This window comes from Schistocerca piceifrons, chromosome 4, assembly GCF_021461385.2.
Source record: "Schistocerca piceifrons isolate TAMUIC-IGC-003096 chromosome 4, iqSchPice1.1, whole genome shotgun sequence".
Taxonomy (NCBI): Eukaryota; Metazoa; Arthropoda; class Insecta; order Orthoptera; family Acrididae; genus Schistocerca; species Schistocerca piceifrons.
Window position 1 is genome coordinate 299598632 of NC_060141.1, and position 72089 is coordinate 299670720.

Sequence of the window (72089 nt, forward strand, 5' to 3'; positions counted from 1 at the left end):
CCATTCCTTCTTTCTTTAATTTGTGTTTGTCATTTTTGTGTACGATTTATCAGCTAGTTGTAGTTACAAAAGGATTAATAAAACTTGACATTATTTTGTAAACTTAAATACGCCACTGTTCTCATTAATACTCCCTCAACTATGCACTGATTTTATTTTATTGTGGTGGTACATGGGTACACCAGCAACTTAAGATTCAATCTTATTAAATTAATTAATTTGATTATTAATTACTGTTCTGAAAATGACCACAGGCATAGTCGACCAAAGTAAGGGTGTAGCTCACGATTTGAAGGTTATTGATAAGATAAAGCTTTTCTTTATGTAAAAATAATAACATTTAGCATCAGTCAGACATCTATTTATGATTAAAGCAAGACGAAGGTCTGCAATTGGTGTCCTTGGACAGGTTCTCGAATCATGGCACTTTTGTGTCGTAGTTAGTGCGTTATGTTGCAGAACAGGCGCGTGCTTTTCTCTTTTTTTCCAAAGTGAGACTGTGGTGCACTGAGTACATTTAGACTCGGGTTTGGCACTATGCGTTGGATCTTAGCAATTTTTAATATATTGTAGTCATCTTATTTCACAGTATGTATTGCTTTTGTCATTCTTGCTTTTTTTCGATGTGTCTTGTCAGTGATATCTGCGACACTTCTTGTCTGATGTTGCGTGATGCTAACAGCGTTGGCAAGCTTTTGTGTAACTGTTTCGTCTATGGAGATGTGCACCACATTTTGGAGTAGGTTTTGTTTCGTGGGCTTAGGCACAAATCTGTGCATTATGTAAAACATGATCAGAGCAGAATTATGCGCGTGATGCTCTAGAATCGGAAAGTTGCGGAAGTAGCAATCGGTTTGAATACTTACGAGAAGCACAAACGCGTTTGTATAGTAGGAAACGCTGCACACTCATGCTGTCCAAAATGAAACACGAACCATCCACTGATGCAGCACAAAACAGGACGGTGGAAGAAGTTCATACGAACCACTCCGCAAACAGGGCCCAAATGTCAAATGAAGAATATTCCGATGATAAGGGTTCAGTTCACTCAGGAAATGAAAGTGAAAACGATACCGACGTGGCAGGTCACGTAGGTTCTGTAAATACGGAAGGAGGTACAGTCAGGGAGAGTAACAGACAGATTTCGCGGACAAGGCTTCATAGAGCAGTTGAGTCACGCGCGTCTAATCCACGTTACGTTGATGGAAGTGCGGAGGTACAATTATTCATTTAATTTATACAAGAAGCATAGAAGAGACGACTGGAAAAGGAAGAGAAGAGACTAAAGGAGGAAAAAAAACAGAGGAAGGAAACACAAAAGACGACGGGAAGAAGACTAAAGAGAGGATATCCTAATTAATGAAATTAGGGAGATCCGGAAGCGAGTAGACAAGGAGGAAATGAGACAGGACGAAGTCATGAAAGAAATTAAGTAGATTCAAGGAGGAATAATGGAAGGATTGGTAAGCGAAGTCCGCAACGTCATCACCAGAATAACGCAGTGGAAATCAGATCAACTAATCCCTCAAACAGAAACCCGAGCTGAAGTCTGCGGAGGATTTGACAGTCGGCTACTGCGGCTTCAGCACACCACTCTCCCCCCCCCCCCCCCCCCCCCCCCAAAAAAAAAAAAGCCGCACATAATGTCGGTATGGGCAGCATTAACTTATTAGAATATGAGGACATAAGAGAATTTTTGCGTGAGGAAAAAGAGGTGATTAGCAAACAGAATTTACGCCCCATCATTCAAGTAACCATAGGTGACGTTGGTCTGACAGAAACTATTGACACTTTGACCCACATTATGGCCATATCAGGGATTACGTGCAACAGATGCATTGAAAAGCACCTATGGCCTGAGCTCAAAATCACTAAAAACAAGAATAACAGGTGGCTTGAAGGGGAAGCACAGTGAAGTGCAGTTTCAAACTCGACAGATCGTTAACTGTCAAGGGTGTAGCTTCCTAGTTGTCCCTGCTCTTTCCATCGAGATAGTGCTTGGAATTGACTTCTCAAATAAACAGCAGGCCTTTCTGGTTGTAGAATGAGGTGAACTCGCCCTGCATAAAGAGGGCGTGATCAGATTGTAATTTTCACAATACAGACCTCGGAAGAGTGTTTAAACCTGAGCCACATTGTCAGTGGAGAAGGACACGTAGGACCACCACGCTGTTACAGAAGAAGACGACAGCACAAGAGGTGAGACAAATTCAAACAGAGGTGCACGATGCAATAGACAGCATGCTGAGCAACCTAGAGCCCATGACAGGGTGGATCTGAAGAGTCTGCCAAAGGCAGGTGTAATTATAAATTTATAACATGCGTTCCAGGTCCGGGAACGCGACAAATTTTTTGTGCCTCCCTACTCGATACCACTGGCATAGAGACAGAAATTAAGAAAATGTTGGACGATGATATTATCGAACCACCGACTTCCCCAACAATAATCCAGTCTCTGTTGTTGAGAAGCAAGACTCCTCGATTTGATTGGTGCTAGACTCGCCTCAGATCGACAGGATAATTGAACCGGAAACAAATCGACCGGAAAAGCTAGAAAAGCTGGTACAAAATTTCCATATAGTCTTTGTTTTCTCATTGATCTATTTAGGAAAAGCTTCTGGAAAATAACACTCCGACCTGACTCCCGGAAATACACCGTATTTCTTGCGTTCGGTAAATGCTATCAATTCAAACGATTACCATTTTATTTGAATGTCTGTTCGGTGTCATGGGAAATCCTCCGTACCTTCAAACAGTGTGGTGTAACAGCAACTACTACGCAGTCGTGTATCGGGACATCCAAAGCCAAATTCCTTGGCCACATCACTACAGCAGAGGGAATCTCGCCGAATCCAGGAGAAACGGGAGCAATAGCGAAATTTTCTATTCCAACAACAAAAAAGCAACTCTGTCAGTTCCTTGGTATTGTCAATTTCTATAAGAGGTTTATACAAATAAAACCATTGACAACACCACGGCTTTGCCAACTCACTGGAAAGAAGTCTACATGGGTACTGGACAACGCGGCTGAGGATGAATTTCAAACACTCAAAAACGCGCTCGTTAACACGTCAATCCTTTCTCGCCCCAATCTAGCAGAGGAATTTAGTACAGGCAAGGACAGCTCCTGTTCTGATCTGAGGTTTATGATCTTCCAAACATACCAGAAAGGTGGTAATATGGTACACAAAATCATAATTTTCGGAAATCGTGTCCTAAGCAAATGCGATAAAATTATACAGTTAGCGAGTTGCAAGCACTGGCGGTCGTCTGGGGCTTCGAGAAATTCAGATCCTTCTTGTACGGTTCGATAACGCGGGTGTACACACCAAAACTCCCCTATGAAAGACTCACATTACAAGAATTTCATCGTACAATCATTCACACACCTGAAGAAGGGAATATCATTTCTGATGCGTTGTCACTATCATGTATAAGATTGGAGAGAGATTGTGTGAATCCACTGTAGGATGGGCACTTCAGTCAATGCTGTGTAAAAAATGTAGCATTTGAAAATTACGTGACGCCGGGCTTGAGAGACATCGGAAGAGAACAGGAGAAAGACCCAAGTCTGTCAACCTTAATGGGGAGAGTCAATAATAGCTCAGAAACAAAGATTAGGCAGTTCTATTGTTATGTAAACAGATGCTTTTCTACATAGGCGAAGGGGAAGATGCACTGTGGCGCGTCAGCATCCCCAATGAAATCGTAAATAAGTTTATGGCACACACTATTTTAAAGATTCGGTAAGGAGAATAAGAAGAGCGCTGGCGGTGTGTAAAGCATGTCAGAAATCGAAACATACAACGGTCATGGTGCTGGCGTCTCAATACCCTACCATTCCGACGAAATTAAAACATATGGCTCCCACAGGTCTCAAGGGACTTCTTCGACGCACTAGTAGGGGGTACTGCTACATACTAACTGTCGTGGAGCTAACATTAGCTCAAACAAATGGAAGGCTATGTTGAGACAGCACAGGATTAGATCAATCTATTGATCAATATGGCATCCCCAGCCTTCGCCGGCGAAGATAATAATGAAAAGCCTCATCTACGACGCGAAAAGGTGCGCCACGTGAGGTACCTTCTTACATGACTTCCAGGACGTTATGAATGAGCTGCCACAGGGAGTCACAAGAACGGTGCCAGTGACCTTGCTAAAATATTTGCAGCCCATAGGCCTGATTCGCGAAGTAGTTGTCTTGTCGCCGCGAACCCGGAAACAACGTAAAAAAAATTGTAGAACGGGCTTTCCGACTTTGTGCGTGACATGCGCGAAGAGAAACGATGCATGGAACACGAAAGCTCGGAAACAAGAGTTTCAGATTGGACAAAAATTCCTCGTCCAAAGCTTCTGGCTATCAAATAAGCAAAAGCATCTATGCCACAAACTTTACACAACGTATAACGAAGCTGTTCGAGTTCGTAGGATAGCTCATCCGAAAACGGTAAAACTTGAAACATTAAAACCCAACAAATCCTTACAGATTCATCACATCCGCCATGCGAAACTATTCATAGAATAAGTCTTGTACAATAATAGCGTTAATATAGCGTTAAGAATCATTTGCTTCCATTTTATGTAGTCACTTAGTGTATTGTTCTTTATTTGCTTGCATTTACACTTTTGAACGATTTATTATTATAATCACAGAATAAGTCTCCTGTGACATCTGATCACTGAGTTTGTCGTCTGTAGTTTTCTATCCAGCATTTTCACTTTGACAATTTACCAAACATTTGAGACGTGATAATATCCTCTCATGTCTCACAGATAAAAATGTATTTCGTGGATATGAATGTGCCGATTGCTCGGCAGAAACCTCTAAGGTTTACAATAAAACTGGTCGGTTTAATACTTGACCATTGCTATATTAGCAGCTCGTCACGCCATTGCAAAGATATGTGTTGAAGCAACGCGAAAACTGCGCTTTTGGTTCAGAAATAATTACACAAGTCTTGGTAACACAATTCTTCTCAGAATTCACCTTGGAATGTAGTAATGGTTTCGTTTCTACCGTTGATATTGCGTGCATTGCTGGTGGGACGAATGCACGGTCTGTTCCACCATTCGGGAGGCGGTAGTAGTGACACAGAAATTGATTTACTACCCAATAGTGGATCTTCGCGTGATTTGGATCATGCCATCTATACCGATGGGGGTGTCTTACGAGATGGACATGGTTTTACAACGCCAGAGGCATGTTGATGTTGAAGCACGGTTCTTCTTTTTTTTTTTTTCCTCGCTGTGGTTCGATTACAATTACGGATAATCGTCTATGGTGCGACATTTTTCGTTGGTGGTTTTTTTCGTCTGTGGTTATCGCTTATGGATTATAGTCAGTAGTGCGATGATGTTTGCCTTGTGGTATTTTGATTGTGTAAAGCTAGCACCAGAGGCGCGTCATCGGAGAAGTTTTTATTGCGTTTCGTTGCGTTGATAGTCACAGCAGTACGTTTATAGATGAATACGAAGGAAATGGCGTGTGGGACCAATTAAAAATACGTACGTTAATCACAAATACTTAAGCACTACAAATAATTTTAAAGAAACTGGTATTTTGTGGCTTTGTATCAGCTGTATTTGATGGTAGCCGTACTTCGATATTTGAGAGTTATTCTTCAGTTTCAGAGGGAAAGTAAAATTCGTGCTGATGTCAGCACTATCCTGACAGCGCAGTAAGGAGTTCAAAGATGGCGGTGAGCGGTATTCGACCGCGATTCTGAGCCAGATATTTGCATCAGAGTCACCATCCAGGAGAACTATCAAAGTCCAGATTAGCATAAAGCAGAAAGAAGAGATAGCTAGACTTCTTAAGGGGTAGAATATAATTAGAAGTAAGTGTTCCATGGTGTGAGAGTGTTTGAAGTAGGAATGTGCAGGTTGTGCCAGCTTAGCCGATTGGGGTGTATGAATGCCGTTGGGAAACTAACAAAACACTGGCATAGACTACAGCAACACGGCTTCACCACTAAATGCTTCAAATGCCTCTAAGCACTATGGGACTTAACATCTGAGGTCATCAGTCCCCTAGACTTACAACTGCTTAAACCTAACTAGCCTAAGGATATCACACACATCCATGCCCAAGGTAGGATTCGAACCTGCGACCGTAGCAGCCGCGTGGTTCCGGACTGAAGCGCCTAGAGCTGCTCGTCCACAGCGTCCGGCGCTTCACCACTAGAAAATGATTAGTTTATATCTATTAGATAAGATGTTAACTATCAATGATATTGCGATCTTTTTCAAAAGAACCTTAGTAGTAACACCGTCTAAATGAAAGAAAGCAACAAGGCATTGTTTTTGCATTAATCATATTATAAAGTTTCATCTAGAAGCCGTTCATATTTTTTTTATGATTTTTACGTACGCGTTTTTCTAAACATTCATTGTAAAAACGCAGCATTAAATATGCGCTAAGGATTGTGCAGAGGACTACGGCATTCGAAGCGACGAGCAAGAAGCAAACCGTGGTTGTATGTGGCTGGGCGCTAGGCAGATACCACATACCGCAACCTAGCTGGTGGAGCTGGCGCGATGTAGCGCAAGCTCAAGCACAGCTGCCAGTGGAACATCACACCAGGGCGAGCACCCAGGGCGAGCGGCTAGTTAACGTGATCTCACCGCATGACCACATCGGCAGCTATCAACAACAGGTGATCCCCTCCCCTCCCCTGAGGCGACAGGACAGGCAGCCGTCTGACGACGCTGGGACGGCTCAAGGGCGACAAAAGCATGATCCGAATCCCTCTCATCCCTTTCACTCATGCCAACAGAGAGTGAAAGAAATTACACATGCAGCAGCTGAAAGCATCAGCAGGGGTGCTTCGCCTGCAGCCAGTAGGTAATGGAGGTTCAACCCTGATGTCAAGTGACCACCATGGGCCACCGTTCTTTGACACAAGAGTCTCGTGGGACTGGACAAGAATGCAATGCCACTGCTGATCAGAAAAAGAGAGCCGGACCAAGCGATTGACGTTTCCAGACACTTGACACAAAACTGAGAACTGCTTCTGCAGAACTGTCTTCAACATGAGCGATATACTGACAACTGTGACGCATCTCTGGTCTGTCAATAGTCCAGAAGCTTACCCGTTGCTGCCATAGATAGGAGACAGCTCCCGCCACAGACACTGCTACCACATCTGATGCTGTTAAGTAAAGGGGTAACCCTTCTCTTAGCACCAACTCAGCTTCTACAGCTGCCAATCCAACCTGTTACACACCTCATGAGTGTAGTGCTGTGTTTATTCACACAACTAACGTTAAGTTAACATTTTGCACCCCCTAAAAACCCTTGAGAAGGAGCATTAGAAGGCTTAAAATATATTTGTGTTTTTCTTTTCTTATATTTGCGTGCCTCGCTCCATTTACTTAATTAGGTTGGATGTAAATTTTCACTTTTGTTTCCTACTATGTTTGTCATAAGGGACAACACCATTCACCATTTCCAGATGTGTGCTGGGGTACAAGATCATTCTCATGTCAAATCTGAGATTGACATAAAATCACCCACAGAAAATACATTAATATTCAAACCACTTTTTGAAACTAACTCATATTTTTATTTCGTCTTTATCATTTGTGTAAAGTCTATGTTTCACATGTCATTTAAAAGTTGTTCATTTTTTGTTAACACCACCTACACCATTGTACTAAGAGAACAGAAAGACGCCTTACTATGAAATAAGATTAACAGATGACACATGTCACAAGAACACATACCTCACCTGCCTAGATTGGCTTAATGCTTACATAGAATTTGTCATGTTATTTGTCTCTATGGAAGATTGAATCATTGCAAATGCTTGGACAGGGGTAACAAAATTTCTTGGGTATAGAATCATCAATGCTCGACAATATTGTATTGCGGTTAGGGAAACCATTCACCTCAGCCCTGAACTTTGATGTGAATGTGTTAGTTAAATGTCTACATGACCTTTTCAACCATTCAGGGAGAGCTGTATGTCAAATACCTCGGGAATCACGGGAACAAATCTGACAGCCAGCAAAACAGATAACTTTTGCAGGCATGCAGCAGTAAGTGTGTGTACGACCAATGGCTGAATGAGGTCAAGACAGGATGTGCTATTTTTTTTTGTTTTTAGTTGACAAATTTGCACAGTCCAGTATGTCAGTCCCAAAGACCCAGTTGCAGTGTCATAATTTCTTCTGCTCTGTGTCACACTAACCTCTTTACTGAAGTGTGACTCTCCCCATGCAAGAATCATTGGGTAATGGTGAGGTAGTGAGAGGTGACATTCCATTCTCTCACTTCAACAACATTCTCAGTCAGATTAACTTTCATACTTCAGGTTATGATCTCGGTGTTCCCCAGTAGTACATTAGGTTTGTGTGGTTTGTGACTTTTTTAAATACAGAAATTTCGGGCAGAAAGTTCTTATAACTGCACGAGTAACCTATAGAGAACCTGTACCAGAGGGGCCACGATGGAATGTTGGAGAACAGGGAGAGAGTTGGGGGCCATAAATTCTGATGGGCCATAAATGCTGAGTACAGGAACCTGGCTGTTTGACTGATTCTGGGAAGCAGCGCTCAGTGGATCACACCTGCAGAGGGACTTCTGGCCAAAGCCCTTTCAACCTTCCACTTAGGGTTGGACATAAGGGCGCCAGTTCACAAAGCATTTTACCTGGCAGTCTGTCACGAAGGTGGCCACTTGGCGGAAAGTCGGTGCAAGAAGCCATTTAAGAGAGACTGTTGTAAACTGAGACTTTGGGCAAATGGTTGAAAGGTCGTAAAATACTGTTCATTCTCATGTTAGAAGCTGGGACTATAAGTGTTGTGGATTAGCAAGAGAGCCAACCCACTATGAGAGGAAGCCGAAAGGCACGCGTTTTAGCTCACGCAGGCTGGCGTGAGGTCTGGAACAGGTCAAGGAAATGAGACTAGCAAAAAAGGACGTAGCTGAGGAATACTTAACTTTAATCCATAAATAGTGAACATCGCTCTTGACGGTACATGTTTTACAGCATCAATAGTAACTGGTAATGGCGCCTTGCTAGGTCGTAGCAAATGACGTAGCTGAAGGCTATGCTAACTATCGTCTCGGCAAATGAGAGCGTATTTTGTCAGGGAACCATCACTAGCAAAGACGGTTGTACAACTGGGGCGAGTGCTAGGAAGTCTCTCTAGACCTGCCGTGTGGCGGCGCTCGGTCTGCAATCACTGATAGTGGCGACACGCGGGTCCGACGTATACTAACGGACCGCGGCCGATTTAAAGGCTACCACCTAGCAAGTGTGGTGTCTGGCGGTGACACCACTATAAGGACCGAGCTGCTGGTGTATGTGTTTAGTGGAGGCAAGACTGTAACCCCCTCCTACCACTGAAGCTAGGAAGTCGTCAGGTCCTTCTCCCGAACTGCAGAAACTTATATTTCATGGACACGAATGACTGCGAAACTTAATAGCCTTCTTCCAAAAATTGGAAATGTTAAGCCCAGAAAGATTAGATCCCTCCATAAGTGGGGATCTGAGGTCGATGTTTTCTCCTAAAACTTGAGAATGACGCCTCTCTAGTCTAAAATCTTATTTTTTTCAGACAAAAGAGATTTGGAGTCACTGATTGTCTCCTCTCAGGATATGCAAAGTGGAGGCTTGCTCTCCCAGCGTGGGAATCCTGGTGTTGTGTCTGTATTGGTTACCTGGCCAACAGAACAGTCGAGAGGGGAGATTCAATAGTGGAGGGTAGTTCGATTGGTTTGTGCAAAGTGGGGGCGTGTCATTTTTGGTAATTCGGCTCCAATAATGAGACTTGATGAAAAGTGGTCCTCCCGTGGTGGAGAACTTCAGGTCTTTCCATAATAGGTGAGACTTGTGGCCTTTATCTTGTGACTGACTAAGAACCTGTGGCAGTTTCCAACTGCACTCAGAGTAGATCTGCATATCATTTTAGACACATCGTATATCACAAGAGTGGAAATATTCGTCCTGCGTCAGAGTCTGACGTTTGACAATTCTAGCACACAACTTCAAGCCTGTGAGTCAAATTGGTCTGGCTAGACCAGCGAACGGTTCTACCTCACACCGAAATCTGCCGGAATTTCGGGGCTCTGATAGGGAAGTTTCTTGCGTTCTGATAATTAGTTTGCAAATTTTCGCGTAGCCGTCAGAACATTACAACTGCCACCGTGCATCGCTCCTCGCCCACAGTGCACCATTTTCTGCTACCGCCAGGATCAAGGTGAAAAGGTGAAATACTGCTGCACATTCGTACGGTTGTTAAATGATATTCACAGCCCCCTGTTTTCAGGTGAACCATAGCTTATGGTATATTTGGTAGTAACTGATTCCATTCGAATAGACTGGTCCTCACACTGGACTCTTTAGTCAGATTGCTTTGTAAAAGGGATTAATTCGGGGGATAATTTTTGTAGCTTCCAAACCAATGTGCACTTTTCCAATCAAACACCAATCCTTTTCTGATTTGTTTTTGTGATTTTTGTGTAAGATTTATCATCTAGTTGCTGTCATAAAAGGATTAATAAAAATTGACTTTATTTTCTAAATTAAATGAACTAATTTGATTAATAATGAGAGTTCTGAAAGTGACCACAGACATAGGCAACAAAAGTGCCATAAGTAAATTCACTAATTCATGTACAAAAAGCCGGCCGTGGTGGCCAAGCAGTTCTAGGCGCTTCAGTCTGGAACCGCGTGACCGCTACGGTCGCAGGTTCGAATCCTGCCTCGGGCATGGATGTGTGTGATGTCCTTAGGTTAGTTAGGTTTAAGTAGTTCCAAGTTCTAGGGGACTGATGACCTCAGATGTTAAGTCCCATAGTGCTCAGAGCCATTTGAACCATGTACAAAAATTAAAGGTGTAGTTCACGATGTGAAGGTTATTGAGAGGATAATACTTTCCTTTACGTAAAAGTAATAACATTTAGCGACACTCAGACACATATTTATGATTAATGCGATCGATGGTTGCAAATCTTATATCTTTCTTCCTGCAGCTAGTCACAAGTTTAGGCATAGGTGATGGAGTTGGAAAGCAGTCCTGGGCTCTTGTCTCGAAATTAGACCACAAATCCTCAGTTAATATTATGTTTTTGAATCCGCTGAGTGTGATAGCCACGAGAGGTGAGCAAATCCATCCCCTTGCTCACAAAAGCAGTCCTGAACGATGTGTGCTCTTATGAACAGGGGCTGTGTCATTGTGGGGCATAGCATCACCATGGGGAACAAACTTGTATCTTGGAATGGACCTGATGAGGAAAAATGCTGATATAATCCCCTGCAGTTGAGCGACTTTGCAGAGTACTGCTGGAATCATGGAATACCACGATACTGTAGCAGAAATCATGTTTCGTCCCTGTGACGTAAACTCTGAAACACCACTCATGTGACGAAATAACTTTCCTTCATCGCTCCTCAGTCTACGTTTCAAGGCATCGGGACCACATTTTCTGTTACGGGCGTTTGCAGCGTTGATGAATGTTTTGGGAATTCCATCTCGACCTGCAGTTCCCTGCATGTCGAGCTCCCTTCTTGTTATGGTGCTTACTGGGCTCAGGATTGCGACATTCAGATCTGCAGTTACATTTGCAGCTTTCGTCATCTTATTTTTCGTCTCTGTGCATTCGGCCCTGACTTCATTTCTATAGGTAACAATGCGCGACCGCATCGAACAGAGGAGGTGGAGGGCCTCTTGAAACGAGAGGGCATTCGGCGAATGGACTTGTCCGCCAATTTCGCTGATTTAAGTTCCATTGAGCACGTATGGGATACTTTGCAGAGATGTACCGCAGCACCTCCACATGCATCAACGACCATCCAACTGCTGCCAACTGCCCTAGTGGAGGATGGATCGCTCTTCCACGAGAACTCCTTACCAACCTTGTGGCTAACATGGGAGCACGTTGATGAACATGCACTGCCGTCCATGGTGACCACGCGCCCTGTTAAGTAATAACCAGGGAATCATCATAAATCTCGGTGACTTAGTGCAATTAATAAAAAATTATTCCTGCTCGTCTTTTGCGTATTTCTTACAATTACCTTCAGTATTATAGTGTAACATTTCATTCTATGTATGGTCCAAGTGTCATCGAGCTACATTACCTGACAGTGACACATCGTGAGAAATTTTCTTTCATCCGTAAGTTTTGCTCACATGCGGAGGAACGTAAATTATATGTTACTACCGTTGCCTTCAGTCTGAAGTCTGGTTTCAAACAGCTCTGCAAGCTAGTTATCATGTGGTACTCTGTTCGCTTCTACATAACAAGTGCGATTATTTCTATGTACATCCACTTTCCTTCGTCAAGCCTTGGTCGCACTCTGCACGGTGAGTCACTAATTATTGCCACCTAGAATAGCTCTGAAAGTATGATAGGAGCTGAAACGTTTGTGGGGCAGTAATGGCCCTCGTTGTCCCACACAACTTTTGTCTCACAAAGTTTTCAGATCTTATCATACTCTCGGAGTTATTCTTGGTGACAATAATTAGGGACTCACCCTGTACAATTTTTAATTCAGCCGCCCACCTGTCGCTTCACTCATACACCTTCATGCCTCAGGAAGTTTCCTGTCAACCAATCACGTTTTTAGTCAAGTTCGTCTATAAATCTCTGTTCCCCGATCTGAATCAGCATCTCATTATCAGTTATCCGATATTCCCACTTAATCTTTAGCATTCTTCTGTAGCACCAAATTTCAAAAGTGTCCATACACTTTCTGTCTGAGCTGTTTATTGTCTGCACTGCACATCTGTACAAGGCTACAGGCCAGACAAATATCTGCAAAAGGGGCTTCCTAGAATTTAAATTTATATTCGATTTTAACAAAGCTATCTCTTCGAAGGTCAAAACTGTCTCTTCTGTTTCTACATTTCTACGAAATGTGGGAACAGACGACCTCACCAGAGGTCGCCTTCTATCGGTCTACCCATTCCTTTGTGAACAATTCGTGTCGATGTTTTTCAAGGAAGATTTATTAAACTAATGGCTCCGTACTGTGCACACATGTCAGGAGCTTCTTTCTTAAAGTCTGAGCGTATTTCGCTTGTCTCATTCTCCGTACAGTCACGTTAATGTGACCATCTGCCAAAAACATTAACACCTTTCGCAGCATGGACAGCTGCGAGACTTACGGAAGTGGAGTCAGTGAGGTTCTGGAAGGGACAGACAGGGTTTGTGCGGGCATCCCGACTCCAGTGCCGCTGCAGCCAGCTGTTCTAGGTTTCTCGATTGAGGATCCATGACGCAAACAACCCGATCGGGGTGGTCCCGTAGATTCCCGATTGGGTTTAATTCTGGGAGGTTTGGTGGCCAGGGAGTATGATAACTTATCGTACTGCTCCTCGAACCACGTACATACACTGCGAGCTGTGTGACGCGTTGCACTGCATTGCTGACAGATGCCATCGTGCTGAGGAAAAACAGACTACACTCCTGGAAATTGAAATAAGAACACCGTGAATTCATTGTCCCAGGAAGGGGAAACTTTATTGACACATTCCTGGGGTCAGATACATCACATGATCACACTGACAGAACCACAGGCACATAGACACAGGCCACAGAGCATGCACAATGTCGGCACTAGTACAGTGTATATCCACCTTTCGCAGCAATGCAGGCTGCTATTCTCCCATGGAGACGATCGTAGAGATGCTGGATGTAGTCCTGTGGAACGGCTTGCCATGCCATTTCCACCTGGCGCCTCAGTTGGACCAGCGTTCGTGCTGGACGTGCAGACCGCGTGAGACGACGCTTCATCCAGTCCCAAACATGCTCAATCGGGGACAGATCCGGGGATCTTGCTGGCCAGGGTAGTTGACTTACACCTTCTAGAGCACGTTGGGTGGCACGGGATACATGCGGACGTGCATTGTCCTGTTGGAACAGCAAGTTCCCTTGCCGGTCTAGGAATGGTAGAACGATGGGTTCGATGACGGTTTGGATGTACCGTGCACTATTCAGTGTCCCGTCGACGATCACCAGTGGTGTACGGCCAGTGTAGGAGATCGCTCCCCACACCATGATGCCGGGTGTGCCTCGGTCGTATGCAGTCCTGATTGTGGCGCTCACCTGCACGGCGCCAAACACGCATACGACCATCATTGGCACCAAGGCAGAAGCGACTCTCATCGCTGAAGACGACACGTCTCCATTCGTCCCTCCATTCACGCCTGTCGCGACACCACTGGAGGCGGGCTGCACGATGTTGGGGCGTGAGCGGAAGACGGCCTAACGGTGTGCGGGACCGTAGCCCAGCTTCATGGAGACGGTTGCGAATGGTCCTCGCCGATACCCCAGGAGCAACAGTGTCCCTAATTTGCTGGGAAGTGGCGGTGCGGTCCCCTACGGCACTGCGTAGGATCCTACGGTCTTGGCGTGCATCCGTGCGTCGCTGCGGTCCGGTCCCAGATCGACGGGCACTTGCTCCTTCCGCCGACCACTGGCGACAACATCGATGTACTGTGGAGACCTCACGCCCCACGTGTTGAGCAATTCGGCGGTACGTCCACCCGGCCTCCCGCATGCCCACTATACGCCCTCGCTCAAAGTCCGTCAACTGCACATACGGTTCACGTCCACGCTGTCGCGGCATGCTTCCAGTGTTAAAGACTGCGATGGAGCTCCGTATGCCACGGCAAACTGGCTGACACTGACGGCGGCGGTGCACAAATGCTGCGCAGCTAGCGCCATTCGACGGCCAACACCGCGGTTCCTGGTGTGTCCGCTGTGCCGTGCGTGTGATCATTGCTTGTACAGCCCTCTCGCAGTGTCCGGAGCAAGTATGATGGGTCTGACACACCGGTGTCAATGTGTTCTTTTTTCCATTTCCAGGAGTGTACATATGAAGGTGGACATGATCCCAAAGGGTAGGGGTATAATTGTGTCGATCCAGTGTACCCTCCAGATAACGATGTCACTCTGGGGAGGTCTCGAAAACATTTCACTCACCATAACGCTCCCTCCTTGTTTTCTTTCAGACGTTTTACGCCGTACACGCCAACAGCCATCTGTCTGATAGATCATAAAACCCAATACATCTGAAAACGCTACCTGTCTCCACTCGGTGGACGTCTAGTTCCGGTAATGGCGTGCCAATTCCAACTTTCGCCGCAGATGAACAGCAGTCGGCATTGGTACATAAGCCAGGCGCCTGCTGCCGAGTTCCACACGCACCAACGTTCGGTGAACGGTCGTTGAGGAGACAATGTTGGTAGCCCCTTGGTTCATCTGGGCAGTAAGTTGCTCAGCAGTTGCACGTCTGTTCTCTCGATCACAACTCCGCAACCGTCATTCGCTCTGTCACCTATAACTTGTGGTGCATCACAGATGCGCCGGCACCGGTTTACAATAGTGGCATTTTGCGATGCATATTTTAGTTTAAGTGCAGCGGCACACAAACAGTTCGCAGGCTTAGTCATTTCGGTTATTCTCGCACCCTTGGCCCGAAAGCCGATGACGATGCCCTTTTGCACGTCAGATAAATCCCACCGTTGCCACATAATGGCAACGCCTGCACTGTTTTCCGCGTCCGCCACGAGAGGCTTAACATACCCTCCACTGCAAGTGCTGCCACCTCCTATGTGTCTGTGTGTGTGTGTATGTGTGTGTGTGTGTGTGCGCGCGCGCGTGTGTGAGTGAGTGAGTGGTTATTGTACGTTGACGTCGAACACACGCGGTGGTCCCATTAATGTGACTGGACAGTGTGTATCTTAACGTCGGAGGTATTTCAGTTGTCTCAAATATCTTACATAACAGCTGGAATATTTAGTCATATTGAAATACGTAAATTTATAGAAGCCCTAGTTACAATACCAGTTCAGAGTATATAAAACCCAGTTCCAATACCAGTTCGGAACTTTTTTCATTGCTGAAACTTAGCATTATTTTTCGTCAGTCTCCTGACTGAGCTGATGTGGTCCCACTGGACTCCCGCTTCTCTGCCAACCACTTCACCTCAGAGTATATTTCTTACACAGAGCGTCCTCAATTATTTGTTGGCTATGAACCCGGTGGAGGAGCGCACGGAAGTTCGGGTCACTGTCTTGTCTTTTGTGGTGGGAAACTGCCCCTACAGAACCAGCAACGGTCAACGGCATGACGATGCAGAAAGCAATGGAAACTATTACATTATAGACACATAACGCAAATCCAAAGGAGATGTGGCCTGTAATTGAAAAAAATGTCATGATGATTCTCCATTGTCAAAAGATTCCAGAATAGTCCCCCCCCCCCTTGTATCTCGGGGGAGGGGGGGCGGGGCTGCCAAACTGCCAAGGGGGAGGTGACTGTGAGAAAAAGATTGAATAATCAACGAAAGGGTAACATTCTATGGGTAGGGGCGTGGAATGTCAGAAGCTTGAACGTGGTAGGGAAACGAGAAAATCTGAAAAGGGAAATGCAAACTCACAGTCTAGACAAAGTAGGGGTCAGTGAAGTAAAATGGAAAGAAGACAAGGTTTTCTGCTCAGATGAGTATTAGCAGCAGCAGAAAATGGTACAAATGGAGTAGGATTCGTTATGAACAGAAAGGTTGCGCAAAGAGGGTGTTTCAGGGACCAGTTCAGTGATAGGATTGTTCTTGTCAGAACCGACAGCAAACAACACCAGCAACAACAGTTTAGGTTAAAATGGCTTTAAGCACTGATGGACTACACATCGGACGTCATCGGTCCCCTAGTCTTACAACTACTTAAACCTAACCAACCTAAGGACATCACACACATCCATACCCGAGGCGGGATTCGAACCTGCAACCGTGGCAGCCCCTATAACCGCTCGGTCACAGCGGCCGGCTAATTGTTTAGGTGTACAGGTCCACGTCGCAAGCTGAAGACGAAGAGATTGAGAAAGTATTTGAGGTTATTGAAAGGGTAACACAGTGCATGAAATGAGATGAAAATCTAATAGTCATGGGGGACTGAAATGCAGTTGTAGGGGAAGGAATAGAAGAAAAAGTTACAGGAGAATATGGGTTTGGGACAAGGAATGAGCAGAGAAGAAAGACGAACTGAGTTCTGTATTTCATTTCAGCAAGTAATAGCGAATACTCTGTTTATGAATCAAAAGAGGAGCAGGTATACTTGGAAAATACCGGGTGATACTGGAAGATTTAAATTAGAACAAAGTAAGAGCATATGGACTATCAGACCAATTGTGTGATTGGATTGAAGAGTTCCTAGATAACAGAACGCAGCATGCCATTCTCAATGGAGAGAAGTCTTACGAAGTAAGAGTGATTTCGGGTGTGCCGCATGGGAGTGTCATAGGACCGTTGCTATTCACAATATACATAAATGATCTTGTGGATGACATCGGAAGTTCACTGAGGCTTTTTGCAGATGATGCTGTGGTGTATCGAGAGGTTGCAACAATGGAAAATTGTACTGAAATACAGGAGGATCTGCAGCGAATTGACGCATGGTGCAGGGAATGGCAATTGAATCTCAATGTAGACAAGTGTAATGTGCTGCGAATACATAGAAAGATAGATCACTTATCATTTAGCTACAAAATAGCAGGTCAGCAACTGGAAGCTGTTAATTCCATAAATTATCTGGGAGTACGCATTAGGAGTGATTTAAAATGGAATGATCATATAAAGTTGAACGTCGGTAAAGCAGATGCCAGACTGAGATTCGTTGGAAGAATCCTAAGGAAATGCAATCAGAAAACAAAGGAAGTAGGTTACAGTACGCTTGTTCGCCCACTGCTTGAATACTGCTCAGCAGTGTGAGATCCGTACCAGATAGGGTTGATAGAAGAGATAGAGAGGAGCCAACGGAGAGCAGCGCGCTTCGTTACAGGATCATTTAGCGTTACGGAGATGATAGATAAACTCCAGTGGAAGACTCTGCAGGAGAGACGCTCAGTAGCTCGGTACGGGCTTCTGTCAAAGTTTCGAGAACATACCTTCACCGAAGAGTCAAGCAGTATATTGCTCCCTCCTACGTATATCTCGCGAAGTGACCATGAGGATAAAATCAGAGAGATTAGAGCCCACACAGAAGCATACCGACAATCCTTCTTTCCACGAACAATACGAGACTGGAATGGAAGGGAGAACCGATAGAGGTACTCAAGGTACCCTCCGCCACACACGTCACGTCAAGTGGCTTGCGGAGTATGGATGTAGATGTAGATGTAGATTACATCAACCTCCGCCACACACGTCACGTCAAGTGGCTTGCGGAGTATGGATGTAGATGTAGATGTAGATGTAGATTACATCATTGTCAGGTAGAGATTCCGAAATCAGATATTGAATTGTAAGATGTACCCAGGAGCATATATAGAGTCAGATCGTAATTTAATAGTGATGAAGAGTAGGCTGAAGTTCAAGAGGTTAGTCAGGAAGAACCAATACGGAAAGAAGTGGGATACAGAAGTGCTGAGGGATGACGAGACACGCTCGAAGTTCTCGAACGCTGTAGATACAGAAATAGCCAGTACGGTTGAAGAGGAATGGATATCTCTAAACAAGACCGTCACAAAAGTTGGAAAGAAAAACATAGCTATAAAGAAGGTAACTGTGAAGAAACCATGGGTAACAGAAGAAATGCTTCAGTTGATCGGTGAAAGAAGGAAATACAAAAATTTTCAGAGAAATTCAGGAATACAGAAATACAAGTCGCTGAGGAATGAAATAAGTTGAATGTGCAGGGAAACTAAGATGAAAAGGCTCCATGAAAAACGTGAAGAAACCGAAAAAGAAGTGATCATCGGAAGGATTGACTCAGCATACAGGAAAGCCTAAACAAGTTTCGGTGACATTAAAAGCAAGAGTGGTAACATTAAGAGTGCAACGAAAATTCCACTGCTAAATGCATGGGAGACAGCGGATAGGCGGACAGAGTCCACTGAAGGCCTCTATGATGGGAAACATTTGACTGATGTGATAGAAGAAGAAACAGGAGTCGATTTAGAAGAGATGTGGCATTCAGTATTAGAATTAGAATTTGAGAGAGCTTTGGAGTAGTTAAGATCAAATGAGGCAGAAAGGATAGATAACATTCTCCAACAGAAAGGGGTTTCCACTCAATGGTCTGAAGATGACCACAGTAGTGGTCGAAACCGGTCACCTTATAAAATAAATCGTGATCAAGACTGTTTTTAATAGTAATTATTTACAAGACATTGATCACTGCTGTTCCCATAATGCATTCAAAAGTAAGATAACATTCCATCAGAATTTCTAACATCAGAAGTCTGTTACCTAGGCAGGAAAATAATCAATGACGGACAGAGTAAGGACGACATCAAAAGGGCATTCCTGGCCAAGAGAAGTCTACTAGTATCAAACATTGGCCTTAATCTGAGGAAGAAATTTCTGAGAATGTACGTCTGGAGCACAGCATTGTTTGGTAGTGAAACGCGGACTGTGGGAAACCGGAACGGAAAAGAAGCATTTGAGGTGTGGTGCTGTAGAGAAATGTTGAAAATTAGGTGGACTGATAATTTAAGGAAAGTGGAGGTTCTGCGCAGAATAGGAGAGGACTGTATGGGAAACACCGACAAGGGGAAGGGACAGGATGATAGGGCATCTGTTAAGACATCGGGGAATGACTTCCATGATATTAGAGGGAGTTGTAGAGGGCAAAAACTGTAGAGGAAGACAGAGACTGGAATACATCCAGCAAATAATTGAGGTCGTAGGTTACAAGTACTACTCTGAGATGGAGAGGTTGGCACAGGAGAGGAATTCGTGGTGGCGAGCCGCATTAAACCAGTCAGAAGACTGATCACCAAAAAAAAGTCCTCGTCTCTCTCTCTCTCTCTCTCTCTCTCTCTCTCTGTCTCGCCCGATGTCTTACTTTCTCATCAGCGATTCTTCAGAGAACTTCCTCATTTCTTTTCAGTCATCCTGATTTTCAGCATCCTTCTATAACCAGATCTCAAATGCTTCGAATTTCCTCGTTTAGTGAGCTTCCTCAGTATATGAGTCACTACTACACATTTCTGTGCTTCAGACATGTATTCTGAGAAAGTTCCTATTCAAGTTAAAGTTTGATACTAGGAGACTTCTTCCAAGAATGCCCTCTTTGCCTAGTATACTTTTTTGTATCCTCCTTGCTTCCTCCATACGTTACTTTGCTTCTAAGGTAACAGAATCCATTCCCTTAGTCTACTTCTCGGTCCCCCGGTCCCCATTTATGTTACTCATTTCTATTACTCCTAATTACCTTCATCATTATATCGATTTACTCTCAATTCATATTCTGTACTCATAATATTATTCATACTGTTCAGTATGTCCTGTGATTCCTCCTCGCTTTCACTGAGGGTAGCAATGTCATCAGCGAATCTTACCATTGATATCCTTTCACCCTACATTTTAATATCACTCCTGAACTTATCTTTTATTTCCGTCAATGATTTTGCGATTTATAGATTTAACAGTAGGGGAGAAATATTGCACCTCTCTATTACACGCTTTTTAATCCCAGCACTTCCTTCATGGTCTAACATTCTTACTGTTCTTTTTGGACTCTTATACACATTGTATATTTCCCGTCTTTCTCATTAGCTTACCCCTTTTTCCTGAGAATTTCTACCATCTTGCACCATTTTACAATGTCGAATGCTTTTTCTAGATCGACAGATTCTATGAACGTGTCTGACTTTCCCTTAATTCTAGCTTCCATTATTATGCACAACGTTAGAACTTCCTCTCTGGTGCATTTACATTTCCTAAAATCATACTGAACGTTGCCTGTCGGATCCTCAATTTTCTTATCCAATCTTCTGTATATTATTTTTGTTTGTAATTTCAACCCATGAGACGTTAAGCTGAATCTACGATTGCTCTCGCACTTATCTGCTCTTGCTACTTCGAGATTGAGTAGATGATAAGTCTTGTAGATTCTGGATCCCTTCAACAATCATTTTAGAAATTGTGAATGAATGTTACCTGCCCCTTGTGCCTTATTTGATCGTAAGTCTTCCAAAGCTCGGTTGACTCTAGTACTAGCTCCCCTGTGCCTTCCATATCGACTCCCGTTTGTTGTTCTCTCATATCAGCAACAAAATCTCCCTCATGTAGAGACTCTCAATATACTTCATCTTCTGCGTTTATTTCCCATTGCACTGTTAATGTTGAAGCTTTTGCTTTTAATTTCAGTGAAGTTCGATTTTACTTTTCAATATGGCAAATCAGTTCTTCCGATGACCATTTCTTTCTCGATTTCGCCCTAGCTTCAGTGCACTTCGCATTATTTTATTCGTAAATAACATAATATTGTATTGCTATATTTCTATCTTTTCCTGAGCGTTTTTGCTTTTTCGCCAATCAAAGTGAAGTATTTCTTCTTTTACGCAAGATTTCTTCGCTATTACTTTTCTTGTACTTAGGACGGAGCGCTGAAAGCTAATGGCTTCTAATTTCTTACGTGAAAACTCTTAAAGCTTTTTAACTAAATGAGAAGTTATTAACATTCTACATCTTTTTCTTCATGTCTACATATTTATTTCTCAACATAGTCAACCTCTCGACGAACACATTTCTCCAACGAGAGACAGTTTATTGATACCCTCCGCATATGTTCGAGCCACAACCTCACCTGTGCTTGCACGACTTAATCACTATCAAAGTGAAAAGGGTGAAAAGGGCAGTCCACTGTTAAACGCAGAGGAGAGGGCGAATAGGTGGCAAGAGTACACTGCAGAATCCTACGAGGGGGAAGACTTGTCTGATGAAAAGTGATAGAAGAAGAAATAGACGTGGGCAGATAAGAGATAGGAGATCCGGTATTAAACTCAAAATTTAAAAGAGCTTTGAACTACTTGAGATCAAATTAGGCAGAAGGAATAAATAACAACTGTTCAATCTATGCATCGAAGAAGCAATGAGGGAAATGAAAGAAAGGTTTAAGAGTGGGGTTAAAATTCAGGGTGAGAGGATATTAACGATAAGATTCGCTGGGACATTGTTATTCTCAGTGCAAGTGAAGATCGACAGCAGTATGTGATGAATGGAATGTCCATCTGTTTCCAGAACTTAAAGAACACCTCCGAGTAAAAACGAACTTCACTGAAATTAAAAGCAAAAGCTTCAACATTAACAGTGCAATGGGAATTAAACGCAGAAGATGAAGTATATTGAAGATCTCTACATGAGGGAAACTTTGTTGGTGATATGACAGAAGAACAAACGGGAGTCGATATGGAAGGCACGTGACGAACTCCTAGAATTCGAAAGTCGATTACAGCACGTTGATTCTTTTTTAGTTACGTTGCAGACCACTGGTTACACGATACATTTTAGATCCCTCTAGTGACAGATGGCTGTAAATATATAGGCATAAAGAATATAGATGTAAAATGTTGATAACCTTTCTTTATAAAAATCAGTATAGAGAGCCAATTTTTTTTTTTTTTGAGCAATTAGACTTCTAGCTGGTTTGATGCACCCTGCCGTGAATTCCTCCCCAACATTTAACATTTTCATCTCAGAGTAGCAATTTAAACCAACGTCCCCAATTTATCATTTATTTGCTTGAGCATTCCAATCTCTACCTTCCTCTACAGCTCCCCCCCCCCCCCCCCAGCAGCTACCTCTAGTACCATGGAAGTTATTCCGTGATGTCTTAAAACATATCCTATCATCCTGCCCTTCATCTTGTCATTGTTTTCGGTATGTTCCTTTCCTCGCCCATTCTGTGCCCTTCTTGTCATTGTTTTCGGTATGTTCCTTTCCTCGCCCATTCTGCGGACAAACTCCTCATTCCTTACCTTATCAGCCTACCCAATTTTCAACAATCTTCTGTAGCACCACATCTCAAATGCTTCGATTCTCTTTTTCTCACAGTGCATGTCTGACTATCAAGTAATGCTGTGCTCCAAAGGTACATTCACAGAAACTTCATCCGCAAATTAAGGCCTATGTTAGATACTAGTAGACATCTCTTGGCCAGGAATGACCTTTTTGCCATGGCTAGTCTACTTCTTACTCCCTCCTTTCTCCATCCGTCATGGGCTAGTTTGGTGCCTAGGTAACAGAATTCCTTAAATACTTCGTGACCCCCAATTCTGATGTTAAGTTTCCTGGTGTTCCCATTTCTGCTACTTCTCATTACTTTTTTCTTTCTTCGATTTACTCTCAATCCATATTCTGAACTCATTGGACTGTTCATTCCATTCAACACACGCTGCTGTTGATCTTGACTTGCACTGAGAATAACAATGTCTCAGCGAATCTTATCGTTAATATCCTCTCACCCTGAATTTTAACCCCACTCTTCTCACCCTGAATTTTAATCCCACTCTTAAACCTTTCTTTTATTTCACTCATTGCTTCTTCGATGTATAGCTTGAACAGTAGAAGCGAAAGACTACATCCCAGCCCCAGCCCCAGCGAGTACCTCGCTCTTGGTCTTCCACTCTTTTTGTTTCCTCTTCGTTCTTGTACATATTGTGTATTACCCTTCTTTCCCTATAGAAAATTCTACTTTCTCATATCTTCGAACATTTTGCACCATTTTACATCGTCGAACGCCATTTTCAGGTCGACAAATCCAACGAATGTGTCAAATTTTCTTCAATCTTGTTTCCACTATCAACCGCAACGTCAGTACTGCCTCTCTAGTGCCTTTACCTCTCCCAAAGTCAAACTGATAGTCATCTAGCACATCCTCAATTTTCTTTTCCAGTCTTTTGTATATTATTCTTATCAGTAACTTGGATACATAAGTTGTTAAAATCATTGTGCAATAATTCTCGCACTTGTCGGCCCTTGCTATCTTTGGAATTCTGTGGATGGTGTTTTCTCGAAGTCCTAATGCTCTGTCGCCAGTCTAATACATTCTACACACCAGCGTGTAGTCGTTTGGTTAACACTCACCCCCCCCCCCCCCCAAAGACAGAAATTCTGAATTCTGATGGAGTGTTATTTACTCCTTCTGCCTCATTTGATCTCAAGTCGTTCAAAGCTCTTTTAAATTTTGAGTTTAATACCGGATCTCCTATCTCTTATCTGCCCACATCTATTTCTTCTTCTATCACTTTTCATCAGACTTCCCCCTCGTAGGATTCTGCAGTGTACTCTTGCCACCTATTCGCCATCTCCTCTACGTTTAACAGTGGACTGCCCTTTGCACCCTTTCCACTCTTAATGTTACCGCCTTTGCTTTTAATTTCACCGAAGATTGTTCCGATGTTTCTATATTCTGAATGAGTCCTTGTGACGATCATTTCTTTTCCTACTTCTTTACATTTTTTTCAGTCAGCTGTTTTGCCTTAGCTTCCCTGCACTTCCTATTTATTTCGTTTCTAAGTCGCTTGTATTTTCGAATCTCTGAATTTCCCTGAACCTTTTTGTACTCCCTTCTGTCGTCCATCAGCTGAACTATTTCATCTGCTATCCATGATTTCTTCGCAGTTTCCTTCCTTGTATCTTCTGTTTTCTGTCTAACTTCCGTGATTGCGGTTTTTAGAGATGTCGAATCCTCTCCAACTGAACTGCCTACTGAGCTATAAACTTCCGTATCTCACTTCATTACGTATTGATCCTTCCTGACAAGTATCTTAAACTTCAGCCTACTCTTTATCACTACTAAATTGTGATCTGAGTCTACATCTGCTGGTGGTTACGCCTTACTATCCAATGCCTTAAGGAATTTCAAATGCATCTCTTCAGTACTTCAGTATCCTACTTGTTTCGATAATGATTTTTCTGGAATATTTATTAAGCTACAATGTACTCCGAATCATTACTAAATCGTAATCTTAGTCTATATCTGATCCTGCATACACCATAATATCCATCTGATCTCATAATCTCTGATCTATCTATTGATAGCCGACCGGTGTGGCCGAGCGGTTCTAGGCATTTCAGTCTGGAACCGCGCGACCGCTACTGTCGCAGGATCGAATCCTGCCTCGGGCATGGATATGTGTGATGTCCTTAGGTTTAAGTAGTTCTAAGTTCTAGGGAACTGATGACCTCAGATGTTAAGTCCCATAGTGCTAAGAGCCATTTGAACCATTTTCATCTATTAAAAACTAATCCTACTAGCATTGCAGCCTACTATTTTCTGGTGCTGTTGGTATAAGCCTATATTCGTCTGACAAGAAACCCTTATCCTCTTTCCATTCCACTTGGCTGAAGCTCAATATATCTAGACTGAGCCATTGTATCTTCCTTTAAATGTTTTCTAGATTGCCTACCTCATTCGAACTTCTGACAAACCACGCTTAAAGTTGTTGAATGTTACCGTTTCGTTGCTTAATCCGTCTTTTCCTCAGATTATCTCTCCCGTGGCTGTCCCCTCCAAAAGATCCCAATGTGGGATTAATCCTAAATCTTTTGCTTACCGAAAGACCATCACGCTACTTTCTAAATTATATGCCACATGTCCTGTGTTTATGGCTACATACTGCATTTAATAGATTGGTTCGCCATGCCTTTTGTATGGTTGTAACTTTGATCGTTGCTGATTCTTCCGCCTTTTAGGGTCAGTTTTCCACACCAAGAGCAAAAGAATCGACAAAACTTCAGTCCGCTCCTCCGTTCGCTGTGGCACGGCCATTGCAAGAACGAAGGTTACTCCTTATGCCGAAGCTCTTCTGCCGCCAAAGCTGTTTTTATTCAAAATTTGAGCAGAGACTGGGTTTGAACCATGGAACGAAGACGTTTTGATCAGGAGGCAAAGAAGTTACCTTTTTTATAATATCCCCGTGGATGTTGGAAATAGAACAATAGTAAAAGCGAAATTTTTCTTCACTTTCGATCTAAAAACGCTTCTTTAAAAGCTGAAATGAAGGATATTGATAAACGAAAACTTCCCCCTTTAATTTTATCATATCTGTACGTAAATCTCAAAATCAAAGCCTGATTTCTTGCTAAGGTACATAGTTTACCAGAAAACGCAAACTAAATCATTTGAGAACATGTGAACTCATGTTTGTTCGTTTGTAATTAATTTGTATATCTGTGATTTGGTGACAGACTCAATGAGCGATGATGATGATGATGATGATGATGATGATGATAATAATAACAAAACACTTTCGTATAATTTGATATATTCATTTTTGATTGAGTCCTAGTGTTAGAAAATTTTTTATCTTCTGTTTGCACTTTCTGTATTTCACAAGTATTATACAGATGATTATCTTGTAGTGTTGGCGTTTTATTCGTGAGCACACACACATTAGCCAGTGAGTCAGATACTGCTACTGACCTTCGTGGATACAGTTGCCAGTCCGGTTGGAGTACATCTTGAAATTTTATTGCAGTTTCCGAAGTCCTATTAATCTAAGATAGTTTCTTTTCTGTCCAATTTCATATCTGAATGCGATCCCTGGATTGTAGTATGTGTGTTAACTTTTCCACAGGTTTACGCTTTTCGCAATATGTAGTTGGTCTTTATTGGATTTGTACAGTTTCTCCCGTTGGGCTCACAACGTTGGCGGCATCGGATTGAACTAACTCTTGAAGGAAGGATAGAATTATCCTATATTCCTGTTACTCTTGACACAAATCCTTCCATATTCCGGTGGTTTACAATTCAAATGCAGCTACTCACGGAGGTCGAGTATGGGCTGTAATTATCGTATGCCAGCGAAACTTGGTAGATACTGGTAGATACTCTAAGGCTTTTAATGCGGAATTGATTAACGTCGGAAAAAATGAGTTCCAGTTTTGGCCACCAGGTAAAAATCTGGGTGTCCATATGTAATAGATTAGGAACGAGACGTAGGCAGAAAAGGTTAAAGAAGTAAAAAAGGCGTAATGTTGGATTTACTATTAACCGCTGCTTACACAATTTGTTCTATATGTGCGCAAGAGACGTCGGTCAGATGCTGTACCGCGTCAGATTTACACATGGTGGCGAAAATTGTAATTACTCGTTTTCAGCGTAAATCTGTTATGCATTAACGCATTAGCATATCTACCAAGTTTTGCTGCCATACGACATTTACAGCTCACACTACACCTCCGAGAGTAGCTCCAATCAAATTATAACCACCCGGTATAAGGAAATACAAACTACAAAACAAAGAAAAACTGTGAGAGAAGGTGTGGACTTAAACAGTCGGATGGCGTATGTTAACCAATTAGATACCACGCACAGCAGCTGCAATTATTCCAGCAAAATATACTAGAGGGAAAGAAGGACACGCTAAATAGTGTTGCCCTGGCCGCTGCAAAGTACGTCTACACGGTGCAAATTATGTAATGTGTAATATATAAACAACTGTAGAGCAAACATTTTATAAGTGGGGTAGGTTGTGAGTAACACTTCTACGTACGACATAACCTCTCGGTCTACGAATGCTCGGAATCGTGTGAAATCCGAACTCAATTTCGCTGCCTTTCATATATGACTCGAACACAGCGCTGCGTGTCGCCATTTAATGCCATCGTTACTTTGAATGATAACAATGAATGAACATGCAATGCACTGACGTATTCTCATTCATCTGTTGAATTTTGGCGTTCGTGAGTGCCGCGGATGCGATAATACACAACGGACTGCCTCGTGCCGATTGCTGACCTGTTATGAATTCTACTCTGTCATCCACTGCGTTACCCATAATTGTGTTTCGCTAGTCGTTCCTGCTGACGAAAATTATTGAACTACCGCTAAAATCTCCGTACTCTGCGAAATGTCCAGACGTACTAAAATACTCACAACCGTAACAAATGTCTTCGATTACTTCAGAATTTACAATCACGCCTAACGGACAAACACACGGTAGATTGTAGGCGAAAAACGAATGTAGTCGTTAGCGCAAATATCGATAAACTGAATCAGCATTCGCAACAGAGGTGTATACCAATCTGAAGCAAATGCATGCTACTACTAGTGTGGTAGTAAATCATTTGTCGCCATAGTATCTGCTTTAGAGGCAGTCGAGTAGCCCCATGAATCTGTTCACGAATGATGGTGTTGTTTACTGAGCAGTTGCAATAACTAAAAATTATGAAGGATAAAAAATGAAATGATCGTATGGCATTGTCGACCGGGAGGCCCCATCCGGGGAAGTTCGGCCGCCGAGTGCGAGTCTTATTTCAGTCGACGCCACATTGGGCGACTTGCATGACGGTGATGTGGATGAAATGATGATGAGGACAACACAACACCCAGTTCCCGGCGGGGAATCGAACCCGGACCCGCTGCATGGGAGGCAGGCATATTACCACTTTTTTGTTTTTTTTCTTTTTTGCTTTATTTTTTTTTCCTTTTTTTCTTTTTTTGTGGATGATGGATCAGCTAGTGTGGTGGCGGAGGCAAGGTAGGCAGGGGTCGCAACCCGAGGCCTGGCCACGATGTCTCCTCCCTCCCATCTTGGGGATGTGGTACAAAGGATGCAGTTGGTGTATTACTCTGAATTTTTTTATTATTTTATTTATTCATTTATTTATTTTTAATTTTTTTATTTTTTTGACGGTAAGGAACTGAAAACTAGTAAGTGCACTCGTTGTGTCGAATTGGGGACGCACATAACTAAAAACATGCTAATAGTTGTAGAAAAAGGCGTAAAGAAAGAGAGCAAAGTGCGGGGCTAAGGAAACCATGAAACAAAACCGAAGGGTGGAATCCATAGCACCGTTAACCAGTGCTACATCTTGCACCGCATGGGAAAAAAAACTGCGAAGACCTTTTCGCACCGGGGCAAAAAGAGAAAATGAGGCAAATACTGCTACAGAGTGTGACGGTTCACGACGAAACTCTCCATCTGCTGTATCATCCAGGTATGACTTCTCGTAATGACCAAGGTAGATGTAATTTTAGCTTTTCTTACCCGTGATGTGGGTAATGGAACGCACTCCACAAATAATTGGAAAAATATTGTCGATACTTTGGGTTACGGAAGATCTTACAATGTCGTTCCTGCAAATAGTTCCAAAAGTCTAAAGTGTCCTTAGTGAAATCCTGAAACAAATAATGCACTGCATGTCCACGAACCCACGTCATTGCATTAGTTTTAGTGAGTGGGTAATACGTCTCATCCGGGAATAAGATACTTTTTGGGTCGATATGATTCGGCGTTACTCGAAGGAAGTATGTAGACATTTGCCTCACTAAGTGCCACACTGCCGTAGACTCGCCACAGCTAAGACGGTGTTCATCGTTGTCTTTGAACGCCACAGCTCGTGCACGTGGGTGAGTCTACCATGTGGATCGCATGTAGCCTTGACCTGGTCACCGGCTTACCGTTGACAGTGATATACCACATCGCCGTGACGTCAGTAGCCAGTGTTACGTGGTGAATTGTCCTCCACACTACTCGCCAGTTGACATTCGGGTGCTTCCTCTCCACAACGTTATCGGGTCGTCCACGTTGCAGGACCCGATAAACCGTCTTTGCCGTCGCCAGTTGAGTCGCTGGTAAGGCAAGTCGAATGTAACTGAGTTCGGGGTAAAAGACACCGATGTAGAAGAGCGAGGAGGGGACGTGGTGTATCGGCACAGTTCGCAACAGGGAGGACGGTGCTGGTTCTTCTATTAACAGAGCGATCGAGAAATGGTGAGGAGCTGCGTAGGTCGGCCGTTGACGATCATCTTGGATGTCGCGCCACGGAGTAGTCGCATGACGACAGTGACGAATGGCTGTGGGCAACGCATATGTTGGAGGACCGCTTCCAAATAGTCGTGGTCCACTTGGTCGAAAGCTTGACTAAAATCGATTGCCGCCAGTACACCCTTCAGACGACATGCCCTCGCCAGTGAGATCAAGTCACGATATTCACTGAGTGCTGTTTGAATATTATTGTCGCCTCCTAATGACATTTGATCGGGTGAGATGACGTTTCGTAATGTCTGGTGTATCCGCGCCGCCAACAGTCGAGAAAAGATCTTAAAGTCGCAGTTCAATAGTGTCAACAGGCGGTAGTCCTGCAGTCGTGAGCCACCGGACGGTTTGTGAATAGGAATAATCATCCCTTCCACAAGGGCCGAAGGGAGCGGCACTTCCGGGGATAGTAGTTCGCTACAGATGTCCGTGCATCGGACGGCTAACAAATATTGAAAAGTCTGGTAAAATTCCAATTATTATTATTATATGGTTAAATGATGATGGCATTCTGTTGGTTAAGATATTGTGGAGGTAAAATAGTCCCCCATTCGTATCTTCAGGCTGGGACTACTCAGGAGGATGTCGTCATCAGGAGAACCAACACTGGCTTTTTAAAAAATGGAGCGTGGAATGTTGGATCCCTTAACCGTTCAGGTAGATCAGTAAATTTAAAAATGGAAATGGATAGGTTAAAGTTACATATCGTGGGCATTAGTGAAGTTCGGTGGTGTGAGGAAGAGGACTTCTGGTCAGGTGAATACGCTTTTTTAAATACAAAAGCAAGTACGCGTAAGGTAGAAAGTAAGTTTAATAATCAGTAAGGAAATGGCAATGCGTGAAAGCTACTCCGAACAGCATAGTGAAAGCATTATTATAGCCGAGACAGACACTAAGCCAACACTCACCACAATAGTACAAGTTTATACTCCAACCAGCTCCTCAGATGATGAAGAGATTAAAGAAATGTATGGTGAGATAAAAGAAATTATTCATATAGTAAATGGAATAAAAAATTTGTGTTGGGGGACTGGAATTCGATAACAGGAAAGGGCAGAGAAAGGAATGAAAGGAATGAAAGAGGAAGCAGCATGGCAGAATTTTGCACAGAGTATATCTTAACCTTAGCGAATATTTAGTTTAAGAACATGAAAGAAGGTTGTGCAAGGGGACGAAACCTGGAGATACTGGAAGGTTTCAGGTTGACTATATAATGGTAAGACAGAGATTTCGAAACCAGATTTTAAACTGTAAGACGTTTCCAGAGGCAGATGTGGACTTTCACCAAAATTTATTGGTTATGATTTCTATATTATAACTAAAGAAATTGCAAAAAGATAGAAAATTAAGAAGATGGGCCCTGGATAGGTTAAAAAAGCAGACGTTGTTGAGAGTTCCAAGGAAAGCATTAGGTAAAGACTGACTTGAAAGGGGGAAACAGTATAGTAGAAGACAAATTGATAGCTTTGAGAGATGAATAGTGAAGATAGCAGAGGATCAAGTGGGTAAAAAGACAAAGTCGAATAGAAATCCTTGAATAACACAGGGGATATTGAATTTAATTGACGAAAGAAGAGCGCCAGCCGCTCTGGCCGAGCGGTCCTAGGCGCTTCAGTCCGCAACCGCGTAGCTGCTACGGTCGCAGGTTCGAATCCTGCCTCGGGCATGGATGTCTGTGATGTTCTTAGGTTAGTTAGGTTTAAGTAGTTCTAAGTGTAGGGGACTGATGACCACAGATGTTAAGTCCCATACTGCTTAGAGCCATTTGAACCATTTGAATGAAAGAAGAAAATAAAAAATGCAGGAAATTAAGCAGGCAAAAAGGAGTACAACTGTTTAAAAAATGAGACTGACAGGAAGTGCAGGAATGGCTAAAAGACAGATGTAAGAATGTAGAAGCATGTTTCACTAGAGAGCAGGTAGATACCATCTACAGGAAAATTAAACAGACATTTGGAGAAAAGAGAAGCAGACATGTGACTATCAACAGCTCAGGCGAAAAGCAAAGAAGGAAAATCTGAAAGGTGGAAGAAATATATAGACGATCTGTGCAAGGGAGATGAACTTAAAGGCAATATTACGGAAATGAAAGAGGATGTAGATGAAGATGAGATGGAAGATATGATACTGCGATAATAATTTTACGGAGCACTGAAAGACATAATCGAAACAAGGCTCTAGGACTAGAAGCCATTCGGTCAGAACAGCTAACAGCCTTGGCAAAGCCATCCATGACAAAACTCTTCCATCTGGTATGCAAAATGTATGAGACAGGTTAAGGAATGGCAAACCCACGTTTACAGCATTTGTAGACTTAAATAGTGCCTTTGACATTGTTGGCTGGAATACTCTCTTCGAAATCCTGAAGGTATTAGGAATAAATACAGGAAGCAAAAGGCTATTTCCAACTTGTACAGTAACCAGACTGCAGTTATAAGAATCGAACGACGTGAAAGGAAAGTAGTAGTTGAGTAGGGAGCGAGACAAGGTTGTAACATATCACCAACGTTATTCAATCTGTAGATCGAGTAAACTGTATGGAAATAAAAGAAAAATAAAAGAACTATTAAAGTTCAGGGAGAAGAAATAAAAATTTTGAGGTTTGCCAATGACACTGTAATTCTGCAAGAGACGGCAAAGGACCAGTAAGAGCAGTTAATATGTATGGATAGTGTCTTGAAAGGAGCATATAAGATCAAAATCAACAAAACCAAAACAAGAATAACGGAATATAGTCGAATTAAAATCGGATGACGCTGGGATAATGAGATTAGGAAACGAGGCACTTGAAGTAGTGGATGAGTTTTTATTTAGACAGCAAAATAGCTGATGGTGGCCATAGCAGAGAGGATAGAAAATGGAGATCAGCAATGGTAAGAAAGGCATTTAAGAAGAAAATAAATTTATTAACATCGAATATAGACTTAAGTATTAGGAGGTATTTTCTGAAGATATTTGTATGGAGTGTAGCAAATAACGGAAGTGAAACATTGATGATATAAAATTTAGACAAGAACGGAATAGAAGGTTTCCAGATGTGGCGCTACAGAAGAATACTGAAGATTAAGTGGGTAGATCACGTAAGTAATGAGGAGGTACTGAATGGTTGTGCCAGTACTGAATGAAACTGGAGAGAAAAGAAATTTGTGGCACAACCTGGCTAGAAGAAGGGATCAGATGATAGGACACATTCTAAGACAGCAAGGGATCAGCAGTTTAATACTGGAGAGGAATGTGTGTGTGTGTGTGTGTGTGTGTGTGTGTGTGTGTGGTGGGGGAGGGGGGGCGAGAGAGGGGTTAAAATCATAGAGGGAGGCCAATAGACGAATATAATAAGCAGATTCAGCAGGATGCTATTTGCAGTAGTTATTGGAAGATGAAGAGGCTTGCATAGGACAGAGTAGCATCGATAGGTGTAACAAACCAGTCTTCGGACTAAAGACCACGCCAGCAATGTATGTATTTCTTTTATGTAATTAAGAGGTACATTTCTTTTATACTTCAAATAAAAAATAGTCGTTTCGATATTCATGCATTGGAAATCGACAGAATTCTAATAGTCAGGAAAGAAAACACGGAAGCGATTCCCTCTATGTATGTGAGGTTAGCGAGCCAAAGAAAATGACGTGAGAGTGTGAAGTTAGTAGGAAATCAGCAACTAGGTGCTTAAATGTGAATTTCCTGGAGTGGAAACTGAGGCAAATTTGTATCCAGATTATTACAAAAGGGTCTTATATTGCAGAATTATCAGCATATTGCAAAATGATATATGGAATGCTCTAAGTTAACGGAAGGGCAATGGCCTTGCCACAGTGGATACACCGGCTCCCGTGATATCACCGAAGTTAAGCGCTGTCTGGCGTGGTCGGCACTTGGATTGGTGACCATCCAGGCCGCCATGCGCTGTTGCCATTTTTCGGGGTGCATTGAGCCTCGTGATGCCAATTGAGGAGCTAGTCGACCGAATAGTAGCAGCTTCGGTCAAGAACACAATCTTACGACCGGGAGATCGGTGTGCTGACCCCACGCCCCTCCTATCCGCATCCTCCACCGAGGATGACATGGCGGTCGGATGGTCCCGGTAGGCCACTCGTGGCCTGAAGACGGAGTGCAAGTTAACCGAAAGTGAAAAGAATTAATTTAATGTAGTACTTCTTACAAGGAGACAAGAATGCGTAATGCTGCCCAGCACCATCGCCACCGCAGTTCATCACTTCGACGCATCCAGGCAACATATGGATTATTTAGACTTGTATCAGCGCATGTGTATTAAGAACATCACTGACCCAAGTTATGCAATCTGTGTTAGGGTCCTGTTATGGGGCCAGAAAGTTTATGGGCATTCATAACGGTGAAATTAATTGTTCGAATTTTTGCTAACTTTAATTACACTACTGGCTATTAAAATTGCTACACCAAGAAGAAATGCAGATGATAAACGGGTGTTCATTGGACAAATATATTATACTAGAACTGACATGTGATTACATTTTCACGCAATTTGGGTGCATAGACCCTGAGAAATCAGTACCCGGAACAACCGCCTCTGGCCGTAATAACGGCCTTGATACGCCTGGGCATTGAGTCAGAGCTCGGATGGCGTGTACAGGTACAGTTGCCCATGCAGCTTCAAGACGATACCACAGTTCATGAAGATTAGTGGCTGGCGTATTATGACGAGCCAGTTGCTCGGCCACCATTCATCACACGTTTTCAGTTGCTGACCTTCATGAATCGAAAACATGACTCCGTCGTTTCATGATTCGAGGGTCAGCAACTGATAAAAAAAAGGGGGCCCCCGGGGTCCCAAGGTCGCGATGGCGGCGTCACTGTCCCGCCGAGATAATTTGTCCTTTTAGGACAATTATCTGAGCAAGCACCCACGCCAGCAAAAGGTTGCCCGACACGTGCTGTTTGATAACGTAATGTATATAAAAGGTGGTAATAATTTATTTAGTGTAGTCAGCAAAATGTCTTGGGTAAATCAGTATTTAAGCACGGGCAACCATGGCTCTATACAATACGAAGGAGGTGTTTTATATCCGGGAACTGAGGAAGACATTGAAATGGCGGAAAGAATTCCATTAACAAATGTTAATCGTTCACGTAGCAGTAATGATATTCGAACAGTGCAAAGAGAGGATGCTGCTACTCGTATACGGTATGGAGATAATCCAACATTCGATGACTTGGATACGAGTGGCGAAACAGTTGAATTTGAACGGGTGCCAGAACCAAGGCCAGAAGAAAGTAATCTTGGCGTGCGACAGCGCCGCCCAAATAGACTACGAAATCGTGGCTGAGGTCACCAGAGTTCAGGTATAGAAATTGCTAGCGAAACAGTGCCCTTGTTATCTGAGAGTGTCACGGACGGGGCCGCAATTAGCACAGCTGGTGTGACAACTTCAGGGCAGATAGCGATAGTGGCTGGCGCGACAACTGCTGCCGCTGCAGGTGCTGCTTACGGCGTTAAAAAAGTAGTTGAACGTGTACAGAACAAAGGATATACTTTACCTGGCAGTGATTATGTAGGACCGGGAAATCCTATAAATATAGACGCAGCGCGCAGTGGAGCAGATGCCATTGCTAAAGAGCACGACGTAGGATACGATAATCTGCTAAAGGAAGCAAGAGAACGACCATTTACAGAAGAAGAGTTTAGACAACGAGTTCAACAGTTGGATGCAAAAGCTATAATTGATTTCGCTATTGACTGGAGTCATACACGAAATTGGCATTCATTTGTGGGAAAATACGGCTTGAAATTGAAGACAGCTGTTGAACAACGTATTGGAAAAACTTTGTACCCGAAACAACCAAATGCCGAAAAAACAGGTATGTAAATATAATTTTTGTTGAGTATCATATATTTTTGGTTTTCATTATTTGATTTTAACGATTCTTGCCTTCAGAATTATGATATTCCACCGTGGGAACGGTCTAATTGGGAGTTCATGCATGAAGGCCAGAAACGCTATGCCTATGAACAATGGCTAATGTCTCGTATTCGCCGTGGTTTGCCTATAGATCGCGACCGCCCATCAACATCTGGTTCAGCCACTGGAACAAGTTCTGTAAACGAACATCACGTCGACCACGAGGTATCAGACAGCGAAGAAGACGAAGACGAACAAGGACCAGAAGAAACACAACAACATTCTGAACCACAACGTTTAGTACCATATTCTGATAGTGAAGAAGATATGAGTTCGCCAATGCAGGTAGATTTAGGTAAACGTCAGGCTGCACCAGCTCAATCTGGTGGATCCAAGAAAGCAAAAAAAAACGTTAACAGGGACTGGAGCACCATCTGCTAACTTACTGGGTGATTCTCCTAATACTCGTGTTGATCCGTTACCTGCTCCTTCTATATTAGATACGGGTAATATTACAAGATATCGCAAAGTACATAGATTTTTCACATATGGTTTAGCATATAAAGTGATTGAACATGAAAGTGTAGTATGCATGGTTACTCCTTTGGCAGAAATTCCCGATGATAGGCCATTTTTGTGTATGACACCTTCTGAATTCGATTTATTACCTGATGGTAGTAGAATTATTCATTGTTCTGTAAAAGTAATTGCACGAAGTCCTAGAATTGCTTTTCCCACTAATTCAAGTGATACAGAACTTGCAACATTAAATCAAAATAAGAATATGATTACAAGTGTAGGGATTAATTTGAAAATACCGGGTATTAATGTGAAGCCTACAGCATTTACTGCAAATGCACCTATGGAAACAACTGCCATAGATCATAAACGAAAGTTTGATTCCATTTGGAAGTCATGGTATGGTTATAGAAATGATGAAGCAGAGGTTCTTACTAAAGTGCCTGCACATCAATTTGGACAACCCATTAATTTGAAATATTATTATGCGTGTGTTTCTAGCTCAAAAGATAAGGGTTTAGATAATTGGGGTTTGAAATGTGTACAGTCTTGTGTTTCTGAAGTAGATGCAGATGCACGAACAGGGAGTGTTATTGTTGACTATACTTATACACCAACATTGGGTTTTCTCAAAATTACAAAAGTAACCAATGTTGATATTTTTCCTATTACAAGTACTGCTCAAAATGTAATTCAAAGGTATAATATTAATGCTGATAAGCACTGTAATCCTTTTATGTCATGTGATAGTTTTTCTTTAACTCATTTTGAACCAGCAAGAATGGAAGAACAATTAGTAGGAGCTGTTATTCCAGTCACAAATGCAGAAGAATCTGGATAAAATAATTTAATAGAAAAAGCTGATATTGCTTCTGCAGGGTATAATATTAGACTTCATGATACAAATGTTCAACCAAGCCTTCATGTAGGTATTAATCCTACATATGCTTTAAGCACAAGCAGTTTAAATAATGATGTTACAAAATATACTGATACTCAAATGTTGTTTGAAGTTATTGCAGAATGTTCAGTGTATGCAGATGGTCTAGAGACACACTACCCTAGAGCAACTGTATCAAATGTTCACGTATCAGATATGATTTATATGTCTAATGTAAAAAGGAATGAGGAATCATCTGTTTATAAGGGGCAATATGAAATTAAACAATTGTAATTGAAATGTAACAATTGTAATTTATTTTTATTTCTTGTACTAATTGAGAATAAAAATTATACATTGTACAAATTCTTGTCTTTTATTTAATAAGGAATATTATACATTTGCAATAATGAAAAGAAAGCTAAAGGATACGGCTTTTTTATTGCATTTTTCAATTCATCAAACTTTTTCCACCTAATAGTTCTCACACGGACATTGTTCAAATCTGGATGACTACATGCAATTGGCTGAGAATTAGAAATTAATAGTAATGGAGTACATCTTAAAATAGCATCTCCTTTATATTTTACACGAATGTTGCATGCAATTCCTTCACAAACTTTTTTGAAATCTTCTATAGCATCTTCTTCTAATGAAATTTCATTTCCAATGATTATACGCCTATTTACGGCGTCTTGAAGAGCAAATTGATTCGTCTTATTATTGCATCGGCCAATGTGGCCTACATTAAGTCCAAGTGAAATGAAGCAATCAAAAAACCAACTCTTTCCAGAGTATGGTGGGCCAACAATACAAAGAGTGTTTAATCTTTCATTTTGTACATAATTATTATCCTGCCATTGGTAAAGGCCCTGTCTATTAAACCATGATACCAAATTTAACAAAAATTTAGACACTTCATCTGTGTCATCATTAAATTGAAATAACAAAAGTTTATTTAGCCATGCAAGTGAATCTGTTAAATTATAATAATATTCAAAAACATTTGTAGAGTGACTGTAAAATACACTCCTGGAAATTGAAATAAGAACACCGTGAATTCATTGTCCCAGGAAGGGGAAACTTTATTGACACATTCCTGGGGTCAGATACATCACATGATCACACTGACAGAACCACAGGCACATAGACACAGGCAACAGAGCATGCACAATGTCGGCACTAGTACAGTGTATATCCACCTTTCGCAGCAATGCAGGCTGCTATTCTCCCATGGAGACGATCGTAGAGATGCTGGATGTAGTCCTGTGGAACGGCTTGCCATGCCATTTCCACCTGGCGCCTCAGTTGGACCAGTGTTCGTGCTGGACGTGCAGACCGCGTGAGACGACGCTTCATCCAGTCCCAAACATGCTCAATGGGGGACAGATCCGGAGATCTTGCTGGCCAGGGTAGTTGACTTACACCTTCTAGAGCACGTTGGGTGGCACGGGATACATGCGGACGTGCATTGTCCTGTTGGAACAGCAAGTTCCCTTGCCGGTCTAGGAATGGTAGAACGATGGGTTCGATGACGGTTTGGATGTACCGTGCACTATTCAGTGTCCCCTCGACGATCACCAGTGGTGTACGGCCAGTGTAGGAGATCGCTCCCCACACCATGATGGCCCTGTGTGCCTCGGTCGTATGCAGTCCTGATTGTGGCGCTCACCTGCACGGCGCCAAACACGCATACGACCATCATTGGCACCAACGCAGAAGCGACTCTCATCGCTGAAGACGACACGTCTCCATTCGTCCCCCCATTCACGCCTGTCGCGACACCACTGGAGGCGGTTCCTGGTGTGTCCGCTGTGCCGTGCGTGTGATCATTGCTTGTACAGCCCTCTCGCAGTGTCCGGAGCAAGTATGGTGGGTCTGACACACCGGTGTCAATGTGTTCTTTTTTCCATTTCCAGGAGTGTATAATGTCTTCTGAGCCAAACCTTTGAGTTCTAATTCATTTATAGTTTTTTTGTATAACTCTAGGCCCATGTCAAAAAAACGCTTGAATTTAGGATCAATGAAATTAATATAATAATGGTGTCCAGATGGTATTACACTTACTATATTTTCTGGGGGTATGCAATTGTATGACATTAATATGGAAAGTACCTTTTTTGCCATCGTTTCAGGGTTGCACCTTTGGTAGTCAGAGATTGGCTTGCGCTTTGTATGAGGCCATTTACGTGAGCCATCTCTGGTGAGGTCTTGTTGCAACTGATCATTAATTCGAGGGTTTACCCTTTCCAGTACTGAGAGGGATCCCCCGATGAAACTGACCCAATGTATAATTTCAGACTCACCAGGCACTCTCTTATGGGTCCTCTAATCCAAACTTGTCCCTGACTTGGCCTTTTTTGCAGGAAGAAATATATGAGTATATTGAACCAGTCGAGGTCCGACATGGCTGTGATTGCTCGCCTTCGTCGGGGACATTTCTTAATTCTGTTGGCAATAAAGGGGTCAACCCTAAATCGGCATCTACATCGTCTAGAGGAATAGATGCAATCGTGGACGAGGTGGATGTGGTCGTCATTATGTTTCCATAGGATAATTTCTCCAGGGCAGACTGATGCGATAGAAGCAATTCGTCTACTAAATTCATCAACCTCGTCCGGTCCTCTGATGACAATGACATCAGTGTAATACCATCTTTCTGAGATTTCAGATAATCGCAAAAGTTCTGGCAACCAAACGGTAATTGTGAACAGGAATCTTCGAAATTCGTCAAACAATTCAAAATGGTGAATATGTATGTCCCTAAGCGTCCATCGGTGGCTCTCAACTGACAGTGTAAGCTTGTAGTGATCCAGATGAAGATTTTCAGCATTGGACTCGTCACGTGTGCTTGAACCAGGGTGAAGATCGTTTGGAAGATGTCGGCCAGGGTCTCCATCAGAGGTCTGCAAGCAACATATCAGCGAAATCAACATCTTCCTCCTCTGAATCACTTACAGCATCTAATGCTCCACCACACACACGCATCTGAATAATGGCATATTAACGCAAAACATACACCAATGGCCATACATAGTTATATGCGGTGGGCAAACTACCCCATTTACAAAATGTGGTCTGTTAGTAAATAATGAATTTCCATGTTTGCAATAATATCAGTTTCGATGTTCTCCATCTACACATCATTGACGTTAAACAATTTTCACAAATATGAAATATTAAGTGTTTGTATTCTATTTCATAAAACACACTTTAATTTTAAATCTTGATTGCCATACATTGCATTTACCAAAGTTGGCAAGTGTCATTAAGCATAATGTAGACCATGGAATTGGTACACCATTTTTAATTTTACCCGCTGCTTGAATAGCGTCGGCTACAATATCAGGTATCATTGGAACATTTATACTACCAGCAAAAATATAACATTCTGGCAATCTATAACTGGTAAGGATATAATTCATTTTAGGTACTCTATATGTTAACAGTATATCATCTTCAACAGTAGATGGCAATTCTAATTTTAAAGCATCTAATGCATTTTCCAGTTGACCACATACTGCTACTTTGGCCAAATTATATAGCGTCTCCATTATTCATAAATGTACTTACAAATGTGGTGTTGCTGCTGCTGCTCGTAGATGTCGACGTTATCAGTTCAGAGGACATGATGTGCTGTGCTCCAAATCATCCTCCTTATATACTAAAATTCGGGTACAGCCGGCTAAAACAAATCCTGTTATCAACACGTGTCGGGCAACCTTTTGCTGGCGTGGGTGCTTGCTCAGATAATTGTCCTAAAAGGACAAATTATCTCTGCGGGACAGTGACGCCGCCATCGCGACCTTGGGACCCCGGGGGCCCCATTTGTTTTATCAGTTGCTGACCCTCGAATCATGAAACGACGCAGTCATGTTTTCGATTCATGAGAATGTGCTGGCCAGGGCAGCAGTCGAACATTTTCTGTATCCATAAAGGCCCGTACAGAACCTGCAACATGTGGTCGTCCATTATCCTGCTGAAATGTAGGGTTTCGCAGGGATCGAATGAAGGGTAGAGCCACAGGTCGTAACACATCTGAAATGTAACGTCCACTGTTCAGAGTGCCATCAATGCGAACAAGAGGTGACCGAGACGTGTAACCAATGGCACCCCATGCCATCACGCCGGGTGATACGCCAGTATGGCGATGACGAATACACGCTTCCAAAGTGCATTCATCGCGATGTCGCCAAACACGGATGCGACCATCATAATGCTGTAAACATAACCTGGATTCATCCGCAAAAATGAATTTTTGCCATTCGTGCACCCAGGTTCTTCGTTGAGTACACCATTGCAGGCAATCCTGTCCGTGATGCATCGTCAAGGGTATCCGCAGCCATGGTCTCCGAGCTGATAGTCCATGCTGCTGCATACGTCGACGAACTGTTCGTGCAGATGGTTGTTGTCTTGCAAACGTCCCCATCTGTTGACTCAGAGATCGAAACGTGGCTGCACGATCCTTTACAGCCATGCGGATCAGATGCCTGTCATCTCGACTGCTAGTGATACGAGTCCGTTAGGATCCAGTACGGCGTTGCGTATTACCTTCCTGAACCCACCGATTCCATATCCTGCTAACAGTCATTGGATCTCCATCAACGCGAGCAGAAATGCCGCGATACGATAAACCGCAATCGTGATAGGCTACAATCCGACCTTTATCAAAGTCGGAAACGTGATGGTACGCATTTCTCCTCCTTAACACGAGGCATCACAACAACGTTTCACCAGGCAACGCCGGTCAACTGCTGTTTGTGTATGAGAAATCGGTTTAAACTTTCTTCATGTCAGCACGTTGTAGGTGTCGCCACCGACGCCAGCCTTGTGTTAATGCTCTGAAAAGCTAATCATTTGCATATGACAGCATCTTCTTCCTGTCGGTTAAATTTCGAGGCTGTAGCACTTGAACTTTGTGGTGTAGCAATTTTAATGGCCAGTAGTGTATTAGTGATCAAAGACATGAGTCAAATTAAAAATTTAAAAGATACTGTAGTTAATTAACTGCTTAATGTGACCTAAAAACGATATTCCTGAATAAAATATTCGGTTTAAATTTTTATACTGCTCTGATATCGCATTTTCTTAAATTAATACAACATTTAAAATATGTGCTTTGCATTTCCATGCATGGAAGAAAAGCCTTACTACACATGATGAACGATATCACAGTCGATGTCTCAAGCAGAAGATGAAGAGTTAGAGAAAGTATACGAGGATACTGAACAGTTAGTTCAGTGCATAAAGCTAGATGAAAATCTAACAATCATGGAATTCGGTTGTACGGTAAGGAGCAGGAGATTTGGTTACAGAAGAATATGGGTCTCCTTCTAGAATGCATGAGCACAAAGACTAATTGAGCTCTGCAATAAATTCCAGTTAGTAATAGCGAATACTGTGTTCACGGATCGCAAGAGAAGGAGGTATACTTGGAAAAGTCCGGCAGATATGGGAAGATTTCAATTAGAATACATCATGCTAAGTAGAGATTCCGAAATCAGATATTGGATTGTAAGGGATACCCAGATAAACCCAGATATAGACTCAGATCACAATTTAGTAATGACGAAGAGTAGGCTGAACTTTAAGAGACGTTCAGGAAGAATCAATGGCAAAGAAGTGGGATAGGGACGTACAAAGGTATGAAGAAGTATCACATAGTTCGGAGGCTGTAGACACTGCGGTAGAGCACAGTTAAGTACAAGAGGAATGGACAAGCCTAAGAAAGGGCAACTACAAAAGCTGGAAAGAAAAACATAGGTGCGAGGAAGGTAATGGCAATAAAACCGTGGGTAATAGAAGTCATACATTAGTCGCTCGGCGTAAGGAAATTCAGGAACACAAAAGCACAAGTCACTTAGAAATGAGAGAAAATAGTTAATTCAGGGAAGCTAAGGTGAAATCCCTGCAGAAAACGTGAAGAAATCGGAACAAGAAATGATTGCCGGAAGGACTGACTCAGCGTATAGGAAGATCAAAACGACCTTCGGTGAAATTGAAAACAGACGCGGCAACATTAAGAATGCAATGGGAATTCCCCTATTAAACATAGAATAGTGGTCGGATAGGTGGAAAACATTGGAGGTCTGTTTGAGAGAGAAGACTTGTCCAAGGCATGATAGAAAAAGAAATTAAAGCTGAAATTACCGAACTATCAGTTTAATAAGTCACAGCTGCAAAATACTAACGCGAATTCTTTACAGACGAATGGAAAAAGGGGTAGAAGCCGACCTTGGGGAAGATCAGTTTGGATTCCGTAGAAATATTGGAACACGTGAGGCAATACTGACCCTACGACTTATCTTAGAAGCTAGATTAAGGAAAGACAAACCTACGTTTCTAGCTTTTGTAGACTTATAGAAAGCTTTTGACAATGTGGGCTGGAATACTCTCTTTCAAATTCTGAAGGTGGCAGGGGTAAAATACAGGGAGCGAAAGGCTATTTACAATTTGTACAGAAACCAGATGGCAGTTATAAGAGTCGAGAGGCATGAAAGGGAAGCAGTGGTTGGGAAGGGAGTGAGACAGGTTTGTAGCCTCTCCCCGATGTTATTCAATCTGTATATTGAGCAAGCAGTAAAGGAAACAAAAGAAAAATTCGGAGTAGGTATTAAAATCCATGGAGAAGAAATAAAAACTTTAAGGTTCGCCGATGACATTGTAATTCTGTCAGAGACAGCAAAGCACTTGGAAGAGCAGTTGAACGGAATGGACAGTGTCATGAAAGGAGGGTATAAGATGAACATCAACAAAAGCAAAACGAGGATAATGGAATGTAGTCGAATTAAGTCGGGTTATGCTGAGGGAATTAGATTAGGAAATGAGACACTTAAAGTAGTAAAGGAGTTTTGCTATTTGGGGAGCAAAATAACTGATGATGGTCGAAGTAGAAAGGATATAAAATGCAGACTGGCAATGGCAAGGAAAGAGTTTCTGGAGAAGAGAAATTTGTTAACATCGAGTATAGATTTAAGTGTCAGGAAGTCGTTTCTGGAAGTAATTGTATGGAGTGTAGCCATGTATGGGAGTGAAACATGGACGATAAACAGTTTGGACAAGAAGAGAATAGAAGCTTTCGAAATGTGGTGCTACAGAAGAATGCTGAAGATTAGTTGGGTAGATCATATAACTAATGAGGAGGTACTGAATAGGATTTGGGAGAAGAGAAGTTTGTGGCACAACCTGACTAGAAGAAGGGATCAGTTGGTAGGACATGTTCTGAGGCACCAAGGGATCACCAATTTAGTATTGGAGGGTAGCGTGGAGGATAAAAATCGTATAGGGAGACCAAGAGATGAGTACACTAAACAGATTCAGAAGGATGTAGGCTGCAATACGTATTGGGAGATGAAGAAGCTTGCACAGGATAGAGTAGCATGGAGAGCTGCATCAAACCAGTCTCAGGACTGAAGACCACAACAACAACAATGGAAGACTTAGAGCTACCGGTAGTAGAGTAAGATTTTCGAAGAGCTCCGGAAGACTGAAGATCGAATAAGGCAGAAAGTATAGAGAACATTCCATCGGAATTTCAAAACTCACTGGGGAAAGTGGCAACCAAGTAATAGTCCGTTCATCTGTCCTTAGGAAAGGTAAAGGCACCAGAGAGGCAGAGGGCAGGGATGCCGTGTTTCACTCCTAATGTTCCATCTATATATCGAAGAAACAATGACGGGATTGAATGAAAGGTTCCGGAGAGGGATTAAAATTTGGGGTGAAAGGATATCAATGATAAGATTCGCTGACGACTTTGCTATCCTCAGTGCAGCTGAAGAAGAATTATAGGATATGTTGAATACAATTAATAGTCTAATGAGTATAAAATAAGGAGTGAGACGAAGATATGAGGACTGCGACAATCTTAACACAATCATTGTGGAACACAAAGTAAACGAAGTTAAGAAATTCTGCTATCTAGATAGCAAAATAACCCTCGATGGACGAAGCCAGGAGGACTTAAAAAACTGACCACGGCAAAAGGGCATTCATGGCCTATAAACGCCTGCTAGTATAATATGTAAGCTTTAATTTGAGGAAGAAATTTCTGAGAATCTACTTCTGGAGCACATCTGTGTACGATAGTGGAACGTGGACTGTGGGAAAACCGGAACGGAAGATAATCGAAGCATTTGAGATGCGATGCGACAGAAGTATGTTGAAAATCATGTGGACTAATAAGGTAAGAAATGTGGAGATTGGCGAGGAAGGGAGTAGATGGAAAACACCGGCAAGAAGGAGAGACAGGATGATAGGACATCTGTTAAGACGACAGGGAATGGTTTGCACGCTCCTAGAGGGAATTGTAGAGGGTACAAATGGTAGACAAAGACAGAGATTGCAATACCTCCAGCAAATAATTGCTGCCCTGAGATGAAAAGTTTGTCACAGGAGAGATATTCGTGGAAGGTCGTTTCAAACTAGTCAAAAGACTGATGACTAAAAAAAAATTTTGAAAGTATGATAAAGTCGAACTGTAATTGGCGTTAATGCTGTGAAAAGATTCAGAGAATGCAGTCGCCTCTTCGTAGTACGAATCTATTCACAGAGCTAACGCCGGTTCCAGTTTTAACAAGCATGTTTAGACTCCATAGCATAGGTTTTATAGATTGACGACGTAATTTATATTACGATATGATGGCCGTATTATTCATGGTTATATCAGTTGACGATAGCGATTTTATATTTCACCTAACATGACGCTATGAATTCTTTTACGAACCTGATGTTGGTCGGACGACAGAAACTGGTCGTATATATAAAGTACTTTACCAACAACTGTAAGCGGGAATATGACATTTTTCAAATGTTATTTAAGTATTATTTTGCGAGAAAGAGGAAAAAGTAGCAATTGGTCGCTGTGTGATACGGTAATCTGGAAATAATGAAGATACTGATCATTGACGTGTGTAAGCGAGACAAAGGTTTGTGTGTGTGTGTGTGTGTGTGTGTGTGTGTGTGTGTGTGTGTGTGTGTGTGTGTTCATAGCACCAGCTTTATAGACTGTGTTTTCGATATAAAGCGCAGACTATTTTCAATGTATAGCTCGGACTTTGAGCTTAATGGATATAGCTAAAATATTATTTTATGAGACAAAAATTTGTAACGATAATCACTTTTAGCTATATCCATTAAGTTCAAAGTCCGAGCTATTCATTGAAAATAGCCAAAATGAGCTAACGACACACTATTTTCCACAGCAAAGTGTTTCTTCGTCGGACTTTTTCACTGTTTAGAAGTTCCTTTCCAAAAAGACTTGTGTAATAAAGTTACATATATTTGTTCAATTTACATTCACAGCTTCTCATAGTCACCTGGCTCATGCAACTTAATTCCAAAGCACTATAAATTATTCTTCCAGTAATTTAAAAAAACGTTAAACTGAACTAATTTCTTTTATTACGTGCCTTTTCACTTCAGAATACTTGATATTGGCGAATACTTTCTCTTTCGACAGTTACTTCGTTCCAGTTCGTTTTATGCGTTTTATACTTTCTCCTGCAGAGATTGTAGGATTTTACATTTTACGTTTTCTTCATATTTTACTGTATATAAATGTTTGTTTTACATTTTTGTCAAAATTGCATGTCGAATTATGTGTTGTTTTATGCTATGTACTAGAAAATGGGTGTTTCATATAGTGTTAGCAAGTAAACGAGTTGATTGCGATCAATCAGGAAAGGATAGATAGTAGTCAGACCGACTGAAAATTTTAGATCTGATAGACGGGTGTTGGATGGTATTTGATTACATCTCAAAATCGTCACACTATAGTATTCGAGAGCCTTTGTTAGATCTTGCTTGCATGTTTTGGTCTGAGTTAGCGAATGCTAGTCGGTGAAAATATTAACTTTTCTAGTTATTCCAAGATTACTTACTAGAGACCTTATTTCATTAGAAACCATCATGTTTCCTCCGGTTTTAATATTTTTGTCATATTCTGCTTCTATCAGAGAGAGCAGTTATTTTCATGATTAAATCTTTTATATGAGCTGGGTAATTTCTGGTAAAGGTAACATTAGGAAGGCTCTCTTCCGTTATTAGCAGCAGGCTACGCTGACACATGCAGTAACAGAATTAAGTATATGCCGAACTTACATGTTGCTTGCAGTCTAATGGAAGAGTATACAGTAGCATCGCATACCATGCGGGAGGCTACCAATTAGGACGGAATTCATTAATGTTATTTTGTAGAGATATTTCTTCTGACTGGTTTGTTGCGATGCGGCCCACCACGAATTCCTGTCCTGTGCCAACCTCTTCATCTTAAAGTAGCACTTGCAACCTACGTACTCAATTATTTGATGGATGTATTCCAGCCTCTTTCTTCCTCTACAGTATCTACCCTCTACAGCTCCAATTAGTGTCTTGGAAGTCACTGCCTGATGTTTTAACAGATATCCTATCGTCTTACCCCTCCCTCTTGTCAGTGTTTTCCATATACGTCTTTCCTCGCTGATTCTGCGGGGAACCTCCTCTTTCCCTACCTTATCGTTCACTTTATTTTTAAGTTTCTTCTGTAGCATCACCTCTTAAATGGTTCTATTCTTTTATGTTCCGTTTTTTCAAAGTCTATGTGTCACAACTATACGATGCTGCGCTCCAAATGTACATTTTCAAAAATTTCTTCCTCAAGTTAAGACCCATAATAGATACTAGCAGACTTCTCTCGGTCAGGAGTGCCCTTTTTTCCAGTGGTACTCTGCATTTTATGCCCTCCTTGCTCCGTCCATCGTGGATTATTTTGCTGCCTAGGTAGCCGAATTCCTTAACTTCATCTACTTCACCAATTATGATGTTAAGTTTCTCGCTGCTATCATTTTTGATACTTCTCATTACTTTCGTCTTTCTTCGATTTACTCTCAATCCACATACTGTACTCATCAGACTGTTCATTTCGTTCAATAGATCTGCAGTTCTTCTTCACATTCACTTTGGATAGCAATACCATCAGGAAACCTTCACCATGGTATCCTTTCATCTTGAATTTTAATCCCACTCAACCTTCCTTTTATTTCCGTTCTTGCTTCTTCGATGTATAGATTGAACGACAGAGGCGAATGACTACACCCCTGTCTTATACCCTTTTTAATCCGTACGCTTCGTTCTTGGTCTACTATTCTTATATTTTCCTGTTGGTTCTTGTACATATTATATACTACCTGCCTTTCAATGTAGCTTACCCCTATTTTTCTCAGGATTTCCAACATCTTGCACCATTTTACATAATCGAACTTCTTTCCAGGCCAACACATTTTATGAACATGTCTTGATTTTTCTTCAGTCTCGCTTCCATTATAAACCTAAAAACAAATAGATCGCCCGCTAACAGATCCTCAATTTTCTTTTCCATTCTTCTGTATATCACTCTTGTCAGTATCAGTGGGAGTAGTTTACATTAATATAAATTGTGTAACAGCCACTGGCCCTACCCTTGCATGTTATCAGACCTTAAAAATTTCTTAGGGACTGATTTCCTTCAATTTCGTTTGCAGTTAAACACGACTATTACAACATATGGCTGCCAAAAAATATTAATTGCTATTACAATATTAAAATGAGTGAAATATATAATTCGGCTCAGTCACAACGTTTCACTTCATCCACTCACGTTTCAATAGCTACAATAACATCATCAGGTGGAAGGCGTCTCTTACATTTCTGTTTTTAGTGACGAGCAGTGCCGATTGCTTGCAGCTGCATGTGAGGTTACAGAGAGGCTAGATTTCCACATTCACAGTTATTAATTAAATGAACTAGCTATACCAGTTATAAAAGGAACAGTGCCATATACTTTAAAGATATAAAAGGTACTTACAATGCAACAAGAGCAATACATGTGCTGAACTCTAACGCGGAAAATCGCATATGGTTCTACATAATTGATGTACTAGGGATTAAACTAATGATACCTCGCCATTTTCATGCAGATTGTGCACGCAGTATAAATTAAGGAAGTGTATCGAGCTTCAACGAGCACTAGCGTTGTGCAGACTACATATTTGAAATTTAATCCTCAGGTGGCCCAGTACTAGTGATGCGATGGGCGATGATCACTTCGTCGCCGAGCGCACCTAACCCACCAACACAAGCACACACACAGCCACTAGCAATATTATGCACACACGCTTTAGTTGGATATCTATGTGTGATCTGGGCAGTTGTTGTGTAGCATTTTATTTACAGCTATGATTTTTCTTTCATCTTCCACATTTCTACGTCCATATCTTTATGAACAATAAAACTGTAAAGCCGTCGTGTCTGTCTCAACGCTCTACTCTCCAAAACTATATCTTCAGATCACGGAAAAAAGATATTTTACGAATACAAGCTGCCAACGAATTTACTTGGATAGGTTATGAGGATTTACTGATTTCGCTTTATGTGTTACGGGAAGTAAAAAAAGGTGGTACGGGTATAAAATGTCGATTTTTTTTTCTTAATGAAAAACTGTTGTTGGCCTTTTCTCTTTAGTTTGGTGATTTTGGATGACTGTATTTATAATTTATTTTGAAATAATTTACTTCACAAATAATTTCTCCAGATTCAATTAACACTTTTCAGCTACGACCAAGATATTTCGGGAATTGTTTGCTGTAGAAGATGGTGATTTATGTTGATGTACAGTAAACATCCATCTGAATATGTTGGTTACATTATCTGCTGTGATAGCACTTCCTGTTTGTGGTATAATGCATGGTACCAGCCATATTTTATAAGGTGCATTACACATTTCCTTGTGTATATTTGATCTTGAAGCTCACTGAGTTGTGTTTGTCTCTCTAATATGACTTCACCATAGTGACTATTTAAGAAAAGGAGAAATAAGGGAAATAGATTCTGCAAAAAATGTCCAATTGGAAGTTTACATCCAGATAATGAGGCTAGCACAAGCAACAGTGAACAAATCTCTTCACCATAAGTACTTCCAAGAAGAAGCTTGTGATCAGTAATGAAATGTGCAGTGAAAACATTACCAGTGATATCAGTTTAATATTATGTTTAAGTGTACTAAAAACAATGTTTACTGAATCTGCTCACTGTAATTTGTGTGGTGGAGAGATAATAATTCCTAAAAATGTCTTCAAAGAAACGGTTTAGTTCTTAGTCTGGAAGTCTCTTCTTCGAGTTGCGAGGGTAAGAAAGAATTCTGGACAGGAACAGGCCATAGTGCTGGCAAAACTTCGTGTGCTCTTATGAATCTGTCATGCCCTGATTAATGTTACAAGATACACAGAATCTTTAGGGGAAATAGTAGAAGCAAATTCAGGAGAATCAATTAAATCTGCAACAGTGGAAACAGTTGCAGAAATGATGGTGACAACGACATTAGCATAGCATTTGACCGTGTTTGATGTCGAAGTATTTTCAAAACATTGCACTGTTGAAGAAAAGTGGGCACCAATAAAGAAGAAACGAAAACAATTGCATGAACACAACTGTCAGGAAACGTAAGAGGGGTCCAGTAGAGGAATGGAAAATGCCTCATCTGTGAAGATCTTCCATCACACTCAAGAACAACGTGGGGTTCGCTACGCTAAATTCATTGGTGATGGTGATTCCAATTCATTCAAGTCAGTGACTGTTAGCAGCTCCTATGATGATCTAACACCGCAGAAGTTAGTGTGTGTCTATCATGTACGGAAACGATTTCGTAAAATCCGGCACAACTTTTCTAGCAAAAATCTCGAAGATTCCAAGGCTATCAGAGATTTATGACTGATGAACTATAGCCATTCCATTAGAAACAATACAAACAATCTAGAAGGAATGAGAGAAGCCGTATTGGCAATGTCTTCCCATTAGACATCAAGTGATGAGAAGCCGTTACACAACTTCTGTTCAATTGACTAGGGTAAATACCGCAAAGTTGAAGCAGCAGGAACCGCGTATACCCACAGAAACCGCCTCCCTGAAGCTGCTGGAGCAGTAATAAAGCAAGTATATAGAGAGCTCGCACATCTAGACTTTCTTAAGAAATGCCTCACAAGAAGAACTCAAGAACTAATATAGTCCTTCAACAATGTTGTATGGACCAGGGTCCCCAAACACGTATTTGTGAATTTGGAAACACTGAAGATTAGGGCCAATGAACCTGTTACCGACTTTGGTGGTAGAAATTCAGGGAGAATAAATATTCTGAAACCATTTGGAAATACGTTTGAGCATAAAACAGAAGCATTGCTACAATAGCTGGATAGACAACTAGTCTCAAAGGGAGAAAGTATGGTATATAACGCAATATAAGCAACAATATCCCTCAGACAGAGAAAGAGACTGCATCTGATTGATTCTAAGTAATATAAATATTACAGAATTACAGAGCTGGAGAGTTTTAGGCTGCCTCCTCATTCAATTGTGAATCTCCTTTACTTCAGCTCTCAAATGCGATTTCTCGCAAACTATCTTTTCTGCAAATGTTTCCCATTATTTCAGAAACTACTCAAGTTAAAGCTCTGAAACTCTTAGATCTTATTGATGGCGGTACTATGATCATGTGCAACCACAATGGTAGAGATAGCACTTATAATTTGATCAAAAAAATTTCTTAAATCATCAAATTTTTGTAATCTTCATTAAAAAATTCGTATCGTGATTCATATCAAAATTAATTGCTTAATAGTAGATTAGTAAATGTATAAGTTATGGTTCCATATCCTGGCAAAGTTTTGTTTTATTAACTTGAACAGCTCCTCAAAAAACGTCATATAAATATCTTAAATTTAACTTCATAAGGATAGGCCATTGATACGCCCGTTAAAGAAATAACACTATTGCTTTGCTTTATTTATATTTGAATTTTTTCCTTGGAGAGTTTTTTTTCATCTCAGTCACAGAAGTATATTTGGAGGTTTATGTAATTTACATTAAGTGCCTCAATTCTTATCTATGTAAATACAGACTAACATTGAATTTACTTGGTCACGATATACAGATTTATCGAATTTTTTTGTGTGTTAAACACTTAACGACATTGCTTTACTTCTTTAGATTCATTTTATTTATATGATTTGCTAGGAAAAACGAATTTATTAATTTTGCTCTGTTTATCGGTTACTTACTCATTGCAGTTTTATCTTGTTTTGTTTAAGAGTAAAAATGCCTGCAATAAGCTGTCCCAAGAACTCAGTGAAGAGCATGAGGCAAGATCGGCTGCAGCTGGAAAACAACAGGTTTGAATTTGCCCTTCGGAAGCGCCTTAGGAAATCAAGACGCAACGTAACTCTAATAGAGAGTGTCTTGCATTATCTCACCCCTCAGAGTCCTTCACTCACAGAGGTTTAAAGATGCTTTTCTTCAACGTAACATCACAGGAGCGAAACTCCTGTAGGGGAAGTGCCGCAGGTGACGGAGTATTTACATCCAGATTCCCACTTTTTCCTATCAGTTTATCACTTCGTTTTAAACACAAACAGTTCCACTGAGCTTGTGTTATGCTATGACGAAAACAAAGCACAGAGCCAGATGCTGCATGCTGGGAGAGTGGACTTTAGACTCAGATGCTTTCTCATGCCCAGCTCAGCAGGTCTGTTTTTCGTGTTAATAAAGCAAATAAGCTCTTCATTCATATCCCAATGGTACAACTTTATTGTTTTCAAAGGAGTTTTACAATTCAAAAATAAATTCCACACATGCAAAGTCTTGGGCAAAGCTATTAATAACAACTGAGGTAACACTGGGCTTTTCAGCTACTTCATGATAGTAACTCAAAATGATAACTGATGACTGCAGTCACCATGAATAAAATAAATGTTAGTCATAAGCTGTAGATATTATGTTTAATAATTCGGCTACCTCCTCTAACGTAATTCCCTCCTCCCTCTCCTCCCAACCTCCTCCTCCCTTCCCCCTCCCCCTGCCCCCTCCCCTACTCCCCTCCCCTCCGCTACCCCATCTGGAAATTGACAGAAAAACGACGCAATCTGCGCTGAACTGCTACATAGAACTTACTCAAATCTTTATTTTGGATGCAGTGGAGTATATTGTTTATTTAAACAATTTGAGTTGCCATTGATCAAACAGTAGACAGTAGCTCCATACAGTGTGTTCACCTTCAAGTCTGGAGTCCAACTGACTCAGTTCACAATACCACCACCACCACCACCAGAGGGCATTGTTGGCCCTTCACCCTCTCCTATCGCACCCCTCCCATGATGTAATCCAAGATGGCGGTCGAGGAAAGAAAGGGCAGGAATCAATAGGAATCCTAAATCCAGTCATGTGAAAGGCTTTAGCCAATGGGATCAAAGTATCTGATGACATTATTGGAAGAGATATAGGGTGGGCTCACCAGCTCTGCAGCCTCAGTCTCACTCAGTCAGAGAGCAGCAGCAGAAAAAGAACCATGAAGTGTCAGCAGCAGCATTCGAGATCCAGCACAGCCCTACAAGAAAGGAAAAAGCAGAAAAGTAAGTATTGTGTTTTACTTCTTTCTAGTTATCATTATTTCGTTTCATGTCTCTGTATCTGAATTTCCTCCTCCTTGTTCAGCAGCAGGCTTCAACCTGTCGAAGCCTGCAGAGGAGAGCACCATAATACCGACCACGGCCGCATCCAGACCCTCAGCAACCATCTTGTAGATACCTGCACCTACCTCTGGACCTGCAGCAGTAACAACTTCCAGCGTGTCTGAACCCGTAGGACCACGTTGGATCCTGTAGCAGACATTGCCCACATTACGGAGCAGGACAAGAAGCTGTTATTGTCTATCTCATTCATCAGGATGTGCGGTCTGTTTCCAACACCTCAAGTGCACCTGATGGTCCTAAACAACAACATGGAGGACAGTGCTAGTCACCAACATGACCCACCCAGAAGAGCATCCCTGTGATAGTGAGGGGACAGAGTGCAGATAATGTGGATAGGAAGATAACCAAGTGTACCCAGCTTTTCAGTTTTACATACTATTTAATTTCTAGTGGAACATAACATATAAATGTGGGTATCGAAGCACATCATAAGTGGGACCTGTAAGTGACGACAGAAATTGAAAATGCATCGAAGGGTGTTAAAGGGCCCATTCCTAAGTAGAACGAAAAACCAGTCCAAGTTGTAAATATTTGATTTTCATTCGATGACTAGTTTCGGGCCAAGATCCATTTTCAAATCGACCTACAGGGCAGAAAATCAAATTTACACTCCTGGTTAATACAGTTATTACCAAATTCTTAAGTATATGCCAAAGATATGCATAAAAAGTTTTATGGTTGTAAATTTTCGGAAGTGATAAGGATTTTAATCTCCTATTGTTTTCTTTTAATACTAACGTTGCTTTTCATATTTAGAGATTTTTACGTACCTATGTGGCATACAGTTTTGTAATAAGCGCCGTATTTGGTGCTGTTTTGTTTTACTTTTCAGTGATTTTAAGTAGTTGACAGTTTTTGGTAATGGATTTAAAAAGTAACAATTTTATTTTTGAGTTGCACGGTTTCACAATTAATGATTTTTACGTGCCAACATGGCATACAGTTTTATAATACGCGCCGTATGTTGCGCTGCTGTGTATTCCTGGTCGGTGATTTTAAGTATTTGACTCCTTTTGGTAAATATTTTAAGAAGTGTTAATTTTATTGTGGACTTGTTCGGTTATTGTATGACTTGCTTTATTCTCTATGATTGGAGAACACTTTAATAAATAAAAAGGTTTCCTAAATCCTGATAGGGCGCCCCCCCCGTTTCGCGAGGTTTCCATACTACAGAAAAAAAAGAGTAAACTGCCAGTTATATGTATATACTGTAAATGTACATTGACCTTTTTTTGACGTCTTCGGAAACTCCATTTTTGACTATTTTACGTAAGTTTAAAACAATATGTTCTGTCTCTTTGGCATATGCTTGAGACGTTGGTAATAACTGCATTATCCATGAGTGTAAATTTGGTTTTCTGCTCTGTAGGTTGATTTGAAAATGGAACTCGACCCGAAACTAGTCATGGAATGAAAAAAAAATAACAGCGTTGCTGAACCACTTTGCTCCAGCACGCTGGAAGTTCGCCTATTTCTGATTTCGACTGGGACAAAATATGTTGTGCAGAGCGCTACAGCAATCAGCAGATGACCATAGAGTATTACTCAACTCGTACCCCACCGGACATTCGCCTTACTGGTGTGACACTATTATTACAACAGTGTACAATGACTCTGCACTATGTGTAAAATTGGGGACAAATGTGTTTATCTAGAGCACCCCACAGCTACAAACTTATGCGACATTGATACTGCACTACGTCTTCCGTTTGAGAGACTGAGCTGGTGGTTGCTGAGCATGGACTCCGCACACAATGACGTTCTAAACTTTTTAGTGTATACGTTGATGATTTGGAACAGTATCTTTGTTTCTGCATGAATGGTGAGTTCAAAGAGATATAGGTTAAATGTACATGTGAAAAATCATATTATTGCATATCTAAAACCTTTATTTGGGAAATATTGTGCAGCTGCAAAGAAGATAAAGAAAGTGCCTCATGATATTCTTGAAATGCTGTATCCAATGTACGATATTTAAATAAATAATGTGTATACATAATCTCAAACCATATTTGTGTTTTATTTCATACCTCTCTGCGCCTATAATTATGAAGTAGCAGACAATCGCCTATGCACCAGTCAGTGTGAAGCTCAATGATGAAGTTACTTTTCATGGGTATATATATATATATATATATATATATATATATATATATATATATATATATATATATAATACGAGCAATTATTTAGGTCTATCCCATTGTGGCAAGACTAATGTTCTCATGACACTGGAATCCAATTCGAACATGTTTGTTTACTTTTCAGAAACACTGTTTGAGCCAAAGAACCAGCTATTACGAAGACACTGAGCGGAGTAAGAGGCGTTACATACACGACATTGAGTGAAAGCAGTGATATCCCCTCCCCTCCCCCCGCCCCCCCCTCTGAAAAAGTAAAGCAAAACACTGTGCTCATATTTTATGAAGTCGCTTGGGAAAACCAAGACCAAATTCGAAAATATTCATGTTTCGGTCGTCATATGTGTGCTGATGTATTTTACTTACACCAAACGTATTCCAGAATCTCGAAAGGGTTGGTTAGAGATAATACAAACCTCATAATAGCTTTTCAACAAGACAATCTGAATTTAAAACACACTTACCAAGCACATGTAGGAACTGACATGTCGTTCAATGATTTTGTAAAGATGTGTGTTAACTGCTGGAATCATTCACAGTCTGGGTTTCTCGTTATTGATAAAGCAAGAAAATTGTATGACGGTAGGTGCAAGCGAAGCTTCCAATAGTTTCTGTATACACGCTGCCCCATGCAAAAATTCGCGAGTATGTGTGGCTCTCAAGCCGAGCGAATGTGTGAACGTAGGCACAACATTCGCTTGTACATGGATGCGAAAATTCAGATCATTGTGCATAAGGTTGGAGGTATGCGGGGGGAGCTAGAGAAGTATAACCGGACTGTTCTGAGAATTATCAACCCATTAAATAAATGACTTAGTTAATAAAATCGGTAAGAAAGTAACTGACTTAACCTAAAAGGTTGAGGCTATTGAAGGGAAAATAGATGTAGAGCCCCTTGTTATTGAGAAGGGAAGCACATAGAAAGAGAAATAAGATCGGATATATATATAAGGCCTCACGCTGCACAGAAGTCTGATTGCTATACATCGAGATGTCAACGAAGCAAAGCCATTCGACAGCAATTAAGTTTGCTAAGATTAGGGCATGTGGATCGACAGCAAACGCTGAGGGAGAGACCTTTAAGCCGGTTACTGAATCTCTCAGGCTACTCTCAGCAAAAACAAAACCGCATGATAATGATGTTGTTGCCATTGACAATTCACTATCCTTCACACCACTGGCCAGATAGATAGAACATTCGGTGTCAGCAGGGGAAGACCGTACATGTTGGGTATACAGCCCATAAAAGTAACTGATGACAATACAGATTGGTGATACGCAGTATTAGAGAACGCCTTGCTCAACGAATTTTAGTTTCCTAAGACCCACGGAAAAAAATCATGAGTTATTCAGTTAATGAGAGAGAAATGAACTGTGAAACACTGCACTTGACTGATTTACATAAGATCGAAAAAAGCCAGAGCAACAAGAAATATAAAACCTTTATAATACTCGATGGTGAAAACAACAATAGCAGCAGCGGTGACGGTATTGACATTAAGGTGTTGGTATTGATATTGAGCGTAAAGCAATGAACAATCGACTCGTGCAGTATATTTATTATGACGACCCCCAACGAGCTAATAGAACTACTATGTCTGCTCATGGTATCAGCTGCTGCAGGTAATACAGCTCATTCGAATGAAGTTGTTTCAATAATCTCAGAGCTTAGAAAGGTATCATCGAATAACCAGCATGCAAAACATATCCGCGTAGACATGTTATGATTAAAGATTTGGATGACTTATGGTCGACTGATCTCTTAGATATAAGGGAATATTCACATTAGAGTAGTGGATTGAAGTATATTTTAATGGTTGTTGATACATACTCCAAATTTGCCTGGGAATTAACTGTTATAACAAAAACAGCGAGAAATGTCGTGAATGCGTTTCAACTTTTGTTGCAGACGGGGACGGATTGATGCCCCAACAACCTCCAAATCGATCAGGGGGGAGAGTTTTACAATAGGCATTTCAAGACCGTGATGCAGCGGTATGGAAAACATCACTACTCAACATTCACCCACCTGAAGGCGAGTATCGTGGAACGTCTGAACAGAACAATAAAAGGTCAAATGTGGATGCGTTTTAATCTTCGCAGCTCATAAAAATGGACAGATACGCAGTCAGAAATAATTTCTCAGTATAAGCGAACCAAACATAGCACAATAAAAATGCGACCAATCGATGTTCGTGATAATGGACTCGTGAATACTGTGTCCTATCGCATTAACATGCTGGATCTACGTAAACGAAAATTTAATGTAGACTGTTTGGTTCGTACCTCAAAATACAAGAATGCATTTGAGAAATCATATCTGTCAAACTGCTTAACAGATATATTTACAGTTTTCAAGGAACGAATCCTAGAAGTTATATAATGCAGGATAGTAAAGGTAAAGAAATTTCAGATTTTTCTACACCGAAGAGCTGCAAAAACGCTCAGAACCGGATGTGTTTCTCGTGGAGAGAGTCGTAAGACGCCGAGGAAATAGAACGCTACTCAAATGGCTTGGTTTTCCTGCAGCACAAAACAGCTGGATTAATGCTAACTGTTTGCTACATAATGGGGTGCGCAGTCCACAACCACCTCAGTAGCATAACACGCGTGCTAGGGGACGCATTAGAGGATGTAGTGGTATTCTAGACAAAATTCCAGTGGAATTACACGTTCCGGGATATAACTACTGTGGACCTCGAACAAACCTTCAAAAATGTTTGGCGCGAGGTGATAAGAGGATTTGTAGTAACCAAAACCAACTGTGGGAACGCCTTGGGTTGCGGATCGGAGCCGCCAGGCGGGGAAGCCGCCGGCGGTGGAGCACGCACCACCGGGTAAACACAGGACGAGTCGGGCGACAGACCAACGACAACTGACAGCAACCTACTACGACCGACACAACAAGAAAGAGATAAACAACGGAGGCTTGTGGAACCCACAACACCAAAAACCAACAGTAAATCCACTCAAAACCAGAGCCAGGCAAATGTCAACAACGAGCAACGACCGGCACGCAGTACTGCCGAGATAGAAACGAAATCCAGAGCGAGTACCAGACTGACTGGACTGAGCTGCTGCTGCTTTCATCTAATACTTTCCCCTCTTTGGGGAAGTGAGAGGGAGAGTTTGTAGCCTTTTGGCTTTTACTCCCCTGTGTACATGTGTGTGTGATTTTTGTATATATTTTTGGTGTCTGTGATATGTGATGAATTGTTGTGAATGTGTCTGGTACTTGCCTGAGGTAGGCGAGATGATTGGTGATATATGGGAAGGAACTGGATTAGGGATTGGGTATTGGGATTTTCTCTTCGACTTAATCGTCGAAGATCGTCATAGGGCGCTTGTGTTTATCGCGGGACATGTCATACCGACCTAGGGAGTGGATGAGTGCATTTCCGGATCTGGAAGTACCTTCATAGAAGGCCCTTGCCAGATCCTGGAAACGCTCTCTCAGGAGTGGGATTTCGGCTGCGGCGTGCAGGTCGTCTGTGGGGAATCCGAGAGGTAGGTGCAGTGCCCTTCTGAGGGCGCTGTTCTGCAGCCTCTGGAGTTTGTCCAGGTGCTGCTTTGCCGCGTATCCTCAGACAGGGCACGCATACTCCATTACTGGCCGGATCAGGGCCTGGTATACATTTACTGCTACTGCGCAGGGAAGGGAGCTGGTTGTGTTCAGGATAGGGTATAGGATGGACATTCTGGCGCAGACCTTCCTGTGGACCTCGTCTATGTGGGGTTTCCACGTAAGACGAGAGTCCAAGGTTACGCCAAGATACTTGGCGGTTCTGCGCCAGGGGAGTTGGGTTCCATTTAGGTGGAGGTCGAGGGGGGGGACGTTGAGGAGGTTCGCGCCTTCCAAGCCTGCGGGTAATCAGCATTGCCTGCGTCTTCTCCGAATTGATGGTGATGCGCCAGCGACGGGCCCAGGTTTTTGTGTCGTCTAACACCCTTTGTAGCCTACGAATGACCAGGTCCTTGTTCGCATTTCTCGTGTAGAAGGCTGTGTCGTCTGCGTACTGCGCGGTGTGCACCAGGGGGGCCGTTGGAGTGTCCGCAGTGTACAAGCTGTACAATACGGGCCCCAGGACCGATCCCTGTGGCACCCCGGCACGAATAGCCTTCTGGTGGAGGTGGCAGTTTCCACTTTGACGGAGAAAGTCCTATTCGTGAGGTAGCTCTTGATTAGCTGAACTATGCTCCCTGGAAACCCTTGTGAGTACAACTTGTAGAGTAGCCCTCTATGCCATACTAAATCAAAGGCTTTGGCTACGTCTAGTAGCACTATCCCGCAGTAGCCTCTGTGGTTGAAGCCCTCTGTGGCTGCTTCAACCATTCTCATGACCTGTTGTGGGGCAGAGTGGCTCTGTCGGAATCCAAATTGGAAATCCGGCAGAATTTACTTTCTGGTAATATGTTCTTGTATGGGTTTTAGCAGGAGGCGCTCATAGATCTTGTTGAGTGTTGGCAAGAGGCTAATCGGCCTGTAGTGCTGCGGGAATAGAGGGTCTTTTCCTGGTTTGTGTATCGCGACCACTTCCGCATGTTTCCAGCAAGCTGGGAACTCGCGGGAACGAGTAATCTCGTTGAGGACGTTCGCGAGGTGTGTGATCGCTGTGGGTGGGGGTTTTTTGACTAACTGGTTTGTGACACTGTCGTGCCCTGGCGCCTTTTTTGTAGGGAGGGACCTGATTACTCTTGCCACGTCCTCGGGGGCAAAAAGTATGGGTTCGTCCTCTGGGTCCTCCTCAGCGTTGAGGAAGACTGCCAGTTGACGACTGACTACCTCTTCATGCTCTTCATCCTGGGGTTCTGCCGTTTGAAACTGCTTCTCGAAGGAGTCGGCGAGGGCGTTGGCCTTCTCAGCATTGCTGTAGACCAGTCCCCGCTCGCCGTGCAGTGGCGGCATCCTAGCGCGTCTTTTTGTGAATTGTTTGGTTGCTTGCCAAAGTGTATGATCGTCTACTTTGAGAGCTGTGTGGCGGTTTTGCCATTGCTGGTTTCTGTGCTCATTGAGGCAGAGCGGGTCCCTATATACGAAACCGGAGGGAGCGGCTATTGGCCGCTGTCTGCACGTGGCGTAGTGGTGGCGCCCTCGCTGCGCGAGAGCCGCTGCGTGGAATAGCCGCCGCGGAGGAGGAGCCCTCTGTGGGCTGACCACGTCCATTTGTTCTGCCACGTGTTCGACTTCCGCGGCGGAAGTTACTAGAGGATTAATCTGTTCAACGAAGCTCGTATGAAACACGACATTGAGTACTCTGCAACTAAAGAACTCCGAAGTTGTCACATTCCAGACATGATTTTTAGCTCAAAACGCTAAGGCTATACGCAGAAGGAAGGGTACTGGTACAGGTCAACGCAATGTAGCATTTGCAGTTGTTAAAACCATGCGTGAAAAAATTAAGTTCGGTTTTGGAGTGATTAATTTGAAGCGAGTTATGTATTCTGCACGTTATGCACTAAACAAGAAGAAGAAAAGAAGAGTACCAGGCAAAAGTCTTTGAAGAACTGTATCCTGACAGCGACGTATGCATCTAAAAACGCTGTGAAACAGAAGGGAGCAGGAAGAAGGAGAGTATGGGTTAAAATACCTTGGATTCTACTAATACCAAAGCCGTCTGGTGGTTTTGTTTCCCGTTCCTCATCCCAGGCCTCTCCGCTCTTTCGGCGGTAAGGTCCCAAGCCTAATGTGTTGCAACTACAGCTTGAACAGTGAAGAACGCTCAAAAGTCCCAAGCGCTGTTAAAGGCAGCAAGAAGATATAATCGCATGGTAGAAGCCGCAGATACTGGGAAAGGACTATACTTGAAACTCTACAGGAAAGGGCTTGATCTATTCATAAATTTAAAAAAAAGCCCATTAAAAGTCTTACCAGATCGGGCACTCACAAATACTGATATACTTACGTTTGTTAGAAAAAAAATAAAAACATTTCAAGATTCCGTGGCGTGTTCCACGTCGCCGAAGACTTTGTGGAAAACTGTTGAATGTGGTACTGTGAACTTAGATGTTGAGTGGAGGTCCCGGCACCCACTGGGTGTCAAATGTTATGACAAATGCAAATACCGTCTAATATTTATGCTCATTTGGTGACCTGCAGCCGCCAGAAGAGCTACGACCATACTCCAATCGCAGAAAACATGTGTTCTACAATTTTCGGCCCTATCAGAACTTTAATACACAAATCTGCGGACATCTATTCATCCCGTTTCTCTTGCCGCTTACAGCGAAGAAGAAGAATACGTAAGGATGAACTTTAAACATTTATTCGTAGTTGAGATTCAGATGCAATGTCGTACACTTTGACTTTAAAAGAAGACTCAACTATATTATGTGCAGATTACTTCCCGCCGATTGATTTGAACATTAGTGAGTGGAATACTGCACTTATCGGACTGGAGACGTACAACAGCATACCCGATATCACCGAGGTTGCCGGCCGGAGTGGCCGAGCGGCTCTAGGCGCTAAAGTCTGGAACCGCGCGACCGCTACGGTCGCAGGTTCGAATCCTGCCTCGGGCATGGATGTGTGTGATGTCCTTAGATTAGCTAGGTTTAAGTAGTTCTACGTTCTTGGGGACTGATGACCTCAGAAGTTAAGTCCCATAGTGCTCAGAGCCACTTGAACCATCACCGAGGTTAACAACAAACTGCATCTGGATATTAATGGTGAAAAAGAGATTGGGGAAATAGAACCTGGTGCCTACGATATCGACAATTTAAACGAAGTCTTAAAACAGTCTGGAAAAGGTATTGAGCTACGTACAAGCATCAGTACACTTAAATCTGAAGTAAGGACTGTGAATTCAACGATTGACTTTAGCCATAAATATATGGCGCCTACTGGGTTTCACAAAAGGACAGATTTTGAAGAAGGAACCTACTAAATTTTACAAGTCATAGCAGACTGTGGAGGTACTGCCTGTCAGCACAATACGAATCGAGCGTACTTCTGCAAAGAACTCATACCTCAGTGACAGTCTGATTCATACTGTTTACGGATTCTTCTGCTCAGTTGCAAAGGATATAGGATTATAGAGACTCCCAGCAATAGAATGTACCTTCCACTGACAGCTCAGACACTGGACTATCTGGAGTTTGGCACTGTGAACCTCAATAATCAACTTGTTGAATTTCGCGGTGAGGAAATCCTCGTACGATTACATCTAAGGCAGAATGGGCCTACAGTATAACAAGTGCACGCAATCCACAGCACGTCGCTTCGCTGCCAAAGCGCGAAGTGGTAACAGATGCGAACTAAGAATTTCTTAAATCAGTTGGCTTGAAACCTCGCAATGACGTCCTCACTCAATATAACATTATTATGAATGCTAAACAGGAACTCATTATGGTAAGGAGTGTGACAGATAATAACTCACACATTCAAGGAGCTCAAGAGGAGAATATGATTACAATCAACAAGATAATATGGAAAATTCACTACATCTGTGTATCAGAAGAGGGGCGTTTGAAACTTTCAAAAGTTCTAAATTCCGATACATTCCACTCTTGCGAGTTTTCGAATACCTAGTTCTACCGACTGCAAGCAGAGAAGCACGAACTATTAAAACCTCTTCTCAGCTAGAGGCGCCTCGATTCATCACACTTGCGTTTCATACTGACAGAGGAGGGAATATAGGAAATGATTCCACTGTATTCGACAACTGCAAGTTAACTTTTGTCAGAGTGTACCTGGATTCAGAATTCTATCCATACGACAATTTATACCTGTAGTGGGATGAATATGTATACAGTCTAGCATATGACACGTACGCGAGATTTTATGCTTCTCACTGTTAAAGTGCTGAAGAAGAAGGAGCGGTGTGTCTACTCATTCCATGGAAATTCAAGGAGCTATTACAGATCATCGTAATAGACAACCAGACCGAGATAATTAAATCTGGACCTAGAGGTTTACGAACTGAATTTTAATCATCGGCAAATTTCCCGGAGCAGATTGTAGCGTATGCTCTAGTTCCACATGATCGTGATTAATTACTGCACGTTCACCGTTGTTGTGCAACGAGCTATATGAATGAACAGGTGCTGCACCATACCCAGAGCATTCCACAATGGTATCTCAGGGCGTGAACGTTATTGCAGACGCTCAGGGCGCTATGATGATGAGTGTCGACAGCTCATGTTGAACGATGTTGCATTCGTGGCGTACACAGGAGATGCCCGAATAATAGAGACGTTTTCAGCAAACAGTGCAACACCGAGGTCTTTCAAGAATGTGAAGTGTGCTGAAACACGGAAGAGTGGAGAGTGGTTAATACATTTCTACCATAGAATTCATTGGGATGTTCCTGGCATACTCTATAAAGATATTGTGACATCGCTTCTATTATGCAATAAAACGGATACCAACATCTACGTGAAGGGGAAGGAGAAGACCTCATGAATTCGTCGAATATTCAAATTCGCTGCTATTCAAGACCTGGAATACTATGGGTGTCCTGCTCTCTACTGACTCAAGAAGAAGATGTGCGAAAACAGTGTTGCTGTGCCTGCTGACGGAAAATGTAATATTACTTTAAAGTTGAATAAGAAATAAATGAATTTTTACCTCATAATATGTGTATGATTTCTCGTCACCCTGCTCGCCTTTTGATAGTGTACAGTTCAGAAAAACTTGTGTCATTTGTGTCATGCACATCCTTTGTAGAGACGCAATGCAACAGCGGATTTTTTTTTGGTAAATAACAACAACAAAGACGTATGGTAAGGAATTGTTTCATTTATTCGATTCACACAGACACAATTCGGTCCTTGAGATGCAATGTAGTTCTTAAGATTACAATTCATTTCTTGAGATTACAATATAATTCTTGAGGTACAGCAAAGTTCTTGAGTTGCAGTATAGTTCTTGAGGCACAGTTTGACTCAGATATTTCAGTGTAGAGCTTTTAACTTGCACGCTACAACAGTGACGGTAGCTGAGAAAATTTTTCAGAATTTTTTTCCCCGTTGGCTCTAGAAGAGAACTTTTTATACAGATTTCTTATAAATATACGCTTCAAAAAAACTAATGCGGAGACATATATATGTTTTTTTACTACTACAACTAAATTACACAGCCACCAATATAACAGCGTTTACAATAATTCTGATGGACTGTAAGCTATATACACATTTAAAAACTAATTTCCGCAGCCCCAATAGCGAAGGTTTTTCAGTAATTCTAATGGACGACGCACATGGTTCTTAGCTATATTAATATTCATGCACTGCGTCTATGAGTGAATATACTTTTTTCCTGTTTAAACTTTTTCGATAAATATACAAAGATTTTTTATTGTTTAGGTATTTTAATTTTTTCTTTTAATTTTATGCTTTTTCCCACACACGGTGTGCTAAAAACACGTGCACACAGCACACATAAATAAATAAACAAATATTTAGACGACAAACACACACACACTCACATATTCCTTACACACTAACATAATGGTCCAACTACTACTTTGCAGACACACACACACACTCTCTCTCTCTCCCCCCCCCCCCCCTCTCTCTCTCTCTCTCCCCTTTTCAGTCATTGCGAGTCCCCCATCCCTTCTCTCACTACAAGTGAGTAGTGTGAGAATGGTAGAGTTTCAATCCCATCATCACAAATTTTTATCTTGTGAGGCGACGGGTTGATTTTAGCCTGCAGCTCAGTGTACACCTCGTGTCCTCTTGATCGAATACTAGTTTGCCATATCATATGCGGCGGCTGCGGTGCAGCGTCATGAACACCGCTGTAAAGACACCGAAAATAGTCTTCGATAAAGAGAGCTCTCGATACCATACGATGCACACCCTTAGCCCACCTCTGGATGGCACCGTCCAGTGTAAGATACGCATACATTTTTGATCGCAGACGTACAAATTCCACAATCGCCAACCCACTCTCCTCGTCTTTTATAAGGCCGATAACCCTCTTGTTCTGTGGAACAACACCATAAGGATTAGCGACCGTGCATGAGGACGTGTCGAATTCATTACTGTGGTACCTCATTACTTCATATGGATTGCAGTTCTTCACACATAGGTGAAGCTGTCTGTACCCATATAAAGTTATTTAAGATCTGCGTAATGAGTTTTCGCAAGTTCATAATCAAACCACTACATGTTGAGTTTGGATAGGTCTAGTATGCACATCCCCAAATAATTAGGTTCCGTAAACTCTACTGCAGTCTTCGCCATTTCCACAACAGCAAAGTTGACCGGCTTTCCAATTTGGTCTGGCAATGCATTTTATTGCGCCTTAACGCCCATCTCATTCGGTTCCAATAAAATCTTCACGTTATTCCCTCAAATTCTCCACTGTTTCACCAAAAATTGAATTATTCAATAATTTATGAAAATTTTTCTCAAAGCCACACGGCACAGAATTTCTCTGCTCCGTATTCAAATCAATATACCCTACATCCAGGGGGACTGTTCGAAGGAGATAGCCCGGGTGATTCTAACCAGCTCCATCCCCAAGTTGAGACACTGCTGGAGATTTTGATAATGAATAATGTACCTCCGCATATTCCCCAGTTTTGGGTTGGAGCCTTCTCGCGGAACTGTTGCACTGGACACAGCGTCAAATCTGTGTGCGCATCATGCAGACTAATAGGGTATGTGAGTTCTCCCTCTACCACATACCCTACAACAGAATCAGCTGCCATATCCCCGCGATTTTTCAACCTGATCTCTTGCATTCGTCTTTTGGCGCCCACCGAAACTCATCAATCGGCAGTGATGGTTGCCTGATGTGCCTGTATATTTACATCGAAGTACGTGATGTAAATCGATTAAATCGATGCGTTGAACCTGTCACGCATCCGTGGGTAATTTGCCTTGGCATGCTTATGGGCACATTGGCAAGGTCCCCCACGGATCCTCGCTCAAAGAAAAGAATCATGTCAGCATCAGTTAATAATTCAATCCTGCGCTTCATTTTCTTGAGTATTGCATCCCAAGACAACCCACGTTCTGTGTAATAAAAGGTGGGATCCAGAGTACATGGTCATGCATAGACTCTGGAATTTCTCGAAAAAGTCGGGAAGCAAGTGCACCTCTGTGTCCATCTAAATTAGTGTGTACTCTCCTAAACTAGAGATGTTGAATTCCTGTCAGACATTCAAAGCATGCTCATACTCTGCATCCGTTAAGGCCTTGCCTGTAAGATTGCTGGAGAATGCAGTATGTCGGGTAGCCTGGTTTCGTTCAGTTTTGCCACAGTAACATCATACTCATATGAGAAAACCCCCTTTCTAATCACAACCAGAAACTTTTCCTCCTCAGGAAATAAAGCTCGAGTGATAAGCATATCCCCCCGAGGTAAAGTTTCAACGAGCTTCTGGAATGGCGCCTGCATAATACGTATCGTGTCAAGGAAGCGATGCGTATTTGTCGGCGTCATTCGTTTGGAGAATGAAGTATATTTCTCAGCACTCTCAGGTAGGAGAATGACCTGATATTTTTCCATGATGAAATCAGCCAAGTGCTCAACAAGAAAGTGAGCGTCATAACCGCTTAAGTTACAGAAGAAAACTGGTATGTGCCTTGGCAACCAGTACTTAAAATTTGACTTATTGTGATCTGTGTCACAGAACTTCCCCGTAAGATGACAGTAGTTCCTACGAGGAGTTTCCACTTTTCTATCTGACGGCAGCTCACAGACATGACAATCAAACACGTTAATGCACAAAACTTCATTCTCCTCCAATTTGGTCTTGGCAACGTTGTCACTGTAAAGTTTATCAATCTCCCGCTCATTGAGCGGCCAACGTAAGATTTGTAGCGGCTAATACTCGAATCATAGGACGGCACAATTTGCTACACTGTCACACGTGGTATGTGCTTTTCTGTAAAGGTGGTATGTGAGGTCGTAGGGTCACCTTCACAGTGGGTCACAGGAGCGAGGAGGCATTCGAAGTTGGCATACAGTACAGATGGACATCGCTCCTGGTAGTGAGCATTTTTAAGCTTTATGAATTTGTCTTCCTCGGTGGGCATAATAACATCTATCGGGTTATTGGGAGAGCAATCTACTAGATACGTTGTTAATAACTTGTCTGAGGAAAAAAAATTGAGGCACCTTAAGCGAATATGCTTTACACAAGATTGGTTGATAGTTGGGAGGAAATCAGTTGGGATATGTCTTTCATCAAAACATAATGTTATTGTCACCATCGGGGAAGAGCAGCATGTTTACACGCATCTTGCACTCACTGGCTAATTTTGTGAAATGGAGGAGGCCGACGACTATATGCTTGTCCTGTTCGTCTGACTTGCATTCCTCCAGGCCATAAACATGAGCCGATATTCCATAATCTGGGCCTCAAAGTTAACGTATATCCTGGATCTTGATGGGGAACTCTATACCAGCGAAGTTATAACACCCACGAATGTTATCACATACACAGTTTCTACCGAGATGCCCAAGACGATCTCCGTAATTGTTATTTCTCTCGCAAGCCAGGATTGGCCATGCAAAACAAGCCTGATCGGTTTTATTTTCGACATTAATGTATGCTCTCTTATTAGCTGTATCTTTAGGGAGCTTGATATAGCAGGAGCCTCCGTTTACCGGATCATAGGCATGCGTGTGGATGTCCAGCTGTAATACTCGGCTGAGTATGTTAGCTGACCCTTTAACTTCCATCTCAGAAACTGGGTCACTATATCTCTCAAGGTGGATTCACGAAACCACAGAGTAACTGTCATGCTTGGCGTTATCACGCCATTTTCTCCCCAAAATTAATGAAAACATGTCTCTTCAATACCAGAATCAACTTTGGCGGAGAGGGAAGGGGGGGGGGGGGGAGTGACAGTTCGCAGTTCGATGCACAGCACAGCACAGCATTTAATGGTGGGATACTATGATCACTAACTGCTTAGAGGAGTCCTGTTTCCACGACAGAAAGGCATGCATTTAGAAACCCGACAGGGTCGCGGTCGCTCTTGCCGGATTCTCGATCCTTGTGTAAAAGATTCGCTCCTCAAAGGCGTCCGCAATCACCGAGTATTCTAAATGCGGTATGGTGTCACTGACCTGATGTCCTTCACTAAAAGGACAGGAGAGGGAATGCCGCTTGCCACAAACAATCCAGAGCCAATAGAGAGCATCATGACTGATACAGGGATTAGTGATCACAAGATCGTTGTAGCTAGGCTCAATACCGTTTCTTCCAAATCCACCACAAACAGACGCAAAATAATTTTATTTAAAGAAGCGGATAAAGTGTCACTAGAAGCCTTCCTAAGAGACAATCTCCATTCCTTCCGAACTGACTATGCAAATGTAGACGAGATGTGACTCAAATTCAAATATGTAGTAGCAACAGCAATTGAGAGATTCATACCTCATAAACTGGTAAGAGATGGAACTGATCCCCCATGGTACACAAAACAGGTCCGAACGCTGTTGCAGAGGCAACGGAAAAAGCATGCGAAGTTCAGAAGAACGCGAAATCCCGAAGATAGGCTAAAATTTACAGACGCGCGAAATTTGGCACGGACCTCAATTCGAGATGCCTTTAATAGGTTCCACAACGAAACAATGTCTCGAAATTTGGTAGAAAATCCAAAGAAATTCTGGTCGTATGTAAAGTACACAAGCGGCAAGACGCAGTCAATACCTTCGCTGCGCAGTGCCGATGGTACTGTTACCGACGACTGTGCCGCTAAAGCGAACTTATTGAACGCAGATTTCCGAAATTCCTTCACCAGGGAAGGCGAATGGAATATTCCAGAATTTGAAGCACGAACAGCTGCTAGCATGAGTTTCTTATAAGTAGATACCTTAGGGGTTGCGAAGCAACTCAAATCGCTTGATACGGGCAAGTCTTCAGGTCCAGATTGTATACCGATTAGGTTCCTTTCAGATTACGCTGATACAATAGCTCCCTACTTAGTAATCATATACAACCGCTCGCTCACCGATAGATCTGTACCTACAGATTGGAAAATTGCGCAGGTCGCACCACTGTTTAAGAAGGGTAGTAGGAGTAATTCATCGAACAACAGACCTATATCATTGACGTCGGTTTGCAGTAGGGTTTTGGAGTATACACTGTATTCAAACATTATGAATCATCTCGAAGGGAACGATCGATTGATACGCAATCAGCATGGTTTCAGAAAACATCGTTCTTGTGCAACGCAGCTAGCTCTTTATTCGCACGAACTAATGGCCGCTATCGACAGGGGATCTCAAGTTGATTCCGTATTTCTAGATTTCCGGGAAGCTTTTGACACCGTCCATCACAAGCGACTTCTAATCAAGCTGCGGGCCTATGGGGTATCCTCTCAGTTGTGCGACTGGATTCGTGATTTCCTGCCTGGAAGGTCGCAGTTCATAGTAATAGACGAGTAAAACTGAAGTGATATCGGGTGTTCCCAGGGAAGCGTCCTGGGACCTCTGCTGTTCCTGATCTATATAAATGACCTGGGTGACAATCTGAGCACTTCTCTTAGGTTGTTCGCAGATGATACTGTAATTTACCGTCTAGTAAGGTCATCCGAAGACCAGTATCAGTTGCAAAGCGATTTAGAAAAGATTGCTGTATGGTGTGGCAGGTGGCAGTTGACGCTAAATAACGAAAAGTGTGAGGTGATCCACATGAGTTCCAAAAGAAATCCGTTGGAATTCGATTACTCGATAAATAGTACAATTCAACTAAGTACCTGGGTGTTAAAATTACGAACAACTCCAGTTGGAAAGACCATATAGATAATATTGTGGGGAAGGCGAGCCAAAGGTTGCCGTTCATTGGCAGGACACTTAGAAGATGCAAAAAGTCCACTAAAGAGACAGCTTACACTACACTCTGTTAGAATATTGCTGCGCGGTGTGGGATCCTTACCAGGTGGGATTGACGGACGTTATCGAAAGGGTGCAAAAAAGGGCAGCTCGTTTTGTATTATCACGTAATAGGGGAGAGAGTGTGGCAGATATGATACGCGAATTGGGATGGAAGTCATTAAAGCAAAGACGTTTTTCGTCGCGGCGAGATGTATTTACGAAATTTCAGTCACCAACTTTCTCTTCCGAATGCGAAAATATTTTGTTGAGTCCCACCTACATAGATAAGAATGATCATCAAAATAAAATAAGAGAAATCAGAGCTAAAACAGAAAGGTTTAGGTGTTCGTTTTTCCCGCGCACTGTTCGGGAGTGGAATGGTAGGGAGATAGTATGATTGTAGTTCGATGAACCCTCTGCCAAGCACTTAAATGTGTATTGCAGAGTAATCATGTAGATGTAGATGTAGATCAACTCTGTTACTAGTACCACTAGTGCTAGAGAATGATGAGGTCCATCCTTTAATGATGGAATCGGCTAGGTGTATAGAGGTATGCGCCGAGGCACACGTACCTTTCGTTGCCTGCGATGATTCTGACGAGGCTGCGAAAGAAGATGAGGCGGTGCTATAGGGTCAGGTCAGTGGGAACAGCTCGGCTTAAGCGGCAGCTCCCGATGCTGCTGCTGCTGCTGTAGGCCTGACCCGTTGGCCTCAGGACTGGTAGCTCACTAGATCAACAGGTTTAGCTGCCACCGGCACCCGCACCACGGTGTGCTGCAGCTATGGAGATGTGGCCGCTGTAGAAGAAATAGAATAACGAAAAAAATTAAGTACAATGTTTCAGACATTTCTTGCTGCTGCAAGGAAAGAAAGAACACAGATCAACGCATTGTTGTATAAGTAGAGTGAGGCTCAGGGTCCACGATGTAAACATTTCATCAACATTTTCAGCTGCCTCTACCACCCCACCCTATAAAAGGGTGAGATCACGTTGCCTTTGCAGCTATTCATCTAGAGCCATTTCCCTGACCCATTCAAGTATCTCATGCTCATCAGAATCAATATGCTGCCTCTGATCCATGTCGTCTACAACAAAAAAAGATATATGTACAGATCTGTTAGAGAAGAAGGAAAACATCCTATACTACAGACACAAACAAACAAAGAAAAAAATTAGAGTTCTTTTTTCCACTTACATCTGTGCTATCTAACTGAGTGCTGGAGATTGATGCAGTTGGTGAATATCCTCCAGCTGCCTATCTAGGAAGTCTAAACCCTCTACAGTTGTAGCTGTAACAAGAAGAAACATAATTTCTTAAATATTTAGCTACTGCTACATAGATATTTCTATTCTTTCTTTACATAGGCGACTGTTGGTGCTGTGTATTCGCTGCTAGAGGCAGTTCCACAGCGTGTGCCTGGTATAATTTTTCAGCCTCCAACATTGCCTCCAGCTAAAGCTGCATTTTCGTCATGTGAGCTATAACAAGACTGAGCATGAAACGAGAAATAAAACAGTGATACAAAAATACACTACCACTACCATGAATTTTTTAACACCCACATGGCAGTTCTAGTTGTTGGCTTTCCACAGGAGGCTTGCCTTCTACAGGGAGAGTTAGGTATAGCCCAGTCTCCTCCTCCCCCCCCCCCCCCCCCACCTGCCCTCGCAGTTCAGATTAAAATCCTGGAGCTGCGCTGTAAAACAAGCGAAAAAAACTGAATTACCGGCGAGAATTTCTTAACACACTACATTTTTCCGCGATTTCTACACCATAACCACATATTTACAAAAATATTTACTTATTTGTAGTTCATATTCTTCTTCTTCTACAATTCTACGTCGTTTGCT